Below are 72,089 nucleotides of genomic sequence, written 5' to 3'. Positions count from 1 at the left end.
CTACAATCTCTTAAAACACCTGCTTGACATCGCCAGATCACTGCTGCATGATTTACCTCATTTTCTCTCCTCTTTGTCGGTAATGTCTATGGAAATAGTTGTTGAATCCGTGATTCTTTAAGTATGATGTTTTCCAATAACTAGACGGAGGCTGTAACTTAACAATCAACAGGTGTTTACTGGAGGAGGGTAGTCTAAAGACTAACAGTACAGAGGCATGCTCAAGGCTTATATACAGGTGTGGTCACTGCCGGTACTACAGTATACAGGAGCTGTAAAAGTAGTTCTCTCTTAAAGGTACATACACTACAATTCCTCCCCTTTTTAGATTAACAGTACCCATAACATTCAAATAACAGTTAACACTTTAACATGCACATTAAACCGAAATAGTCCATTTATAGATTCAGTCTTTGGGGCAGCTTCCTGATCCTTTCTGGATAGCGCCTTTCCTGAGGTTCTTGTTCTTGGTGCGGAGGCGATTCTGGCCCCCTTTCGTCGGTTAGTTCATCAGTTTCTGCTGCTACTGTTTCTGAGGTAGATGCTACCGGTATGTCGGGTTCATCCCCAGGTACGTGAGCCATGGGGTTGACTTGTTCTTGTGACGCTAGGATCTGGTCGACGTGGCGTCTCACAATGTTCTCCCCGACATCCACTGTGTACATTAATGGCCCCTGCCGTGTGCGTTTCGTTCCGGGTTGCCCTTTCTCTGTTCGGTAGTCGCGGGCCAAGACTGGTTGTCCTACATTGAAGCTCCTTGTCGGCTTCTCATTGATGTGCTGGAATTGCTTATCCTCAACATTTCTTCGCACATTTGGTCTGAGCAAATCCAGACGAGATCTCAACCTTCGGTTAAAGAACATCATGGCCGGGGTCTGGTTGGTAACTGCATGTGTCGCATTTCTGTAGGCTAACAGGAAATTGTCCACCTTATGCTGTAGTGGAATTTCATCATTGCACATGGCCCTTATCGCCTTTTTAAAGGTTTGTACGAACCTCTCAGCCAATCCATTTGTGGCTGGATGATACGGGGCGGGTGTGTAATGCCTTACCCCATTCCTTCTCATAAATTTCTGAAACTCTTCGGACACAAACTGTGGTCCGTTATCAGAGCAAATCTGCTCTGGCAAGCCGTTCCTGGCAAATATGGTCCGTAGGATTGCAATCGTTTTCTCTGTAGCGGTTGAGGACATTTTGATCACCTCAGGCCATTTTGAGTGCGCATCCACTGCTATTAAGAACATTGAGTCCATGAATGGACCAGCAAAATCAATATGCACCCGTTGCCATGGACAGGAGGGCCACTCCCATGGGTGTAGAGGGGCATGTGGTGGTGCATTTAGGACCTTCTGGCATCCTGAGCAGCTCTTTGTTAGGTCCTCGATTTGTTGATCGATCCCCGGCCACCACACATAAGCCCTAGCAAGGCTTTTCATTTTCACCCCTCCCAGATGACCTTCGTGAAGCTCATTGAGCACTCTCTCCCTTAACTTGGGTGGAATTACCACTCGGGATCCACACATCACTGTCCCCTGGCATACTGACAGCTGTTTTCTTCTGGATGAGAATGCTGGCAACAGTGAGTCGCCATGTGTTGGCCATCCCTTCACCGTCAAATCATATACCCGAGACAGTGTTGGATCATTGCGGGTCTCCTTCTCTATATCCGCGTTAGTTACTGGCAATCGTTCATTTATCGACGAATAAAATATTTCGATAGGGTCCACTGCTGGTGCTTCCTCCACCGTAGGCAGTGGCAGGCGTGATAGCCCATCAGCGTTTCCATGCTGTTTCATGCCCTTATACTCGATTTCATATTGGTTCGCCCCTAGAAAAAGTGACCATCTTTGTAGCCGTTGTGCAGTCATCACCGGAATGCCCTTCTTTGGATTAAAGATGGAGACAAGTGGTTGGTGGTCAGTCAGCAAGGTGAACTTCTGCCCATGCAGATAGTGGTTGAATTTTTTTACTCCCCATACTAGGCTGAGGGCCTCCCTGTCGATCTGGGCGTAGTTGCGCTCGGCTGAGGTTAGTGACCGAGACGCAAAGGCTACTGGCCTCTCCAACCATCTGGGAATTTGTGCGACAGCACCGCTCCAATACCATAGGGTGATGCATCACATGCCAACCGAATTGGTAGTGCTGGGTTGAAATGGGCCAACACCTCTTTTGATGTGATCAATTCTTTGCACTTCTGGAAAGCTCGTTTACATTCGTCATTCCACTTCCATGGTACCCCCGTTTGCAGTAGGGTGTTCAGTGGGTGTAATACTGTAGACAAATTTGGTAAGAACTTATGGTAGTAGTTCACCAGCCCGAGGAACGACCTCAGTTGTGACACATTTTCCGGTGCTGGAGCCTTGACTACTGCCTCAATCTTTTCAGGGGACTTATGTAACCCCTCTTCATCAATAACGTGGCCACAAGACGAGATCTGCTTCTGGAAAAACTCGCACTTGTGGCGATTAGCTCGTAGCCCATACTCCTTTAATCTAGTGAGCACCTTCTCCAGGTTGGCGAGGTGATCACTGTCATTTTCGCCCGTGACCAGGATGTTGTCCAAATAACACTGGGTCCCTGGAATCCCTTGCAGGACTTGATCCATTGCCCTTTGCCAAATAGCCAGAGCCGATGCTATCCCGAACACCAGCCGGTTGTATTGGTAGAGACCTTTATGAGTGTTGATCGTGAGGTATTGTTTCGAGGCTTCTTCTACCTCCATTTGCAGGTACGCCTGGGCCAGATCAATTTTGGTGAAGCGTTTACCTCCAGATAGCGAGGCGAAAATATCCTCAATCCGTGGAAGCGGATGTTATACCGTGTGAAGGACTGGGTTCACTGTCACCTTAAAATCCCCACAAATGCGGACCTTCTTTGGTTCCCCAGGCATATTACTCAACGACCTCTTCATTACAGGAATGATGGGTGTAGCCCACTCGCTCCAGTCTACTTTGGACAGTACTCCTGAATGTTCCAACCCTTCCAGCTCTGCTTCGACGGCTGGTCGGATCGCATAAGGCCTTAAAAAACTTTGGGCTTGCATTTTCCTCTATTTTAATCGTCGCTGTTATGCCTTTTAGTGTTCCGAGTCCCTCCTGGAACACTTCTTGTGCGTCAGTTAGCATTTTTGACAGTTGTCCAGGTGTGACGTCGTCATCCTTTTTGGCCTCAACCTTCAGTGCCTGTATGGAATGCCAATCTAATTGTATCTTCCGTATACATTCACGTCCTAGTAGTGGTGGTCCTCCATCTGGCAATACATATAGGTCCATTTTAGGTATTTCCTGGCCTTTGTATATCACGTTCACCCTTATTTTTCCTTTGGGGTAGACTTTTTGCCCCGTGTATGTCTTCAAGACAATCTCTGTAGCTTTCAAGGGTATATGTGGAAATAGCCGCTTGTAGTCCCTTTGGTTTATGACTGTTAGGGCTGATCCTGTGTCCAATTCCATTTTCACTTGGACTCCGTCTATCTTGAGCATGACCCAGATAGTCTGGTGATCCTCCATTTTGATTACCTTATGTAGTTTCAGACACCCCAGCTCCTTGCTTCTGGAGTCTGTATCACTTTTCTGTTCGTCTGAACTACTGTCCATCACCTTGTGTACCTTTTTGTACTTCTCCTGTGGAAATTTCTTGCTGCTGGTTTTCTTCCCTGACCTGCAGACTCTTGCTATGTGTCCTGCTTTTCCACACTGTCTGCACACTTGGTCCTTGAACCAACAATCCTTCTGGTCATGTGTTGTTCTGCCGCAGCAATAACACTTCCCTGCTCCATATGACATTTCATTGGTGCCATATTCTTGTGGTCTCCGTTGTATCTCTGCAGCGCCCCGTGCGGCTGCTTCGTGTGATACTGCCATGCTGAAAGCCTTGTCCAGCGTAAGATCCTTTTCTGATAGAAGCCGTTTCTGGGTTCCTTCACTTTGAAGCCCACACACAAACTTGTCCCTTAACGTATCTGCTAGTCCCAATCCAAACTGGCAGCGTTTCGATAGCTTGCACAGTTCCATTAAGTACTCAGCATTACTTTCGGCTTTATGCTGGTTCCTTTTGTGGAACTTAAATCTTTCTGCTATCAGCAGCGGTGTGGGGTTTAAGTGGTCCTATAGGATTTCCACTATGCTTTCGAAATTCTTATCCACTGGCTTCTCTGGGGTTATTAGGTTTCGCAGTAAGCCATAAGTTTTTGCACCCATGGAATTTAACAAAACCAGTGCTTTCCTAGCATCTGGCACTTCATTCGCCCTGCAGTACACCTCAATGCGTTCCACATATGTCACCCAATCTTCGACTTCATTGTCGAACGCAGTGATACTGCCACTCTTCGGCATCCCTGGGTGTGATTAAACTGTCTAAAATGGCGTCTCCCGCGCTCTCCCTTCTTCTCCGCTGGCACAAAATGGCGTCTCCCGCGCTTTCCTTTCTTCCCACGCTCGCCCTTCTTCTCCGCTGCGGCTTCTAAAATGGCGTCTCCCGCGCTCTCCCTTCTTCTCCGTGGCTCAATGGCGTCTCCGCGCTTCCTTTCTTTCCCCCGCGGACGCTGTTCAGCCCTTGAGCCCTGGCTGTGCTCTGCGCGTTCTCCTGTGTGCCTCTCCTGTTACCGCCGCTCGGTCCTGACCCCGGCTGCTGCTTTACCCTCTCTCTCTCTTTTTTGTTTTTCCTCGACGCTGCTCGGTTTTCAACCCCCGGCTGCGCCCTGTGCGCTTCACCCTCTCTCTTACCCCGTCGACGCTGCTGGGCCTTTTCTGTGCCGTCGGTCGGCTCCAGCCGCCGCTGTCCGGGAAGGGTCTGCGCTGTACCTGTTGCCAGTCTGTTGCTGGATCGTCGTGGCTGGGGAACCAAGCCCGGCTCTCAACAGCCTCCCCTGCGATGTTCACTCTCTGCCGGATGACTGGGCGGTTGCTCGTGGTCGACGCCCGTGCTTCTGGCCTTGACTTTCTTCCACCGCCCTCCTTGAAAGGAAATGCAGAGTTGCAGGTAGATTCGAATCGACCTCGTCGCCACTGTTGAATCCGTGATTCTTTAAGGATGATGTTTTCCAATAACTAGACGGAGGCTGTAACTTAAAAATCAACAGGTGTTTACTGGAGGAGGGTAGTCTAAAGACTAACAGTACAGAGGCATGCTCAAGGCTTATATACAGGTGTGGTCACTGCCGGTACTACAGTATACAGGAGCTGTAAAAGTAGTTCTCTCTTAAAGGTACATACACTACAATTGTGTAGTGAACAAATGGTGAAGAATTCTATATACATAATATATTAAGTGAAATATGATCTTTTAAAACAGAGAAAGACTGCAACTGTCATATGTAAGTGAGAATACATCAAGGCTATATCAAGGTGGAGGCAACATGACATGGAAGAAAGGGTAAGAAAAATCACAGCCGCTCATGATCTGAAGGTATAAAGCATCTTGCAGCAGAATTAGAAGGCTGTTTCGGCACCAAATTACAGAGAAACAAATTACACACTGTGCTGTTCTTATGCGCAGATGGGTTTTAGTGTTCCTAATATTATAGCATTAAGCGAGAAAGGAATAATAACTATCTATTACAGCTTTAACAACTTAAAATTCAACAGCTCACTGTTAGCTTGTAGGCTGACTCACTTCTTCATTCTGGATCTAACTGGTTGCTTAAGTGGAACATTGATACAATACATACTGGTGTCAAGGCAACATCTATAAATGATCAAACTGATAGTTTAATGCACACCAGTTCAACCCACACCATAAATCATCAATGTGTGCTTTAATTCAAGCAAAATGCTGATTTTCAATATTCCCATTATAGAATTCAATGTGCATGTTTTCATAATATTCTTATATGAAATAAAATCTTCAATTAAAACAATCGTAGACATTTATGTAGATGCCAATATTCACACTTCAGCATCTATAGTGCAACATTACTGTGCTCCAATCTCAGTGGTCTGGTAGTTCTGTAGAAGTTTCCACTGGACCGAAAGCAATGATGTGATTAATAATGCCGTTGTACTTGTCTCTCTGTCAATCTCCACCCTTGAGACTGGAAAATTGTAACAGTTGTGATTACAGGACACTTGAATTTTATCAGCTACTTGGAAAACAATGTTTTTCTTATTGAGAAACCAAGGTAATGGGCCATGAAAGAAAGATAGTGCCTTTCACAAGCCCAGGACGTTCCAAGGAGCTTGACAACCAATTTTTTGAAGTGTAGTCACTGTTGTAATGTGGGAAATGCAGCAGCCAATTTGCGCACAGCAAGCTCCCACAAACAGCAATGTGATAATGACCAGATAATCTTTTTTTTAGTGATGTTAGTTGAGGGATAAATATTGGCCAGGACACCAGGGAGTGTTCCCTGCTCTTCAAAATAATGGGATCTTTTATGTCCACCCGAGAGGGCCTCAGTTTTAACATCTTATCCGAAAGACGGCACCTCCGACAGTGCAGCGAGCTTCAGCCTAGATTGTGTGTTCAAGTCTGTGGTGTAGGATTTTGAACCCACAACCTTCTGACACACAGGCCACAGCTGTCACATAGTGCAAGCAGCATCAAGGCTGAGAAGAGCAAGAAAGATGACGAGTAAATTAGGAGATCGTGCAAAAGTGACACCAAGCTTGATTTTAAAAGCCTGTAGCAGGAAGAAAAGGTTGAGGGAGGCAAGGAGTTCCAAAATTTGACGGTCCTGGAAATGAATAAATTAGAGCAGCACATGTACGATGAATCTTGATTTCAACAGTGAGGATGTGGGCAGTGGAAGAGTACGTAGGGCTGTAATATTGGAACTTAGAAAGAACAAGAGGGGACAGTTCCAAGGAACATTGACCATAGTTGCCTTATTAAAATATTGAGAGGCAACAAAGGCTACACTAAAGAGAGAGGTTGATGGCTAAAGAGGAAAGTAGGATTGCTTATCTGATGACAGGCTTCTGCATGCTTCCTGTCCAGAAATGTAAGTGAGGTGCTGAAAGTGTATCTTCTCTGATTTGGGAGCAATATTCTAATCTTGGACAGATTTGTGCTTTATTGGAGAATCAAATGTTGTTGAAGGGAAAAGTGTTTGGCAAGAAATAAAATGAACAGTTTATTGCCTCCATTAAAGTAGTGGACACAATAACGTTCCTTCATCGCCACTAGGTCCAAATCTTGGAACTCCCTCTCTACCAGCACTGTGAGAGGACCTTCTTCTTCTCCTTCTTAGGCAGCCCCTCGGAACTGAGGATGACTTGCTTCCTACACTAAAAATGAGTTCTCAGGTGACTGATGAGTCCAATGCGGGACCTACAGTCTCTGTCACAGGTGGGGCAGATGGTGGTTGAAGGGGCGGGTGGGTGGGGTGCTTGGGTTGACATGAAAAAAAAAGGTTAAGCATTTGTATAGTAATATTACACAACTTAGGGAAATGAATAAGTTAGAACAGCACATGTACGATGAATCTTGATTTCAACAGTGAGGATGTGGGCAGTGGAAGAGTATGTAGGACTGCGCTATTGGAGCTTAGAAAGAACAAGAGAGGAAAGTTCCTAGGAACATTGTTTGGCAAAAAATAAAATGAACAGTTTATTGCCTCCATTAAAGTAGTGGAGGCAGCTTTAGTACTGGAGGAAAAATAATAACCCAGAAATTATTATGCTGCATTTGGGGCAAAAATAAATTTTGAAAAATAAAATTCAGTGGGTTCATGTTTATGATTTGCCAGAAAGCAGACTCCGGGGTAGATTTTGCCAAACCTGTCGGGAAGAAGGCGGGACTTCCCCTTTCGGGTTTTTGACCCGCCTACTTCGACGTCCGGCCAATCCGCGCGATTTTCCCTTGATTGACCTTGTTGAGCCCGCCCAGCGGGCTCAGCAGGCCAATTAAGGGCCACCCGGCAACAGGTGACGTCACAGACTGAAATTTCATCTGTCAAGAGTCCTTGACAGATGAAATATCAGCGTTTGACAGCTGTTTGAAGCTGTGAAACACTGACAGTCTGAGTTCTGACATGAGTCATTCTGCACAGACTCAGTTAGAACTCACACCGGCACTCAAAGCTGAAGGCTGTCACTTGACAGATCGCAGCCGTTCAGCTTTAAGTTCCGGCTGAGTGATGCGCTCCCGACGGCTACAGGAAGAAAGGCTGTTAAGGTAAGTACAGGTAAGTAAAAGTTCTTTACACACTTTAGACACACCAAACACACTTACCTTTGCACTCATGCGCCCATCACTCACCTGAGCGCTGGCATCGCGACCCCTCCAACTCCTTCAACCCGATGGCCCACCTGCTCTACCTGGCGTGCTTTGGAGCCGTCGGGAAACCCACACGAAACCCCTCAAAATAGGGATTAGGCTAAAAACTGCCTGTTAACTACCTGTTAACAGGCAGTTAATTGGCACTAATCCCTTCCTGCCTGGTTTCGGCGGGTCCCAGTGCGGGGCGGGTACCCACCGCCCCTGAAACTTACATGGGGCGGGGTTTTGGGCGGGATGGTGTCGGGACCCCCAAATTCGGGATTTCCCCCCCACACGCCTGAAACCCCGCCTGACGGCTCCCCGAAAATCTAGCCCTAGCTGGGTCTGAGGAGATCAGGCATTTCCCCATTTATGGTCAGTCACCCCAGGCTGGTTTCCCTAGTGTCTCTTATCAACCAGGAACACTGAGACAGGTGAGAGCAAGGGTTGGTGTATGGGACAGAAGGAAGGAAAAAAATCCAAATGGAGATGGAACATAAATTATTTTTAAAAAGTCATAAAAATTGTTCATTTTCAATGGCTATATTTATGCTATTTTTCTTTAGTTATGGTAGCCAGATGGCTAGGAGCCAGGGAGAAGTATGCTTTAAATCTATTCTTTCTAGATCTTACAAAATTCATTTAGCCAGCGGCTGTATGATATATATAATTTAATAGATAAATACTGCGTTTTATGTGCAAACTTGAAAGTGCTTCTAGTAGAGAATCACAGTTATAATCCGGCAGCAACTCCATCTTCAAAGGCACTTCACAGGGCGCTACTTTGATCCGTTCCGTACATATGTAACTTAAGAACATTATTCAGCCTACATATGCCAATGCATACCAAGTGATGCTCCAAGTTTCGAAAAAAAACAACAGTATGTTGTTTGTTACTATTGGCTGTTATTACTGGGCCTGCAAAAGTAAAACTCAGCTATTGGAACATTGTGTGACAAGTCAGGGTCACCCGAGTCCAGAGGCACGAAGGCCCACGGTAAGGTCCTAACCGCTGCCCCAGCTCAGATCAGCTAATTCGCCACAGAGTGGGATCAAACCTGGGACCTTCTGGTCTTCACTTATCCACCAGGGAAGCTGGAAAGATCTGCAGGCCAACGAGCATAAACTCTGCTGTTGATGTTCCTTGTGTCGACATGATGCACTGTTGATTCTGATGTTGTGTATTAGCTCTTGGGTGTCGGACTGCAGTCACACCCACCAGGCTAACCCACCAGAAAGTCAACCCCTATGCTCCTACTGGCAGAGTATTGACTAGTCTACACTCAATTCCTATTGCTGACTACACATAGAAAGAAAAAAAATAAGTGACACATATAATCCATGAATGGTGTTAAAATAACTATGGATGAAAGAAAGAAAAGAAAGTCTTGCATTTCTATAGCGCCTTTCACGACCACCGGATGTCTCAAAGCGCTTTACAGCCAATGAAGTACTTTTGAAGTGGAGTCACTGTTGTAATGTGGGAAATGTGACAGCCAATTTGCACACAGCAAGCTCCCACAAACAGCAATGTGATAATGACCAGATAATCTGTTTTTGTTATGTTGGTTGAGGGATAAATATTAGCCCCAGGACACTGGGGAGAACTCCCCTGCTCCTCTTCGAAATAGCGCCGTAGGATCTGAAGCCAAAGATACCCAGGAGTCTTTAGTAGATCTAATGCCCAACCAATGCAGAGCAGTAAACAGCAAAGCCAATAGAACGACATAGTCAAAACAATAGAAGTCAGGAAATGTTAACCAAACTATTTCTGAATCCAGATTCTGGTTGCTGAGAAACAAGGGAAACGTTCAAGGGCAGTGTAGAGAAGAGGCATGAGGCTGATCCCTAGTGTCAGAGGTCTCAGTTACGAGGAATGATTTGATAGACTTGGGGCTTTGTAATCTGAGAAGGAGGCATCTGAGAGGTGATCTTAAAGAGATGTACAAGATAGTCAAGGGAATAGAAAAGGTAAATCCGGAATATGACTGACATGAATCAACTGAGCGACCTGTGGGTGGCGCTGTCCAGGGAGAGTATAAATACTCTGGCATGAGCCCAGCTTGCGCAGGACATTCTTAACAGGAACTAGTGAAGGACACAACTAGACCTCCATGTTGTAAATCAGTTGATTAAAGCTTTGTTTAACACTTAGGCCAAGTGCCTAGTAGTTTTCTTACGTCAATGACTCCAAATTAAATTGTGGGAGTGGAAAAAATGCAGCTCGCCTGACGGGAAAGAGAATTTTGGGCCGTATGCCTCGATAGAAGTGGCCCTCAGGTACGTCCGGGAGTGGGACGGTCGGAGGGGGCTACAGTGGGGGGGGGGCGATTGAAATGCCTGTGGAATTGGGGGAGCACTCCTGTTTTCTTACCTTTCTTTGGTGGCTGCAGGGGCCACAGGAGAATTCTGAGCAGGTCAGCCTCAACGCCTGTCCCTCTCAACCTAGATTAATTTCAGCAAGGGGTCCTTCAACAACTGCTAGGTCCCTAATTAACATATGCAAGGGACCCAACGCCTGTTTTAGACAGCACCAGAATACTCTCCACTTGCCTGGATGAGTGCAGCTCCAACAACACTCTAGAAGCTCGACACCATCCAGGACAAAGCAGCCCGCTTGATTGGCACCCCATCCACCACCTTAAACATTCACTCCCTCCACCATCAGCGCACCGTGGCTGCAGTGTGTACCATCTACAAGATGCACTGCAGCAACTCGCCAAGGCTTCTTCGGTAGCACCTCCCAAACCCGCGACCTCTACCACCTCGAAGGACAAGGGCAGCAGGCGCATGGGAACACCACCACCTCCAACTTCCCCTCCAAGTCACACACCATCCTGACTTAGAAGTATACCGCCGTTCCTTCATCGTCGCTGGGTCAAAATCCTGGAACTCTCTACCTAACAGCACTGTGGGAGTACCTTCACCACACGGACTGCAGCGGTTCAAGAAAGCGGCTCACCACCACCTTCTCAAGGGCAATTAGGGATGGGCAATAAATGCTGGCCTTGCCAGCGACGCCCACATCCCATTAAAAAATGAATTAAAAAGAAACTCGGGATGTCTAAAAGTGAGCCCCATGAATTTAGAAGTGGGCCCAACTCCTGCGCAGATTGAGCACATGCCGTACCGCTGCTAAATTGGTATGCTTTGCACCCGTTTTACACCCAGAACATGGGCGCAATGCCTACCAATTTCTACACCAATAAGTCTACTGACAAGTTAGTCAGGAGCAATGCCACAAAGATTTCAGGGTTCTGGGTGGTTAGTTAAACTACCAATTGAAATTCTAGCTGACATGCACTCCTCAAATAATGTGCAGTGTTAATTTTTCAGCACTGACACCTTAATTTTCAGCACTGACACCTTAATTAAAATTAAAACTATTATCGCATGAGCCTGGGGAAACTTTTTAATAAAAATCAATGCTCGGTACAAATGGCATTAGTCTGAGCGCCAGTAGCAGTGCCACAGATTTAAATTGGACCCACTATTTTACGTGAGGGCAGGCTGGCTGCAGGTTTAAATCTTTGAGGACTGCAGCAGTAGTTTTGAGTCAAATCCAAAAGATAACATAAGATTAGAATTTTCCTTCTGCTTTCAAGTGAACTATGAATACTATGCAACACACTTTAGCATTTGCATGCACTTTTTTGTGTAATATATGTTGCCTTGTTATATTGTTTAAAATAATTGAGCTAGGAATGACAGGTCCTTTAGTGGGTATGATATGATCGTTAACTTAACCTGCTGACATTTAGTGTCTTTGGTAAGATGTCAGGATAAACATGGTTTATCCTTACACTGCATGCGCTTGGAGGAGCTGCTGGAAAATGTAATCTGAGATCATCTCAATCTCTCATGTGGGCAGCAAGCCAGAGCAAGGAGTGGTAGCAAAGCCAGCAGAGCCTTTACCAAGATGGATGACTGACATCAAAGTGACCTGCAGTTGCAGTTCTTATTGGGTCTTTTGGCAGGTCTTCTATCAACTTACTTACAGAAAGCTCTCGCGAGCCTTCAGTCATAATTAGGAAGCTGAAAACCATTAGATAACTGCTGCTTCTCCTCAGTAGCACTGCTGAGACCAGACAGAGTATGAACCGTCGATGGAGCCGATCATAAAGCCGATCATTTGCTGTCCATTTTATCAGTCCAAACCACCTTGTTACTAAGCAGGTTCGGTTAGCAGTAGAAAGGGGGTAGTGGAGAAATTGAATTCACTGTAATTTTACAATCGGTGTGGACAATCAGAGAACCTTTATCTCAGCAGCCCATTAGAAAGATTCCATCAGTTTGTCGTCATTCCTCTCCGACCAGCGCAGACGCTTGCTGGGCTGCAGCTCTGTGGGCATTGCCAGCTCAAGTGGCCATCTGACTCCTTGGAGGGTATTTTAACCTTAAAAAAACGGGTGGGGGGGTGCTGTGGATGCTGAGTCTTTGAATATATTCAAGGCTGAGATATAGATTTTTGGAATCTAGAGGAATCGGGGGATGCGGAGATCGGGTGGGAAAGTGAAGTTGAGGTCGATGATCAGCCATGATCTTATTGAATGGCGGAGCAGGCTCGAGGGGCCGTATGGCCGACTCCTGCTCCTATTTCTTATGAATCCCAACCCCAACCTACCTACTTCCGATTTTAACGGAGGCGGGACGATTGGGGGGCGGGGTGCGGGCATCCAACCTGCTCCCAGGAGACGGGTTGACACTTTAAATATTATAATGAGGCTGTGTGCTTCATGGTGGTCCACCATTTTAACTTTAACTGTGGGCGGGCGGGTTTCCCTGGCCTCGGGAAACCTGCCAGCTAAAGGGAAGCGAGGACTGCTGGCCCCAGGAGGTAAGTACCTTTCCACTTACCTGCTGGATCCAGCGTTTCTGCCTCGCCCACCCCCCGCGATTGGACACCCCCCACCCTTCCGACCTCCCCCGATCTCCGCCCCCCCCCCCCGCCACACACCCCACCCCACCCGAGGCCTCCGAAACCTCCCCCCCCTCCCAAGCCTTCCAACCCCTGGCCCCCGACCCACCTTCGGGCCTCCGATCTCTCCTCCGGCCTTCTGACTCCCGGACCCCAATCCCTCCCACCTCCTCTCTGCGGCCTAGTGCCGCAGGACTACCCGCCCGGCAGCCTCTTCATCTGGCTGACTGCGGGTGGGAAACAGATTCACAATGTTAATCAGGTCATGCCGTTAAATTTGGCAGGGCCTGAGAGAAACCCATTCTCCCGGGTTTCCCGACTGCATTGCAGTCCGTCCCCTGCCCTGATCCCTACCCACCTTCAAATTAAAATTCCAGCCCTTATGTTTGAACGCAGTCATGGAGAAATTAATGGGACTGAAAGCCAATAAATCCCCTGGACCTGATGGCCTACATCCTAGGGTTTTGAAAGAGGTGGCTAGAGAGATAGTGGATGCATTGGTTGTCATTTTCCAAAATTCCATAGATTCTGGAACGGTTCCTGCGGATTGGAAGGTAGCAAATGTAACCCCACTATTTAAGAAAGGAGGGAGGGAGAAAACAGGGAACTACAGACCAGTTAGCCTGACATCAGTAGTAGGGAAAATGCTAGAATCTATTATTAAGGACATGGTAACAGGGCACTTAGAAAATAATAATGGAATTGGGCAGAGTCAACATGGATTTATGAACGGGAAATGGTGTTTGGCAAATCTGTTGGAGTTTTTTGAGGTTGTAACTAGCAGAATAGATAAGGGGGAACCAGTGGATGTGGTGTATTTGGATTTTCAGAAGGCATTCGATAAGGTGCCACACAAGAGGTTATTGAACAAAATTAGGGCTCATGGGATTGGTGGTAATATACCAGCATGGATTGAGGATTGGTTAATGGACAGAAAACAGAGAGTAGGAATAAACGGGTAATTTTTGGGTTGGCAGGCTGTAACTAGTGGGGTACCGCAAGGATCAGTGCTTGGGCCTCAGCTGTTCACAATCTACATCAATGATTTGGATGAGGGGACCAAATGTAATATATCCAAGTGTGCTGATGATAAAAGCTGGCTGGGAATGTAAGTTGTGAAGAGGATGTAAGGAGGCTTCAAGGGGATATAGACAGGCTAAGTGAGTGGGCAAGAACATGGCAAATGGAATATAATGTGGAGAAATGTGAAGTTATCCACTTTGGTAGGAAAAATAGAAAAGCAGAGTATTTTTTAAATGGTGAGAGATTGGGAAATGTTGGTGTTCCGAGGGACCTGGGTGTCCTTGTACACGAATCACTGAAAGTTAACATGCAGGTACAGCAAGCAATTAGGAAAGCAAATGGTATGTTGGCCTTTATTACAAGAGGATTTGAGTATAAGAATAAAGACGTCTTACTGCAATTATATAGGGCCCTGATGAGACCACATCTGGAGTATTGTGCACAGTTTTGGTCTCCTTGCCTAAGGAAGGATATACTTGCTATAGAGGGAGTGCAACGAAGGTTCACCAGACTGGTTCCTGGGATGGGGGGATTGTCCTATGAGGAGAGATTGAGTGGACTAGGCCTATATTCTCTCGAGTTTAGAAGATTGAGAGGTGATCTTATACAAAAAGCAGGACAAATCCAATCCGGCCAATTACCGCCCCATCAGTCTACTCTCAATCAGCAAAGTGATGGAAGGTGTCATCGACAGTGCTATCAAGCGGCACTTATTCACTAATAACCTGCTCACTGATGCCCAGTCTGGGTTCCGCCAGGACCACTCGGCTCCCGACATCATTACAGCTTTGGTCCAAACATGGACAAAGGAGCTGAATTCCAGAGGTGAGGTGAGAGTGACTGTCCTTGATATCAAGGCAGCATTTGACCGGGTGTGGCATCAAGGAGCCCTAGTAAAACTGAAGTCAATGGGAATCGGAGGGGAAAACTTTCCACTGGCTGGGGTCATAGCTAGCACAAAGGAAGATGGTTGTGGTGGTTGAAGGTCAATCATCACAGCCCCAGGACATTGCTGCAGGAGTTCCTCAGGGCAGTGTCCTAGGCCCAACCATTTCAGCTGCTTCATCAATGACCTTCCCTCCAACATAAGGTCAGAAATGGGGATGTTCGCTGATAACTGCACAGTGTTCAGCGCCATTCACAACTCCTCAGATAATGAAGCAGTCCATGCCCGCATGCAACAAGACCTGGACGATGTTCAGGCTTGGGCTGATAAGTGGAAGGTAACATTTGCACCACAGAAGTGCCAGGCCATGACTATCACCAACAAGCGAGAGTCTAACCACTTCCCCATGACATTCAATGGCATTACCATCACCGAATCCCCCACCATCAACATCCTGGGGGGTCACCATTGACCAGAAACTTAACTGGACCAGCCACATAAATACTGTGGCAACAAGAGCAGGTCAGAGGCTGGGTATTCTGTGGCGAGTGTCTCACCTACTTACTCCCCAAAGCCTTTCCACCATCTACAAGGCACAAGTCAGGAGTGTGATGGAATACTCTCCACTTGCCTGGATGAGAGCAGTTCCAACAACACTCAAGAAGCTCGACACCATCCAGGACAAAGCAGCCCGTTTTATTGGCACCCCATCCACCACCTTAAACATTCCCTCCCTCCACCACCGGCATACCGTGGCTGCAATGTGTACCATCTACAAGATGCACTGCAGCAACTCGCCAAGGCTTCTTCAGCAGCACCTCCCAAACCCGCGACCTCTACCACCTAGAAGGACAAGGGCAGCAGGCGCGTGGGAACACCACCCCCTGCAAGTTCCCCTCCAAGTCACACACCATCCTGACTTGGAAGTATATCGCTGATCCTTCATCATCGCTGGGTCAAAATCCTGGAACTCCCTCACTAACTGCACTGTGGGAGTACCTTCACCACACGGACTGCAGCGGTTCAAGAAGGCGGCTCACCACCACCTTCTCGAGGGCAATTAGGGATGGGCAATAAATGCTGGCCTTGCCAGTGACACCCACATCCCATAAACAAATTTTAAAAACCTCAGAGGGTTGTGAATCTTTGGAATTCTCTACCCCAGAGGGCTGTGGAGGCTCAGTCGTTGAGTATATTCAAGGCAGAGGTCGATAGATTTTTGAATATTAGGGGAATCAAGAGATATGTGGATAATGCAGGCAAGTGGAGATGAGGTAGAGATCAGCCATGATCTTATTGAATGGCGGGGCAGGCTCGAAGGGCCGAATGACCGACTCCTGCTCCTATTTATGTTCTTTTGAATGTTTTCGGGGTATGTAATACAGGAGGTCGTCACAATGAAGCCCGATCCGATCTATACATGGCCACTTTCCAACAGGGGTAGGAACCAGGATCAGTTTCGATCTATTTCATTTCCTTTCCAGTTTTGAAAAAGGGTTTCGACCCGAAACGTCGACTCTATTTTCTCTCCATGGATGTTGCCTGGCCTGCTGAGTTTTTCCAGCATTTAGGGATGGGCAATAAATGCTGGCCTTGCCTGTTGTTATTCAGGATTGCATCCCTTGTCCAGAGGAGCTAGTCCCTATTGTAGTATCCCAGCTGCTACCCCAACTGAGACCAGTCGACTCAAGGGCAGACCAGGGTTCAAGCCAGCGATCTTCTGGTCAATCTGCTTTAGTGCATTCATCCACTAATCCATTAGGAGCACTAGAAAGACCTTTACTACAAATTACTGCACATATTAAATAATCAACGAGCAACTGATGTGCAGCTCTGTTCCTCAATGGGAAACCTTGTTTCACATATAATGCTCTATAATAAGCATGTATCTGGGTCGGAGTTTCAAACAAGACAATCCCGAACATTTACGTAGAAGCTTCAATGGGTTACTTACCGTGTAACATTCCCGGGCTCTGACCGGTGTGCTTTGTGTCTCAGGGAATGTCAGTATTTGACAATTCAATTACAATGTCTAAATCGTGTGTGTGTGTGTGTGTGTGTGTGAGAGCACCCGAGTTTGTTTTGCTTGTGCGCTATGAAGTTGTTTTGCTCTCAAGTTTGTTTAAGAGCCTTCATAGATACATAGATACATAGAAGATAGGAGCAGGAGTAGGCCATTCGGCCCTTCGTGCCTGCTCCGCCATTCGATGAGATCATGGCTGATCCTTTAATTCAGTATCCCGTCCCCGCCTTCTCTCCGTAACCCTTAACCCCTTTTGCCCGTAGAAATATATCTAATTCCCTCTTAAATATATTTAATGAGCTGGCGTACACTGCCCTCTGTGGCAATGAGTTCCACAGGTTCACCACTCTCTGAGTGAAGAAATTCCCCCTCATCTCTGTCTTAAATGGTTTAGCCCTTATCCTTAAATTATGTCCTCTAGTTCTGTTCTCACCCGCCAAGGGAAACATTCCTTCTGCATCCAGTCTGTCTAGACCTGTCAGAATTTTATACACTTCTATGAGGTCCCCTCTCAATCTTCTAAACTCCAGTGTGTACATCCCTAAACTACATAGTCTCTCCTCATAGGTCATTCCCGCCATTCCTGGTATCAGCCTGGTGAATCGCCGCTGCACCCCCTCCATGGCAAGAACATCCTTCCTCAGATGAGGCGACCAAAACTGTACACAGTACTCGAGGTGTGGTCTCACCAGTGCCCTGTACAGCTGCAGCAAGGTATCCCTGTTCCTGTATTCTAACCCTTTTGCTATGAAGGCCAGCATACCGTTTGCCTTCTTGACCGCCTGTTGCACCTGCATGCTCGCCTTCAGTGACTGGTGTACAAGAACACCCAGGTCTCTCTGTACTTCCCCCTCTCCCAATCTATTGCCATTTAAATAATAATTTGCCCTCCCGTTCCTGCACCCAAGGTGGATAACTTCGCACTTGTCCACATTATAGTGCATCTGCCATTTATCCGCCCAATCGCCCAGTCTGTCCAAATCGCTCTGGAGCTTCCTGGTCTCTTCCTCTGAGCCCACCCCCCCTCCTAGTTTAGTGTCGTCTGCAAATTTGGAAATGCTGCATCCGACTCCCTGATCCAGGTCATTAATGTAAATTGTGAACAGCTGGGGGCCCAGGACAGATCCCTGTGGTACCCCACTTGTTACTGCCTGCCATTCAGAAAATGAGCCGTTTATTCCAACTCTCTGTTTTCTATCTGACAGCCAGTTCCCTATCCACGCCAAAACTTTCCCCTTTATCCCATGAGCCTCAATTTTCCATGCTAATCTTTTATGTGGGACCTTATCGAAGGCCTTTTGGAAGTCCAGGTACACCACATCTACTGGCTCTCCCCCATCTATTCTACCAGTTACTCCCTCAAAAAATTCCAATAGATTAGTCAAGCACGATTTACCCTTTGTAAATCCATGTTGACTCTGTCCTATCCTGTCCCCATTTGCTAAGTGCTCCGCTATTTCATCCTTAATGATGGACTCCAGCATTTTGCCCACAACTGATGTAAGGCTTACAGGTCTGTAATTACCTGCTTTTTCCCTACCCCCCTTTTTGAATAGTGGGGTAACGTTAGCTACCCTCCAATCCATCGGCACTGTTCCCGAGTCTAATGAATTCTGAAAAATCATCCTTAGTGCATCCGCTATCTCTAGGGCCACCTCCTTCAGTACCCTAGGATGCATGTTATCAGGCCCTGGGGATTTGTCCACCTTCAATCCCTTTAGCTTCCTTAACACCATATCCTTAGAGATATTGATTTGCGTCAGTTCCTCCTTTGCCAATGTCCCTATTTTTCCCGATATCCCAGGGAGGTTTTTTGTGTCTTCCTTCGTAAAGACTGACCCAAAGTATGCATTTAGTTGATCTGCCATTTCCTTATTTCCCATTATATATTCCCCCGTATCTGACTGCAATGGACCAACTTTGGTTTTCACCAGTCTTTTCCTTTTGATATATTTATAAAAGCTTTTGGAGTTAGTTTTTATATTTTCCGCCAGCTTGTTTTCGTAAGCTATTTTGCCCCTCTTGATCATGCCCTTTGCCCTCCTTTGCTCTATCTTAAACTGTTCCCAATCTTCCGCTCTGGCGCTTTTTTTGGCTATTTTATACGCCCTATCTTTGGATTTTATGCTGTCTCTAATTTCCCCTGTTATCCACGGTTGAGTCACCTTTTTAGATTTCCTTTTATGCCAGATTGGTATAAACAATTTTTGCAATTTTGTCATTCTATCTTTAAATGTTTGCCATTGTTTATCTACCTCCAGTCCTCCCAGGAACGTTGTCCAATCAGACCTACTCAGTTCCCGTCTCATGGCATCATAATTCCCCTTGTTTAAATTCAGGACCTTAGTCTCTGAGTCAATTTCTTCGCTCTCCATTTCGAGTGAGAAATCGATCATGTTATGATCGCTCTGACCCAAGGGTCCCCGTACAACAAGATTACTGATTAGTCCCTTCTCATTGCACAGTACCCAGTCCAATATAGCCTGTTCCCGAGTTGGTTCCTCGACATATTGATCCAGATAACCATCCCTTAAACACTCAAGGAATTCCTCCTCCTCATTATTTTTACTGATTAGGCTAGTCCAATCTATATGTAAGTTAAAGTCACCTATGATGACAGCTGTGCTCTTATTGCACGCTTCTCTAATTTCCCTCGTGATGCCCTCCCTAACCTCTATTTTACTATTTGGAGGCCTATATACCACTCCTATTAATGTTTTTCGCCCCTCGCTATTTCTTAGCTCCACCCATATAGATTCTGTATTAACTGAGTTAATATCCTTCTTTTCAATTGCATTTATCCCCTCTTTTACTAGCAATGCTACCCCTCCTCCCTTTCTTTTTTGTCGATCCTTCCTAAATACTGAATACCCCTGTATGTTAAGCTCCCAGCCCTGCTCACCCTGCAACCATGTTTCCGTAATCCCAATTAGATCATAATTATTAACCTCTATTTCCACAGCTAATTCATCTACCTTGTTCCTGATGCTTCTCGCATTAAGGTATAAAACCCTCAGGCTTTTTTTATGCTCACATTTTTTATGAATTAGTTTGGCCCTTTGTTTTTTGTTCCTCACCCTTTTACCATTTATTTCTGTCTGCCTTTCACTTTCCTCTATTTCACTACATAGGTTTCTATGTAGTGAAATAATGCAAATGCGGGCCAAAAACTGAAAGCGAGCATGGAGATTGTCTGCATTATGTGGAGGGAAGAATTAGCGGAACTTTTCTTTTAAAATAAACAATTAAAGCAGATGGAAGGACAACATAGATAATGAGAGAGCTGAATTGGCGTCTGCACCAGCAGAGTGAATAAATAATTCAGTTCAATGGGATGGACTAGTCATAGTAAGAAGATAGATGCTAGTATCAGTGATAATATGGGAGAATAAAATAAAAAAGGGCAAAACTGCAAATGCTTGAAATTCAAAACACAAAAAAAAAACGACTGGAGTTACAGAGCAGGTCACTCAGCTTCGGGTATATCGTTTCATCGGAACCCCTTGAAGGATAAACACCCAGAAATGCCCTAACCTGTATTTTCTTTTTCTAAAATTGTGGGCGATCTATTTTCGATAAGAGTGAAGACCAGTGGCAGAAACCTAATGAAGAAGCAAGAGATGAAGACTTTCAAATGCAAAGAGACATCAGAAGCAGGAGCAGATGGACACCAATGTGGAGAGTTTGTGAGCAATTAACACAAGCTGGAAACAGACAGCAGCTGTTGGAAGAATTGACAGTGAATTTGTGCGGGTATGCCTGAGACAGATATGATGACATGGGCTGAATAAGAGCTGAATTTAAATGTTAAGTGTTTTTTTTTGACAAGGCATGTCTTTCCCGGAACTTTCAAGGGAATACCCCTCTAGTACGTAGTATGTTCTAGAAGTTTGTAACTTGCAGCATGACAGTTTAGATAAACACGTAATTGGTTTAATCAGGACAGTGCACTGGGTACTGAACATCAGGAAGCTGATAAGAGGCTCGAACACAAGCGGCGATCAAGAGGGTATGGCAAGCACATTACTGCTCCCCATGAAGATAGAAATCTCAAACATCACATCTTAGTGATGCTTTTAATTAAATGACGGTAAAATAATAGTGCATTAAGCCTACCATAAAGAACAATTAAAAGTAAAGCTGCTTGCCTAAGAAAAATGAGTGCCTAAGTTTCCAATTGCAATAACATTTATATTTTAGGACTGGTAAAACATTGACTTTATTATGACGTGTTCAGCTTGTTTGGGCACTGGGAGCTAGACTGGAATCCTTTGTAAAATTCACAAAAGATTAATTGTATGCATCTTCTCGTTCTTCTTCCCTATATTTTACATTTCTTCCCCACCTCCGATTTTCCCCTCCCTGCTCCCGAAGGTTCTTGCCGCGTGTAAACGGCGATTGTGCCGCACTTCCGGCGAAGTTACGACGGCAGAGCGGGAGCAGGCCCGAGGAAACTCTCGGCCGCACTGTATGGCTCCGTGAGTCCTGACCACACCCTGATACCTCGCTCAAGTGGCCATTCTTCATGCACGAGCCCCAAGGCAGTGAATGTCAGTGGGCTGTTCCACCGTGGGGGTCCAAAGCAGCTGTATCCGATCCCGGTCTCGCCCAATGTCTGCACTTGCACACTTTCCAGAAGGAGTCACTGGACAGCAATCTGGAGAGGGAACCCTGGCAGATTTGTCCTCTTCCTTACGAGGCTAATGAAATGTTGGCCTTTATCTCAAGGTGGTGGGGGCTGGATTACCAAGGGGAGGAAGTGATGCTTCAGTTTTATAGAGCCTTGGTCAGACCCCATCTGGAGTATTGCGTTCAGTATTGGGCACCGCACCTCAGGAAGGTTATACTGGTCTAGGAGGGGGTACAGTGAATGATACCAGGGTTTAGAGAGTTAAATTATGAGGACATGTTGCATAAACTTGGCTTGTATTCCTTTGCGTAAAGGTTGAGGAGTGATCTAAATCGAGTTATAGGGTAGATGCGGATAAACTATTTCCTCTGATGGAGAAACTCAAGAATGAGGATACATAATCTTAAAATTAGAGTGAGGCCATTTAGGAGGGAAATCAGGAAGCATTTTTTCCCCCAAATAAAGGGTAGTGGAAATCTGGAATTCTCTCTCTGGATGCTTGGGGACATTTGGCACTTTCAAGGCTGAGATTGATAGATTTTTGTTAGGTAACGGTATCAAGGAATGTGGAGCAAAAGCAGGTACATGGAGTTGAGGAACAGAGCAGCCATGATCTAATTGAATGACAGAGCAGGTTCGAGGGGCCGAATGGCCTTCTCCTGTTCCTATGCAGAGGCTAATTATAGTGGCCCAAATGGCTGAGACAAAATAATGGAGAAAATTGGGAAGACAAAAATCACCCTACTCAATTAAAAGCTTAAATAATCTTAAAAGGTACAAGAGTCACAATGTGTAAGTAACTGAATTTTTAAAATGTTCGATTGCTAACAGCGCCCTCACATGGTGGAATTAAATATGATGTTGGAAGTTTAAAAAAATCTCAATGGCCCGTATTTTCCGATCGGAGGCTTCCTGCGTGCGGGGGCCTCCGATCTGGGAAAAATCTACGCCCTTACTTGAGGGCTTCGGAGTTCCAGACATTTCCGCTCCTGGGCCTTTGTTCTGCGAAATGCGCAGGGCCCGGGTACCCCAGGGGCGCAGGCAGCTCGCAGGCGTCCCTGCGATCAGGTGGGCCATGGGGAGCCAATGGGAAAGGGAATCTCTCTTCATACTTTTGACAGGTCTCTCAGCTTAGACCCGTCAAAATTATGAATGGAGATCAATGAAAAAACACATCAAAACATTAAATACATTTTTTTTAAAAATCACATTTCTAAAATTAGCTAAAATTACATTAAATTAAATATTTTAAACAAAACTTTAATTTTTTGAAAAGAAAATTATAGATTTTTACGGGGCTAAAAATAAACATTTTTTAAAAGTATTTTTAAGTTATAAATTAGTGAAAAAAAATTATTAAAAAAAAACTTTTTAAAACTCTTATGCTGGTAAATGCAGGCCTTATGTCTGCTTTTACCAGGCGTAAGATTTTTAAGTGATTTCAGCGGGCGGAGGGTCTGCAGAAAGCGGAACTCTCCCCCCCGCAGAGGCCCTTCTCCAGGGCAGGCGCAGGATCTGTCAGGAGGATTCTTGACAGATCGGAAATGCCAGTTTTCAACGCATGCGCTTCGCACGCCTGAAACCGGCACTTGCGAGTTCCCTACAGGTGTGTACATACCTCGTACACACCCGTAGGGATCAGAAAATACGGGTCATTAATTTCATCTGTCCATATTTTTAGCACACAGGTTAACACATTTATGTTAAACTCCTGCCTGTGCTACTTTAATGCAGTTGTTAAAAAAAAAACACTAGCTAACACAGCCCAGACAGGAATTTAATATGAACACGTTATTCAGTGCACTAGAGGGGGTAACTTTGGCTTTGTGCGACAGTGCAAAACGGGTGATAGCGAATTGGCAGCCCGTTTTACATCTGTCCCGATCGGAAATATAATTCGGGAGCGATTTAAAAACAGGCTGCCGACTCACTATCAGCCGTTTTACACCGCCACACAAAGTCAAAATGAGCCCCCAGAGGACATGAAACCCCAAAGAGTTCTCAATGAGTCTCGGTTCATCACTGAGCTGCTAAAATGATTCAATAGCAAAATACTGCGGATGCTGGAAATCTGAAATAACAACAGAAAATGCTGGAAACACTCAGCAGGCCAGGCAGCGTCTGTTTCTCTCTCCACGGATGCTGCCTGACCTGCTGAGTGTTTCCAGCATTTTCTGTTGTTATTGCTAAGATGATTCGATTGTTCCAATAACATTGTACTGTTCAGCCCATGAGATAGAAAGTCTTAGGTGGAAAAATGCGGCCCTAAAATGGCGCTAACGGCGTGCAAAGCAACTAGCGCCCGGGCGCGGCGATGTTTGCGCTATTCGCAAAATTGACCAGACATTTTGCGGCGGTGCTAAACATTACCGCCACGATCTCCTGCGCCAGCAGATCATGACATCAGTCGAGCGTGCAACGCCCCGGTAGCGCCCCGGACCCAATATTGAGTGGCGCCTCCTGCCTTACTGCCTGCTGCTAGCAACGACAGGTTATGGGGAACATTTTGCAGTCGGGAAGGGACTGGGGGAGTGCTGTTTAAAGGTGACCGTTTCCTGCTTTTTTTTGTCGGCAACATTTTTGCACCACGCATTCTGAGAGAGAGAGAGACTTCTGGAGAGATTCAACGCTGTGTGAAGGAGTTTTGGTTACTAAGCAGCACTTTGCAGGTTCATTTTGATTTGACCTTCCTTGTATCGATTTAGAAGAGACTGTGGGGGCTGCACTTTGAGCTCTTTCCTTGGGCCTCTTGATTGTTCTTTCCAGCAGATTTGATGTACAGGTCTCTAGGCCGAGATTCAAGGCTGCAATGAGCAGGGTGTGGATGGAGAGCAAAATCAACCCTCCCCTTTAAGAACAGTCCATTGCTGACTGACATCACACGAGCTTCGCCAGTGCTCTGCGTTAGCACCTTAAGAGAGGTGTGTAGCGCCTGATTTAGCGCTCCAATCACCTCCAGGGGCGATAGAAGCCAAGTTTGCAGTCAGAGGCAATAATAAACACCAGGTGCTAAACTTTGCGCCCAGCCGATAATTGCGCCCCAAACGGGGCGATACCGAATTTCTCCCTCTTATATTCTGGTTGCGAGGATGGTGATGGGGACTGGGAAATCTGGCTTCGTTCCAACCAGATCGGAGCCACTTTCGCACCAAAATTAGGTCTGCAGCAGGCCCAAAGGGCTCTTGCTCAAAACAAGCTGTGGCTTTCCTCGAAATATTATAAATTTATTTTAATGAAGCCTGGTCCCATTTTCTGTCTCCTTCGGCCAGGATTGAGCTGGGAGCTCACGTCTCCCACTGGGCCTAAGAGAAGCTCCACGAGCTATACTCTACTCTTAAAAGGATCTGAGACTTTTAAAACTTTTCTTGTTTTGAGGTTTTGCTGCAGTGCTGTATGGAATCTACTGAGGTTTGGTAGTGTAGTGGTTATGTTACTGGGCTGATAATCAAGAGAGCATGAGTTCCAATCCCTCTCATGGCAGCTGAGAATTTGCATTCAGTTTAACATTTGCAGGGTTATGGGGAGAAAGGGGGCGGAGTGGAACTAATTGGATAGCTCTTTCAAAGAGTACGTTGGGTTGAATGGTTTCCTAGTGTGCTGTAAGATTCTACAATTCCAAAAACAAACCTGGAAATAAAAAGCTGGTATCAGTAAAAGTGACCAGATTGTCATTAAAAACACAACTGGTTCACTAATGTGCTTTAGGGAAGGAAGCCTGCCGTCCTCACCTGGTCTGGGCCTGCCTGTGACTCCAGACCCACACCAAAGTGGTTGACTCTTAACTGCCCCCTAAAGTAGCCTGGAAGGAAATCACTCAGGGTAACTTGGGCAATGAATGCTGGCATTGCCAGTGATGCCCACATCCCAAGACCAAGTTAAGTTTTGCCAATAGGGTACAAGCTTCTGTTGATAATATTTTAATCAATTTTGCCAAGAGAGTTTTTTTTCCTATCTTTGGAAATATGTTTATGTAGAACTGAAATTGGCTGAATATTGTCTGCTAAATCACAGCAAAACTGACTAATATTGAAACACTAATCACGCTTTAACAGAACAGGAAAATAAAGAGAACATGAAAAGGAACTCTTAATACAAACTTACACAGGACTGTGAAGACTCCCCGAGGGTCAGCAAGTTCAGTTGGCATTGGTTTTGAAGTGTCCCAATCGCAGTATTTCATCATTGAAGTGGTACAAGATGGAAGTAGACTCGATAGGACGGTAAGCTGGTATCAGATCCAGACTGCCCCTCTACCCCCTCATTACTTCACCAACTGTATCTGCAGAACCCAATACGTCTACCTGGGAATGACCGCAAGGAACTGGATCTAACCTTCTTCTTAGGCAGTCCCTCGGAACCGAGGATGACTTGCTTCCACATTAAAAATGAGTTCTCAGGTGACTGATGAGTCCAATGCGGGACCTACAGTCTCTGTCACAGGTGGGGCAGACGGTAGTTGAAGGGGCGGGTGGGTGGGGTGCTCGGGTTGACGTGCGCTCCTTCCGCTGTTTGCGCTTGCTCCCGGCGAAGAGACTCGAGGTGTTCGGCGCCTTCCCAGATGCTTCTCCGGGATGGATCTAACAGGCTCTGGGTCAGTACAGAACCAGGAACAGATCTGCGCCATGTGCTGCAGGGACAGCTGCAGCCAACCTGGGCTAGAGGGACAGTGACAGTCACAGTCACCTCCTCCCGCGGCGTTCTGCTGCCACCTCCTGGCGAGTGCGCTGCACTGCTATCTGAGGGGGGGAGTGCCCCGGAGTGGCAAACAAGGCAACCCTCCTTACAATACAATACAATACAATACAAATCGCTTTATTGGCATGATAAGGTACATCTTATGTTGCCAAAGCATCAAAATACATTTATGGTTGAACACATAAACGCGGTTCCATTCATACAGTGTATAAACAGGTATATCCCTGAGTTTATAAATATATTTTCGCCTTGTTTATATATACTCTTGTCTTAGTTTACTGGTTGTCCCTCTGTTCATGGCAAGCTGTAACATAGTGTGCCGCCAGTGTTACACAGCTTCTCTCCTCCCCCAGTAGGAATGGGAGTTTTTGGTTGTCAGTCAGTCAGTCAGTCAGTTTACGCTCCCCTTCACCTGGCCAGCCATTAGATGGGCGCGGAGGAGCTTGGGTACTGCACTGCTCCATCACAGGCTCACAGACTCTGTCTCCTGCCTTCAGGTTTATTGAGTCAATCACTGGGGAAAAAATGACTGGCAAAACCCAAATAGCTTTTGGAAAGAGTGAAACAGCCTTTTAAAATATTTACAACCTGTTTGAAGGCTCATAAAAAACATTTGTCCTATCTGCAGCCACATCATTTAAGTTTCCAAGCAGCTCACGTTCCCTCTCTGCCAAGCTCCTGGCACAGATTCTTCCCAGCTGGATTCACCCTGCACCAGTTACTGGGATTGCAGCAGTCTTGCCTTACTGCCATCTGCTGGGCTGAATTTCATTGGGCAGATTAACTTTCTTTTGTTGTCGTGTGTCCTTTTTCAAGTTACAAGCACCCATTTGTGATCATGGGATGAAAGTAATTGCCTCGATTCAGGTTTTCCGTTTAGTTTGACCTCCGCTGACACCCTCCTCCTGCCCCCTCAGTCCATCAGACTTGAATCCAAGACCACTGAAAAGCTTGTGTTTCAAATCAATGGTACAATGGAAAATGGGCACAGCTCCCAGCTTTTCATCAGTTCACACTCATATTTCATGACGAACAGAGAAAAGGGCCACTTTGCCAGCAATTCAACGCTAAACTGGTTAAAGACAGGTTGTGACCCGAACTGTTGGAAGCAGCCAGGTTTTAAAGAGTTTCACTTTTGCGCCAGCTCTGTGATCATCCTGATGCAACTGAACCCAGTTAAAGGTTGAAAAATGTTGGCCTGGCACAAAGACAATATCAGCATTGTCTAAAAGACCCTTTCAAAATAAAATTCTGAATTTTTAATTGTTCCCACTTTTCTGCAGAAGATGCTAGCAATACTAAGGTATCCTCAGTACCTTGCTCAACTGGCTGCTCTTCATGTGTGAATCTAGACTGCCACCTGGCTGCTCAACCATGGAGGCACCACAGCCAAACCAGATCAAGTTTTCCTCCAACGTGATGATAGCAAAATACTGCGGATGCTGTAAATCCGAAATAACAACAGAAAACGCTGGAAAAACTCAGCAGGCCAGGCAACATCCGTGGAGAGAGAAACAGAGTTAACGTTTCAGGTCAAAACCCTTCTTCCTCCAATGTCCACTGAAACACGGTTAGTGAATGAGAGACCCAGTGGGAGGTAAATCTACCTTCATTGGGAAGGTGTAAGAAAAAAAGACTTGCATTTAATTAGCACCCATCACGACCTCAGGATGACTCAAAGCGCTTCACAGCCAATTAAGTGCTTTTGAAGTGTCATCACTGTTGTAATGTAGGAAACATGACAGCCAATTTGTGCACAGCAAGCTCCCACAAACAGCAATGAGATAATGACCAGATAATCTGTTTTAATGATGTTGGTTGAGGGATAAATATTGGTCAGGACCCCGGGAGAACTCCCCTGCTCTTCTTCAAAACAGTGCCATGGGACCTTTTACGTCCATCTGAGAGGGAAGAAGAAGCCTTGGTTTAACTTCTCACCCAAAAGACAGCACCTCCGACAGTGCAGCACTCTCTCATTACTGCACTGAAGTGTCAGCTTAGATATTGTGCTCAATTCTCTGGAGTGGGACTATGAACCCACAACCTTCTGACTCAGAGGAAAGAGCGCCACCAGTGAGCCAGGGTGAACATCAGTAACACAAGACCTAAGGCCCAGTAACATCCTTGCAATGGGACAATGGATGATTATTTTCTGCTGTTTAATTCATAAGACTATAACTTACACAAAACACTGCACCATTATTGTATTAAGCAGTGCACCCTTTACAGTACTACATACAAGAAAAAGAATCAAAGATATACATTTTTCACTGAACAGAGCCAAAAAGCATATGAACATAGGAACATTGGCCATTCAGCCACTCGAGTCTGTTCCACCATTGAATTAGATCATGGCTGATCTGTACCCCAACTCTATCTACCCGCCTTGGTTCAATAACCCATAATACTCTTGCCTTACAAAAATCTATCAATCTTAGTTTTGAAATTTTCAATTGACCCCCAGCCTCAACAACTATTTGGGAGAGAGTGCGAGTTCCAGATTTCCACTGCCCTTTGTGTGAAGAAGTGCTTCCTGACATCACCCTTGAACGGCCTGGCTCTGATTTTAAGGTTCTGCTCCCTTGTTCTGGACTCCCCCCACCAGAGGAAATAATTTCTCTCTATCGACCCGATCAACCCCTTTAATCATCTTAAACACCTCGATTAGATCACCCCTTAATCTTCTATACTGAAGGGAATACAAGCCTAGTCTATTAAACCTGGCCTCATTATCTAACCCTTTTAGCCCTGGCATCATTCTGGTGAATCTGCACTGCGCCCCCTCCAAGGTTAATATATCCTTCCTGAGGTACGGTGCCCTGAACTGAACACAGTACTCTAAATGGGGTCTAACCAGAGCTTTATACAACTTTATAGCATAACTTCCACCCCTTGGTGTTCCAGTCCCCTTGAGAAGAAGGCTAACGTTCCATTAGCTTTTTAAATTATTTTTTATATCAGTCCAGTGATTTCTGTATTTGGACCGCTAAATCTCTCTCCTCCCCCACAGTTCCTAGCTTCTTGCTATTTAGAAAAATACTCTGATCTATCTTTCTTAGGTCCAAAGCGGATGATCTCACACTTCCCTACATTGAAATCCATCTGCCACAGTTTGCCCACTCACGCAATCAAGTGCCAAGTGCCGCCGAACTTGGTATCATCAGCAAGCTTGGATATATGGCTCTCTACTACTTCATCAAAGTCATTTCTAAATACAGTGAAAAGCTGAAGCACCAGTACAGATCCCTGGGGGAACATCACTAGTCACATCCTGCCAATTGGAATACATCCCTTGATCCTTACTCTTTGTCTCCTACCTCCTAACCAATTCCCTACCCATGTCAATAGGTTGCCTCCAATTCCACATGCTCTTGTTTTTGTTAGCCTTATCTTTTATGTGGAACCTTATCAAATGCCTTTTGGAAGTCCATATAAATAATAGCCATGGACACTCCCTTATTGACCATGTCAGTTACCTCCTCAAAATATTCAACTAGGTTTGTTAAACATGACTTACCCATTACAAATCCATGCTGGCTCTCTCTGATCAGTAATACAAAAGCGAAGGGTCATCGACCTGAAACGTTAACTCTGTTTCTCTCTCCACAGATGCTGCCTGACCTGCTGAGTATTTCCAGCATTTTCTCTTTTTATCTCTGATCAGTTCATGTTTGTCCAAGTGCTTAGTCTGTCCCCAGATTCTAGTAACTTCCCACAACAGACATTAGATTAATTTACTGTATCTATAATTTCCTAGTTTATCTCTCTTATCCTTCTTAAATAGAAGCCTTAATTGCCATTAAATTAGCTAATCACCACAAGTGTGCAGGATACATTTAACCCTCTGTTCATTAACTGTGTCTTTTTTTATAAATCTGGTGAACAAAGCTGAACACAAGTATGGTCTCATCAATGTTTCATAGGGTATAATTACACTGCATGAAGTTCCGGTTCCACCAGGCTGTTTGGTTCCTTCCTGGCTGGAGGAGAGCTCTGTGCACTTGTGAATAAAGCGTAGGCAGAGCTCACATAGAATGATACAGCACAAAAGGAGGCCATTCAGCCCATCATGCCTGTGCCAGCTCTCTTCCAACAGTCAAAAATGTAAATGTTTTGGAACATGGGCATGAGGGGAGTCCTGCTCTCCAAAATGCTTAAATTAAGGTCGGGCAGGTTTAAGGACCTCCTCCCCCCCCCCCTGAGCACTCAGGGTGATTTACATTGCATGCAATGTCAGACTCAAGCATTGTGAGACTCTGTCCTCCAGGGAATCCCACGAGGCTCTGCTGCGGGCAGGTTCGACACCGATTCTGGATTTATGCTGCAAATTTAGCATCGGTGCAAAGGGGAAATTATTTCATAAGCATAAGCCTGCCCTGCTCATCAGGAACAAATTTTGTACAGAGGTCCTTGAACAATTCTGATGAAGGGTCCCAGACCTGAAACGTTAACTCTGTTTCTCTCTCCACGGATGCTGCCTGGCCTGCTGAGTATTTCCAGCATTTTCTGTTGTTATTCCTTCAACAGCTGTTAGGCCCCGCATTAACATATTTAAGGGGTTTCATCATGACGCTGCTCCTTTAAGAATCTGGAGTAAACCTCAATCGTGACGCTGCTCCTTTAAGAATCTGGAGTAAACCTCAATCGTGACGCCGCTCCTTTAAGAATCTGGAGTAAACCTCAATCGTGACACTGCTCCTTTAAGAATCTGGAGTAAACCGCAATCATGACGCCGCTCCTTTAAGAATCTGGAGTAAACCGCAATCGTGATGCCACTCCTTTAATAATCTGGAGTAAACCTCAATCGTGACGCTTCTCCTTTAATAATCTGGATTGAGCCTCAATTGTGACGCCGCTCCTTTAAGGATCTGGAGTAAACCTCAATCGTGATGCCACTCCTTTAATAATCTGGAGTAAACCTCAATCGTGACGCTGCTCCTTTAATAATCTGGATTGAGCCTCAATTGTGACGCCGCTCCTTTAAGGATCTGGAGTAAACCTCAATCGTGATGCCACTCCTTTAATAATCTGGAGTAAGCCTCAATCGTGACGCTGCTCCTTTAAGAATCTGGATTGAGTCTCAATCGTGACGCTGTTCCTTTAATAATCTGGATTGAGTCTCAATCGTGACGCCGCTCCTTTAAGGATCTGGATTGAGTCTCAGTCGTGACGCCGCTCCTTTTAAGAAGCTGGAGTGAGCATGAATTGTAGCACTGCTCTCACTGTTTTAGCTGAAAATATTTTGAGACATTCTATTTACAGAACTGCTGGTGAGGTCTCCAAAAGATGTTATGACAAAGTAGGGATCCCAGTGTCAATACCTATGGGATTCGGCTGGGCACAGCTGCCTAATTAGGCTATAACCATTGGTAACCACCCCATTTCCCATTATCTAGTTAACTAATATTCCTGTTTATGTCACCATGCACACCATCTGCATATTGAAGTTTATGCTCAGTGTTTGGCAGAATGCTCCATATAAGAACATAAGAAATAGGAGTAGGAGCAGAAGTCGGCCATTTGGCCCCTCAAGCCTGCTCCGCCATTCAATAAGATCATGGCTGATCTTCTACCTCAACTCCACTTTACTGCCCGATCCCCATATTCCCTGATTCCCTTAATATTCAAAAATCTATCGATCTCTGTCTTGAATATACTCAACGACTGAGCCTCCACAGCCCTCTGGGGTAGAGAATTCCAAAGATTCACCACCCTCTGAGTGAAGAAATTTCTCCTCATCTCAGTCCTAAATGGCCTACCCTTTATTCTGAGACTGTGACCCCTGGTTCTAGACTCCCCAGCCAGGGGAAACATCCTCCCTGCATCTACCCCATCAAACCCTGTAAGAATTTTGTATGTTTCAATGAGATCACCTCTCATTCTTCTAAACTCTAGAGAATGCCTAGTCTACTCAATCTCTCCTCATAGGGCAATCCCCCCATCCCAGGAACCAGTCTGGTGAACCTTCGTTGCACTCCCTCTATGGCAAGTATATCCTGCCTTAGGTAAGGAGACCAAAACTGTACACAATACTCCAGGTGTGGTCTCACCAGGGCCCTATATAATTGCAGTTATATATGGCAAAGTTCTGTCATTGGCATATATTGACACTCCTCAACACCTTTCTTACCCATTCATAAAAATTATGACTGCTCTGGGTTAAGAAAAACAACAAACCATTTGTATAAAAAATAGAATTTTTTTATTATTCTAAAGTGCAACAAATATTTACTTCTTTTTCAACCTTACAGAAACAGCTTCTATAAAAAAAGGACTACAATTCAGAACAGTAAGTGTTTGTGATAATATAAATTATAGTATAAAACTGTACACTTATATTTACAGTATTTACACTAATCACATGATTATGACATGGCAGTCTTAAAATAATCCTTTCTTGCAAGTTGAGATTTTGGAATTTACATGAGACAGAATCGATCATAGGGTGTGTGAGATAGGTCATAATTCAAAAGGATCAAAACTGAAACAGATTAAATTAAAAGTTCTTAGCAATGACTCCAACTGGCTGACTAACGCACCGCTCTACACAGTAAAACCCATCTATGACAATTACCTCTGGGACTAATGGAATTGGTCTTTGATTTAATGAATGTGTGCTACTGGGGGAGGGGGCGAGAGGTAAGCCTCATTCGCTGCCTCCACATACTGGGCAATCATGGGTAATACCCCTCACGATTTTCTGTTATGTAATGCAGCATCTCACCATCGATAGCACAGCTTTGTAAAACTGGTCCTCTGGTCTCACAATGCTGGTTGAAGTCAGACCTGTTCATTCATTATTAGGACTTGTGTCACATGAGCCTAGACAGATTTTGGCATACAAATGCTCAACGGATGAGTATGAAATTATTTTGTCCAATAGCTCTTAGTAGTTTAGATCAGGCAATTTACATCGACAAAATGGATGCCTTCTCTTTACTCTTTTCAGTTCAAATTCAGATGCTGTTGGATAATTGCTCAAGTACAACTTCAGCATTACATTTATATTCCTATATTCCAAAAAAGTAACACTGCACAATGCAGGCTATAGAAGGGAGGAATTCAGAAACTTTCAAGATTGGGAACAATATTCACAATTTGGATCAATTCAATTCAGGTGAAACTTCAAACCTCAAGTCTGCTTTTTTTGGTTCAAAAACATGCCTTTAGCAAGACCACGTTTTCAAACACTTTTGATATTCATACAAGGATAATGATCAGAACAATGTATTTATGGATATAAGAGCTTGGATATATTCATCTTTCCTTGTAAACCGAGAAAAAGTATTCTAATCACTGCAAATATCATTTGAATCTAGAAGACGTTAATACAGGGCTCTTGCAGCCAGTCAATAATTACAGGCCACTGCTTTTACGCAGCATAATCGCCAATCATTCTCCTGTAATACGTCGACAGAAAGATGTCATTGTCAGAGGGGCAATCGTAGTGACAGGAACAGGTCTTGATAAACATCATCTTCTTCTTGATGAGATCTCCCTCTGGACATTTGAACTCGACGTGTAGGGTGGTGGTGGAGTGGGGAGTGCAGCACCTCCCGTCAGTGCAGACTCCGCAGAACTTGGGCCGATAGGACCTCATGCTGGTACAGCCAGAAAACTCAAACTTCATTGACTTGGACGGCCTTGGAGTGCGGACACACTTTTTGCCTTTCTGCAGAGCGAGGAGAGAAAAAAAAATTAGAAATAGCCGAGAAACGCTTTATAGGGATGTTACCAAGGGCATCCGCTCAAACAACAATTTGGACCAATTCAATTCAGGCGAAACTTCAAAGCTCAAAACTGCTTTTTTGGTTCATTTGAAGTTAATGAATGCTACACCCATTTAATTAAAAAAAAAAATCTTTCCCCTTTCCTGAAAGCATGGACTCCTGCGGGGGTATGAATTCACCCAGCGGTCCACTCCTACCTCATCCAAATGGTTGTTCTTCATGTGTGATCCAAAACCCTGGCTGATTTTTTTCACCTCCACAACCTGGGAGCACGGAGGTCAAATGTCGTGCCCCAACTGCAGCACTGGCTGAGAACGGCTATCTCAGCACGACCTGGGAATCGAGCCTGGCATCTTGGCTCGGCTCGGCACCACATCAGGTGGTGCATCTTAGCAAGTTACAAGGGAGTTAGAACTCTGCAGTCATCATATTTTGTGGAGGACGTAGTGTTTGGTTTTAAAGCAATCATGTAAAAACTAAAACACTTAATTTAAGATGAGCGCTGGGGATAAATCACATACAACTACAGTAACTGGCATTTCCCTCCCTAGCCTCGAGTGCAATTGTAGCACTGTCACTGCCACTGCCACTCCAAATGAGATCAGGTAACCCAGCACAGGACAGGAACGGACCTGGGACCTTCCAGGTCTGTACGGCCGAGTGCCACATCAGGCGGTAATTTTGAGAATGAGAGGGGAGTCAAAACACCAGCTCTAGATCTCAGAGAAATTGCATTAGTATTTAGCTACATCATTGGTTTCTATGAAATTTACACAATAATTAAAATGTCAACACTGGCAAAAGCAGAGGATATTCCTCTGTCAGGGTGAGATAGGCTGTTAGACTGGAATGATTTGCTTTGAGGAGTTTAATACCTTGATACTTTTCTGGAGACGGGCGTTGCAGGGCCGAACCATGCAGAGCCGACTCTGTTTCTCCAGACGACATTTCCTGTTGTCATTAGTCACCCTGGTGGAAAGTCCCATTCCGCATGTCTTGGAGCAGGCACTCCAGTCCGTGGTTTGGACAATGCAGTTGTCACGGACCTGACTTGAATCAGGCCCAAAAACAGCTTCTTGTCTGTAAACTGAAAATTAAAAAAAAATGCATAAAACTCACTGTACTGACATCATAGTGTCGGCACTAAGAATATGTTAACAGATTGTCTTAAGAAAACATTTTTGCACCTGGAAAAGTCTCAATCTGAGATCTATACATTAATATTCTTACATTAATTAACTAGTTGTCTGATTACTGATATTGCATTAGTAAAGATAAGGAACATTGTGGTGGATGGTTTCCTATCCTACTCCAGTATTTGTCCCCTATTCCACTGAGCGTGCTCAATATATACCTGTGGTCTCATCAATACCACTTAGGAACTACATTTCCGTGACACAGGTAGCCAAATGAAGATGCTCAGTTGATTCAGACAGTCCTCGTTTTTCCGGAGTCCGGCAAAGGATTAACCCTTACCTGCCATGGCAGCATTGAAGGCAGAGTGATCTCGACGCTTGTCGCAAACCCACTCCTCACAGCATTTTCCAGGGATCTTAACCCGTCTGGGGGCTGGACAATCCGGGCTTGGCAGACGCACGTCATCAGTACAGAAAGGCACACAGCCAATTGCTCCATCCATACAGGTGCACTGGTATTTACAGCTGGGCTGGAACATCTCCCCACTCCTGTATATCACTCCTCCCAGGTCACAGGTCGCTCCCTCCCTGGCTAAAAGACATCAGAGCCAAGAATTAAAAAAAGAGATGAACTCTAAACTACAACATTTCTGATGAAAGGTCATTGACCTGAAACATTAACTCTTTCGCTCCACAAAATTTGCCTAAACCTGCATTTTCTGTTTTTATTCTTGTTTTTACCCGAGTTAATGGATTGTGACACTGCGAACAGCCACGGCTCACTCTCACCTCTCGGAGTCAGATGGTTGTGAATTCACGCTCCACACCACAGACTTGAGCACTGAGGGAGTGCTGCACTGTCAGAGGTGCCGTCTTTTGGATGAGACGTTAAACCGAGGCCCCGTCTGCTCTCTCAGGTGGGCGTAAAAGATCCCGTGGCACTATTTCGAAGAGCAGGGGAGTTTCCCCACTATCCTGGCCAATATTTATCCCTCAACCAACATCACTGAAACAGATTAGCTGGTCATGATCACATTGCAATTTGTGGGAGCTTGCTGTGCGCAAATTGGCTGCCACGTTTCCTACATCACAAGAGTGACTCCACTTCAAAAAGTACTTCATCAGCTGATAAAGGGATTCGGGACTAAATGATAGTAGGGTCTATCTCCCTCTTTGGACATGCGGCGAGGTTCAGGAGAGGCTTACCCAAGCAGATGCCGCTTTGCTTGTTGGTGTGCGTGGGCAGGTCGCAGTAGAGCCCCTTGTGTTGGTCGCAGGGCCGTTTGGAGTCGCACACATCGCCCATCTGCCGAGCGCAGACCTTGCAGCAGCCGCAGCCGTCAGTCAGGAGGCTTACCCCGGCCGGGCAGCGGACGGGACCCGCGGGACAACGGCAGGGGAACAAGCACTCCTCGGCCCCAGCTCCAGTCTGAATAGGGGGGGGGGGGAGAAATCACACACACAATTAAAACTGGGATCCTGCAAACAGGGCAATGAAGTAACAACACGGAGAGCCAAGCTTTCACCCTCTCGCTGCTTCTATACATTAAAATCGACAGCAATTTGAAATGCATTCAGTAGAAACAGAAATCGATTTGGAAATAGTGTTCTGCACAGAATGCTAGGAGAGGAACTATTAAACACACTTACATTCAGATAAAGCATTCTTGCCCTTTGTACATTTAATGATCCAGTGCATTTCCTGGCTGTTTTAAAAAATATTTGCAAGAAATTTGCAAACTCGTCTATTTGATGAGATCTGTTTTTACAATTTAGTATTGTAAAGATGCCCCCGCCGTTTCTTTAACCCCCGATGGAGCCTGCACAGTTCACCTAGGATGCGAGTCAGGCGTGTTTATTTTGACAGAAAGTAAAAACGATGCTATGCATCCCTCCAATCTATTTTTAAACACACGAGGTGATATAAAAGGTGTGCGGACGGGAGGATAACCCCTCCTCCCTACACACACACGGTCCAAATGAATAAGAAGCTTCCCCCCATGGCCGATCAGCCAGTTACCAAACGTGCCCCCGGGGGCTGCGCTCACAGCCGCGGTCTCAGTGACAATCCTACACAGTGTAAAACGTCAACATACCCAAGAGAGGGCGAGAACCAGCGCCAAACACCGGGCCAGCGTCGCTTCAACTGCACCAGACATTTTCACCGATGCCTTTTTACTTTAAACTCCCAGTAACCGAAACGCTTCAGATTTCTTCAACACTGACCGAGCTATTTTCGGCTGAGCTTTTCCAACTCTGCTGAAAGTCGAGGGGGACAGCGTCTCTTTAAATAGCCGCAGAGAGGGCGGGTCAGCCGCCCGAGTGACATTCCTGAGCGGCCAGATGTGTACAAATTCCTCTCGCATGCTTCCAATTCCTGATTTCCAAAGTGGTTTCAGATCGAGCCGCTGACAGATCCGACCTGAGAATAATTACCTGAAATGTTTTTATTTTAATTGAAAAAAAACCCACTTCAATAGAGATGTAAAAAAAAATCAAACATTAGCTTTCAAAGCTAATGACATTTTGGTTCAGGAACACTGTGATGTGGTGGAAGCAGAATCCGTAATAGCTTTTAAAAGGGAAATGGAAAAATATTTGTAAAAGACCAATTTAAAAAGGTATGGGAAAAGGGCAGGGGACTGGGACTAAGAGGATAACTCAGAGTCAGCACAGGTGGGGTGGCTCGAATGGCCTCCTTTTTTGCTGCACGATTTTATCAATCTTTCATTCTATAATGTTTTGCTGCCCAAATATCTTTGAATGCACCCATAACAGAATACTTTGTTAACCATCCTGAGATTCTCCTACACTTAGATTCTTACTGCTTATACTAATTGTCACATATAATGTGTTAAAACATTAATATAATAATTTAGGGTTGTTTATTCAAATGCATGTCATTGGACAAACATTGTTTTACACTTAAGCAGCTCTAAAGATCACTGATGATGTGCTCTGCTAATACGTTTTTTTAAAATTAATAAATATAAATCAATATTTAAGAGCAGTCTGGGTTGGTTCACCAGCTGAAGATTTTCTTTATCTTCCTCCTGGCGGGGTGGGTGGAGGGGGTGCGTTAGAACCATGCAACCCATGAAATTGCACGGGGCCCCGAGCCAATCAGGAGCCCCCAAGCCAAGCAGGGGCCCTGAGCCAATCAGGAGCCCCCCTCTCCAAGCCAATCAAGGGCCCCGAGCCAATCAAGAGCCCCCCAAGCCAATTAGGGACCCTGAGCGGATCCAGTGATATCTTTAATGGTCTCAATTTTATTGAGGTAGGGGCCCCAAGTCAAATATTGGCACGCCCCCCTGCCCAACAAGGCTTCCTATGGTTGACCACCACTGGGGTTCGATTGTACGTGCACCATATCTGTTATCCTCACTTAAATCTGATATTAGCTGTAAAGGGTCTTTTAAAATAAGTTTGCACAAACCTTTTTTTTAAATATAGTTTCTTCAGTCTTATGGTTAAATGACAAGATGTGGGAGGAGGCTCGTGTGGAGCACAAGCACCGACATAGACCAGTTGGGCCGAATGGCCTGTTTCTGTGCTGTACATTCTATGCCTGTTTTAATCAGCTGAAACCTGTTCCTGTAATTGTTCCTTAGTTTTATAATCTGCAGTGAGTTTGATTGGTTTAAGGCACATTACTTTTTTGATTTGTCCCTTTTTACACCAATGTTCCCCTCCCCCTTCCTCCTCTCCTGAACAGTTGCCATTTTGGCCACTTTGGTTGGTCACCCTCCAATGCCTCACCAAAATGGCAGTTATTCATATGGGAGCCCAGACTGTAAATACCGGTTGCCTATTTGACTGCATGTGGCATCACAGCTGGACTTAGTTCTGTCCTCACCAGATGTGCACCAGTGGGTTTTTTTCCAGCACAGGTTGGGACTGGGAGCTCTGACTGATTTTGCTTTTGCCAGAGGTCAATTATAACACCCCTTCCCTCAAGTCAGTTGACATTAGCTAACTCAGCACAGAGCAGGCAATTCCACCCGGTACCTTGCTGGTCTGTCTAGTTCACCCATTCATTACATACATTGGCCGGCACAGACATGATGGGCCGAATGGCCTCCTTCTGTGCAGTAAATTTCTATGATTTTATGATTACCTTAACCAGCTCAGCTGCCAAGGGATCCTAGATATATTTATTTAATTTGTTCATCTGCCTTACAGTTTTTTCTTCTTGAAAAGCAGGAGAGGTGATAATTACAGGAAGGGTGGGTTGGGTTGTGTTTGTTCATTAACAGACACCAGACCACATTTAAGAGGTTGTTGCATTTTATGAAAGTAAAGGAAATTATTATATTTGTTCTACTACACACCAGTGGGTGCAAAAACAACAGAATAACTGACAGAACACAAGAGCTATTGTAAACCAGCGCCAGTTAGTCTTCAGGCCTCTTCTTGTTTTGGGAAAACACAGATGAAAGAGATAGACAATATTCTGAAGGAATTTACCACCGAGTTGTTTAGTGTTTAGTGCGGCTCTATTGTGTTTAATGATTAGCATTATGTCCTGCTAGATGAAACTATATTTGGAGCACCAGTTTGTCGTTACAGATTTGTTTTGCTTTGTTTAAATATTACTATCTTAGGAACAAGCCAGAGGCAGTGCTGATGGAAGAGTGCTGCGGTTTAACTTTCTCACCACATTCTGAACATTCCACATTAGCTCTGTGGGTTTGAGTATTTTCCAGTAGTTGCTTCCTCACAGACAGAAGCCAGATCACGGTTCCCTGGGCTCAGTGCTGTACGCACAACACGGGAAATCTCAATATTTACAAAGCAGCCATTTTTGCAAAGGCTCAATAATATTTACTTGGAGTATATCCTTTATAATTTAAAAAATATTAGCTCATATTTTTCCTTCTCACGTGTTGGGTTAAGAAGTACCACTAGAGGGCGTATGGCTATGAATTTGCATCAGGCCAATGCTGCACTGGAGAGCAACGGTTTGTCTAAATAGGACGGTTCAATTATTTTCCTGCCTTTTAATAAACTGCTTAGGACTTAATAAAAACTCTATATGCATCTATGTTAAGATTGACTTCCAATCGCAGGCAATTGGCCTCGGTGTCGGGAGCTGAAATCCAGTCAGGGTTCCTGCACCTGATCCCTGTCCATGGACTCTTCCTGGAAATTGCACATGTGAGGATGTTGGATGGGGAAAGGATTGGGCTCAGCTATGATACACCCACGGTTAAATACCTTGCTGCTACTATTTAACGTGAGCGTATCCAAAACTCTGCTGCCTATATAATAACTCGCACCAAGTCCCGTTCACCCACCCTGTGCTCGCTCACCTACATTGGCTCCTGGTCCCGCAACGCCTTGATTTAAAAATTCTCATCTTTGTGTTCAAGTCCGTCCCTGGCCTCACCACCACTCCCCCCTCCCTATCTCTGTAACCTCCTCCAGCCCTACAACCCTCTGTGATCACTGCGCTCCTCCAATTCTGGCCTCATGCACATCCCCGATTTTAATTGCTCCTCCATTGGTGGCCATGTCTTCAGCTGCCGAGGCCCTAAGCTCTGGAATTACCACCCCCCCAACACCACTCCCCCCAAACCTCTCTGCCTCTCTACTGTTCTCTCTTCCTTTAATAAGAAAGAACATAAGAAATAGGAGCAGGAGTAGGTCATTCGGTCCTTCGAGCCTGCTCTGCCATTCAATGAGATCCGGGCTGATCTTCTGCCTCAACGTTAAGACGCTCCTTAAAATCTACCTTTTTGACCAAGCTATTGGTCACCTGTCCCTGTATCTCCCTATGTGGCTTGGTGTTAAATTTTGTTTGATAATCGGTCCTGTGAAGCGCCTTGGGATGTTTTACTATGTTAAAGGCGCTATATAAATGCAAGTTGTTGTTGATGTTGTAACTGTGAAAAATGCTTATTGGGGGAACTACCAGAAGTTGCTGCCCGCAAAAGGTATCATAGAACAAATCAATGCCTTCGGAGGGGAGTGGAAAAGGGACCAAAATTGATTGATATCTTTATCATTTGGATAAAAAAAGATTAATAGAGGATTTATTCCCCTAGATGTTCTTTGGATAATACATGTGATAAAGCAAATTCCAAATTCTAAAATTCTCTAGTCCAAAGGTTGTGGGTTCAAGCCCCACTCCAGGGACTTGAGCCTATAGTCTAGGCCGACACTCTAGTGCAGTACTGAGGGAGAGCTGCACTGTCGAAGGTGCCGTCATTCAGATGAGACGTTAAACCAAGGCCCCATCTTCCCTCTCAGCTGGATGTAAAAGATCCCATGGCACTGTTCCAAAGAAGAGCAGGAGAGTTTCTCCCCGGTATCCTGGCCAATATTCATCACTCAACCAACATCAGTAAAACAGACTATTTGTTTATTATCTCATTGCTGTTTGTGGGACCTTGATGTGCGTGAATTAGCTACTGCATTTCTTACATTCTTCTTCTTCTTAGGCAGTCCCTCGGAACCGAGAATGACTTGCTTCCACATTAAAAATGAGTTCTCAGGTGACCGATGAGTCCAATGTGGGACCTACAGTCTTTGTCACAGGTGGGGCAGACAGTGGTTGAAGGGGCGGGTGGGTGGGGTGCTTGGGTTGACGTGCGCTCCTTGTACTGCCTGCACTTGGCTTCCGCTTGCTCCCGGCGAAGAGACTCGAGGTGTTCGGCGCCTTCCCGGATGCTTCTCCTCCACTTTGTGCGGTCTTGGGCCAGGGATTCCCAGGTGTCAGTGGGGATGTTACACTTTTTCAAGGAGACTTTGAGCGTGTCCTTGAAGCGTTTCCTCTGCCCACCTGGAGCTCTCTTGCCGTGCCGGAGCTCCGAGTAGAGCGCTTGTTTTGGGAGTCTCGTATCGGGCATACGGACAATGTGACCCGTCCATCGGAGCTGATCGAGCGTGGTCAAAGCTTTGATGCTGGGGATGTTGGCCTGAGCGAGAACACTGACGTTGGTGCACCTATCCTGCCAATGGATTTGCAGGATCTTGCAGAGGCAGCGTTGGTGGTACCTCTCCAGTGCTTTGAGGTGCCTGCTGTACATGGTCCATGTCTCTGAGGCACACAGGGTGGGTATCACTGCTGCTCTGTAGACCATGAGTTAATGCCAGGTTTGAGGTCCTGGTCTTCAAACACTCTCTTCCTCACGCGACCGAAGACTGCACTGGCACACTGAAGGTGGTGTTGGACTTCGTCGTCGACATCTGCCCTTGTTGACAGTAGGCTCCAGAGGTATGGAAAGTGGTCCACGTTGTCCAAGGCCTTGTCGTGGATTTTGATAATCGGGGGGCAGTACTGTGTGGCGGGGGCAGGTTGGTCGAGGACCTTTGTCTTACGGATGTTTAGTGTAAGGCCCATGCTCTCGTATGCTTCGGTGAAGGTGTTGACGATGGTTTGGAGTTCGACCTCCGAGTGAGCGCAGACACAAGCGTCGTCTGCATACTGTAATTCGACGACAGAGGATGGGACGACCTTGGATCTGGACTGGAGGCGATGGAGGTTGAACAGTTTCCCATTTGTTCTGTATGTTGTGTCTCCTTGTGTTCTTATATACTATGGCCTAGAAATTGGGTTTTGGCTTAGCCAGGGCTTTAGCGCCGGAAATTAGTGCCGGCGCTAAGTCCCCTGCGCGCGCCAAAAATTCAGTGGCGCCGCGCCCAAACGGCTGCCGGCGCTACTGAAGGGTCTTAGCGCCTGGAAAAGGGCGCTAACTGCCGTTTCGCGCCGCAATTCTGGCGCTGCGGCACCCGATGCGGTGCGGCAGGCTGGGGAAGTGCAGGCCTCCTCCTTCCGTTAAGGAGGAGCTGCCTGCACCCGGCCGCGGCCCGCGCAAATCTCCTCAAAAATGAGCCCGGCACCTCGGACAAGTGCCGGGCTTGCATCTGTTCCGTGGGGGGGGGCGGGGGGAGAAGTCCGGGGAGGGAGCTGCGGGCAGGCGGCTGGCGGGAAAGCGGCCGGCCGCCGCGCCTCCTTAAAGCGCCGGCGCAGACTCCGGCAGCACTCGTTTGCCGGAGTCTTAGTTGCGGCTGCCACTGGCGAGGCGGCCGCAACTGAATTTCGGCTTGGGGCCGGGTTACCACGGCAACCGGGACGCTGCGCACACCGATGACGTCATCGGTGCCGGCGCAGCGCTACCGGTCTACCGCCGCGGAAGGGCCCCAGGCAATTTAGGAACCGGCGCCAATTGCAGCGCTAGGCCCTCTAGCGCCGCAAAATCGGTGCTAAGGGCACTGAATTTCTAGGCCTATATATATTACAGACACTTTTAGTTCATTTTAGTTAGTGCTTTTACTTAGCTGTATTCTTGCTTTTGTTACAGTGCTGCCGCATGGTGCGGAGTGATACAAGATGTCCGACGCTGCACTGTGCACTGCCCATGCACAGTGTGCCACATAGCAGTATAACTACACCATACCAAAGTAGTTCCATACCAAAGTAGTTCCATTTAACGATGTGATACTATAACAATGTAACATCCCTCTTTCTCAAAAAAACTAAAACATGAAATTTAACAATTTAAATTAACAAATATTATATCTAAACTATTATTATCAACTACAAAGAATCGTGAGTTTTTTTTTATTCACGATATCGCTCAGGTGGTTGGATGTTGTCCCTCCATCTTGTGGATTTGGTGGTGACCATTTCTCTCTGCGGTGTTTTGGTGTGTTCCGCTCTTGTTGCTGTCGCCTTTGGAGTTGGAGTGTGCATGCTCGTGGTTGTTTGATTTGTAGCGCTTGTTTCTGGTGTTGTGCTGCTTGTGGTAGCTGGTGTTGTCAATGTTGCTGATGTTGTCTGCTGCTTATCCATTTCAGGTGAAGGTCTGATGTGGAGTCTGTTCCGTCTGTATTGGTTACCAGGTTCAGTCTCTACGAAGTAGGATTTTGGAGTATCAGCTTTTCCAATGACCTTGGCTGGATTCCAGGTTTTCAACACTGGGTCTTGCACATGCACTGATTGTCCATTCAGCAATTCTGGTAGCGTCTTTGCATGTTTATTGTAATGTTTGCTTCCTACGATTTGTGCTTCTGCCAGCTTTTGTCTGAAGTCCTCCTGGTCCTGGGGAGGATGTATTTTTGCTGGTAGTGTAGTCTTAAACTTCCTCCCATTCAGCAATTCCACAGGTGATTTCATGTCTGCTTTCAGTGGTGTTGATCTGAGTGATAGGAGGGCAAGGCCTTGGTCTTCCCCCATCTCACTACTTTTGATGAGGGTTCTCTTGACAGTCTGGATCTGTCTTTCGATGAACCCGTGTCCCCTTGGGAAATGTGGGGATGAGGTTACTATTTTGAACCCATACTTTTCTGCCAGAGCTCGGAATTCACTCGATGTGAACTGGGTTCCATTGTCACAGATTACCTTTTCCGGGATTCCTTGTTCAGCAAACAAGCTCTTTGCAATCCTGGTGGTAGTTGTGGCTCTCAAGTCTTTCATCCTTCTCACAAAAGGAAACTTGGAATAGTAATCTGCCACTATGAGATACCATTCTTGATTGCACATGAAGAGATCTGCCCCAACAGTGTGCCATGGTCTTGATGGTATTTCACTAGGTAGCATCTCCTCTTTCTGTTGTGCATTTCTGTATTTCTGGCATATACCACATGCAGAGACCATCTGTTCGATATTTTTGTACATGCCTATCCAGTATACAGCTGATCTGGCTCTCAGCTTGCATTTCTCCATTCCCATGTGGCCTTCATGTATGAGATGGAGAAGTTGTGTCTGCATCGTCTTTGGCACGATGATCCTCGATCCAGCAAGGAGAATACCGTCTTCTACTGCAATATCGTCTTTAATCGTCCAGTATTGACGAATTGTCGCCTGTACCTGCTGGATTCTCTCCGGCCACCCGTGTATTACTTGTTGTGTGAGTAGTTGCAATTCCTCATCTTTGCTAGTCTCATCTCTGATTTGACTGAGCTTTGTAGGGGTAACACTCACTAGGTGGTGGATTTTTACTGTTAGGCCCTCCACCTCGTGTTTCTCATATGGTGACAATCGAGACAACGCATCTACTAGCACCATTTCCTTTCCTGGCTTATATTTAAGCATGAAGTCATAGCTTTGGATCCTTAGAAGTAGTCTTTGCAGTCTTGCAAGCGCTTTGCACAGATTCTTCTTATAGATCTGTTCTAGTGGACGATGGTCACTCTCTATTGTAAATCGCCTGCCATATAGGTATGTATGGAATTTCTCGCATCCGTACACTACTGCTAATAGTTCTCTTTCTATGTTGGCGTATCTCATCTCGGCTGACATCAAGGCCTTTGATGCGAAAGCTATCGGCTTTCCTTCCTGCACCAGAGCTGCCCCTAGTCCTCTGGTAGAAGCGTCTACTTGCAGAGTGACTGGTTTTCTTCTGTCATAATATGACAGACTTGTTTCCTTGCACAACAGTTCTTGAAGTTGTTTGAAATTCCTTTCGTGTGATTCAGACCATTGGTATTCGGCGTCTTCTTTCAATAGCTCTCTGAGATTTGTTGTATGTTCCGACATGTGTGGGATGAAAGAACTCATGTATTGGACCAAGCTGAGGTAACTCCTCAGCTCTTTCTTATCTTTGGGTGGTTTCATTTCAGCAATCGCCGCAATCTTCTCTGGACTTGGCTTGACTCCCTCTGGTGTATAAATCATACTGAAGAATTGGCATTCCTTGATTTTAACTATGCACTTATCTGCATTTAACTTGATGCCAGCCTTCCTGGTACGCTCCATGGCCTCATGTAGGTGCATGTCATGGTCTCTTTCATTTGCTCTATAGTTCTGAATATCATCAGCTATTCCTATAGCTCCTTCACAGCCTCTGTATGTCTCGTCTACTTTCTGTTAAAAGATATCTTGACTGACCTTTAACCCGAATGGTAGCCTCAGGAATTTGTAACACCCAAATGGTGTGTTGAATGTTGTCAGTGTTGTTGATTCCTCATCCAACTTCACGTTCCAATATCCATTTCTGGCATCTAGTTTTGAGAAAACCTTGGCTCCTGCCAGTGATGGCGTAATCTCCTCTAGCGTTGGGGTGGGATAGTGGTCCCTCTTTATCGCCTGGTTTAGATCTTTACGATCACTCCCTTTTCTTCCATCTCCTTTAGCTCTCTTTCAAGCTTTGTCTTCAGCTCGATGGGTACTTTTCGTGGAGCATGGATAACGGGCTTTACCTCTGGATTGATGGTGATGTGGTATTGGAAATCTCCGAAACATCCCACTGTATCATCGAAACATTCCGGATACATGTCTTTCAAGTCTTTTTTACTCTTGATTTGTGGGCGGTTCTCCAGTGGGGTGTTGCTGTCTATCTTCAGTGACGTTTCCGTCAGCTCGTGATGCACTGAGATCAATCTCAACTTCTCGCAGCTGTTTAATCCCAGGATCGCTGGCCCCTCAGTGTCGGTGACATAGAACATGCAGTTGATGTTCTTTCTTTTATGTGTCCCTTTGATAAAGGTTATTCTGAGTTGTTTAATCTCACTCCCCCCGTATGCTGTCAGCGTGACATTACTTGCCTTTAAACAACCGCTTTTCGGGTAGCCATCTTCTCTCAGGTTTTCGGGAAAGATCTGCTGGTACAGTCTCAATGGGAGAATGTTGCTCTGAGCCCCTGTGTCCAGCTTCAACTTTAAATTGATGGTTGTGGGCCGACCTTTGACCTTTTTTTTGATTTGGATGATGGTGTGCAATTCTCTCCTCGGAGTATTTTTCGCTCTGGACATCTCGTGAAGCTGTATCTTTATGGTTTCGATGTTTAGTGCATTGTCGTGATCATCATCATCATCCTGCTCATCCATGGCATGGATATTGTGTTTCTTTCTCTGGTTCTGCTGTCTGCCTTTGTTTTTGATGTATGTTCCTCCTTTCTTCGTTCGACACCTCTTTTCCCATTGGTTTAGTTTGCCACATGCATTGCAGCTTGTTCCATATGCTGGACATTTCCTCTTGTCTGTGTAATCGTGTGGTCTTCCACAATTTCTGCATGTGTTTCCCCCGTTGTCATGTGCATGTCTTTGTGTGTTGTACTTTTCTCTCACTGCATCCACTCTGTTGTCCGTCTCAGAAGCTGTCCGCATGTCAGCCGTTTGAGAAATTAGCATTTTCATTTGCTGCTTCATGGCTTCATGAGCTCTCGCAGTATCTATAGCCTCTGTTATTCCGAGCTTTTCTTTTCCTATCAGGGCTTTTTGTACCTCTACATGTGCTGACCCCCATATTAGCTGGTCCACAAGCCTGTCCTCCATTTCCTTAAATTTACACTTGCTGGCTTCATTTCTCAGCCTTGTCAGGAAATTGTCAGCTGTTTCACCGGGTTCCTGTCTTAGACTCTGGAATTTGTATCTGTGTATACGGTGATTGGATTTAGGCTCCAGATGGTTGCTGAATTTATCAAAAATTGTCGCTGGGTTTTCCTTTTCCTCTTCAGTCAAACTCCAGCTATTATACAAATCTAGGCCTTTTTCTCCTGTCCACAACAGAATGTAACTAACCTTTTCCTCGTTGGTAGTACCCTTCAGGAAGCTTTTGAATGTAAGCTCACATTTCTGTTTGAACTTGCGGAATGCTTCTACTATATCGTCGGCTTCCCCGTTCATGAGGGGTTGCATTTGCACAGTCAGTGCAGCGGCCGCCGTCATTTTAGTTTCCTGTACGATTCACTTTCAATCACCGCAGACACCGGCACTCACAATCAGCTCATAAAATCACTTTTCGTCTTATTCGTAGTTCATATAGCAGAATTTGTACTCACTTATACCGCTGCCACCATGTTGTGTCTCCTTGTGTTCTTATTACTATATATATTACAGACACTTTTAGTTCATTTTAGTTAGTGCTTTTACTTAGCTGTATTCTTGCTTTTGTTACAGTGCTGCCGCATGGTGCGGAGTAATACAAGATGTCCGACGCTGCACTGTGCACTGCCCGTGCACAGTGTGCCACATAGCAATATAACTACACCATACCAAAGTAGTTCCATACCAAAGTAGTTCCATTTAACGATGTGATACTATAACAATGTAACATGTAAATTAGCTCCACTCCAGCGGGGAGCTTACTGAGGATGAGATGGAGCCTTGCAGCAAGGAAGATCGAGAAGAGCGTTGGTGCGATGACACAGCCTTGCTTGACCCCGGTTCGTACGTGAATTGGGTCTATGGTGGAACCGTTGGTCAGGATCATGGCTTGCATGTCGTTGTGATGACAAACTTTTGAGGGCAGCCGAATTTGAGGAGTACACTCCATAAGCCCTCACGGTTGACAGTGTCAAAGGCCTTTGTGAGATCAAAGAAGGCCACATACAGCGGTTGGTGCTGTTCCCTGCATTTCTCTTGTAATTGCAATTACAACAGTGACTACACTTCAAAAAGTACTTCATTAGTTGTAAAGCACTTTGGGACGTCCTGAGGTCGTGAAAGGTGCTATAGAAATGATACTCTTTCTTTAAAATTCTCTAGTCACTGTTGAAGATAACTTCAGTGACATAGAATCATAGAATCTTACGGCATCGAAGGAGGCCATTCCGCCCAATGCGCCTGTACGAGTGATCCAATCAGTCCCACTCCCCTGCCCTTTCCCCAAAGCCCTGCACGTTTTTCCTTTTCAAGTATTTATCCAATTCCCTTTTGAAAGTTAATAATGAATCTGCTTCTACCACCTTTTCAGGCAGTGCATTCCAGATCACAACAACTCGCTGCGAAAATTCTTCTCATCTCCCCACTGGTTCTTTTGCCATTTATCCTAAATCTGTGACCTCCCACCAGTGGAAACAGTTTCTCCTTATTTACTCTATCAAAGCCGCTTCATAATTTTGAACGCATTCTATTAGCTCTCCCCTTAACCTTCTCTGCTCTAAGGAGAACAATCCCAGCTTGTCTAGTCTCTCCACATAGCAACCAATGTCATGACTCACCCTCAATTCTCCCACAATGCCTGACCCCAAGTTAGGACAAGGGGAGGCGGGCCCAGCTAGGTTTAGAGTTTGCCAACAGAACTATTCAAAAAATAAAATAGCTTCAGACGACATAAGGGTACATTCAGATAACATTTAATAAATACCAATGAGTCTTACATGGCTTCACTCACACTTAGTCAGAGTAACCAGAGGTCACAGATTTAAAGTGATTGTCAAAAGAACCAGAGGCGACATGAGGAAACATTTTTTTTACGCAGCGAGTTGTTGTGATCGGGAACGCGCTGCCTGAAAGGGTGGTGGAAGCAGATTCAATAGTAACTTTCAAAGAGAATTGGATAAATATTTGAAGGATAAAATTTACAGGGCTATGGGGAAAGAGCAGGGTAATGGGATTAATTGGATAGTTCTACCAAAGAGCTGGCACAGGCACGATGGACTGAATGGCCTCCTTCTGTGCTGTATCATTCCATGATTATATGATATGTAGGTAGGTAGAATGAAATCCAGAGGTCAAACGGAGAACCCCTGTCACTATACTCTGGCTAACTGGAATATATTGCGTGCCACAATGGGATCTCCTGACCTTTAGTAGACAGAAGAATACACATTCTATCAGGCTATGGTTCAAATTATAAACTACTAAACATTAAACAGATAAATGAACATTACTCAGTGGTAACGATATATTTCCACCTTTGTTGCTGTATTCTAGCTCATTGGAATATATCATCTCTCACTAATCACCTCAGACAACAAAGATGCTGCTCCCTACGCTAACCCTTCACATAAGACTGATCCTTGAAACATGGACCCTTTATTTCACAATCACAGAATCACAGAAACCCCACAGTGCAGATAGAGGCCATTTCGGCCCATCGAGCCTGCACCGACACATATCCCACCCGATCCCCGTAACCCCTACACCAACACATATCCCACCCTATCCTTGTAACCCCACGTATTTAATCCCCCTAACACTAAGGGTCAATTTATCATAGCCAATCAACCTAACCCGCACATCTTTGGACTGTGGGAGGAAACCGGAGCACCCGGAGAAAACCCACGCAAACACGGGGAGAATGTGCAAACTCCACACAGACAGTCGCCCGAGGCCGGATTTGAACCCGGGTCTCTGGCGCTGTGAGGCAACAGTGCTAACCACTATGGCCCTGTTTACTATACAGCCTTCTGGACTCAACATAGAGTTCAACAATTTCAGATCATAACCTCGACCCTTATCGCATTTATATATTTTCTTCTTTTTTTTATCCACACTTTTTGTTTTTTCTTCCCTCCCTTCAGCTGTCCCTCATTCTGCCAGCTCAATTCACACCCCATCTAGAGCCATCCTTTGTTCCTTAACCTGCCCCATTTCCACTTCCCCTTGCCTTGAATATCTCTTAATGTCTCTCAATGTCTCTTTATTGCTCCTGCTTTCTATCCTATCACTGACCTTCCCTTTTGTTCTTTCATCCCCTCCCCCTTTTCCAAGCCCCCAAACCTGCTTTCCATTTCCTGCTTTTTTTCCAGTTCTGACGAAGGGTCATCGACCTGAAACGTTAACGCCCTTTCTCTCTCCACCGATGCTGCTTGGCCTGCTGAGTTTTTCCAGCGTTTCCTGTTGTTATTTCGGATTTCCAGCATCCGCAGTATTTTGCTATCACCCCTGTTTACTATGCCTGTTTGTTTGGCAGCTGTACTTGTGCCAACAAACATCATGTGCAAGATGCACTGCAGCAACTCGCCAAGGCTTCTTCGACAGCACCTCCCAAACCCGCGACTTCTACCACCGAGAAGGACAAGGGCAGCAGGCGCATGGGAACACCACCACCTCCGAAGTCCCCTCCAAGTCACACACCACCCTGACTTAGAAGTATATCGCCGTTCCTTCATCGTCGCTGGATCAAAACCCTGGAACTCCCTCCCTGACAGCACTGTGGGAGTACCTTCACCACACGGACTGCAGCGGTTCAAGAAGGCGGCTCACCACCACCTTCTCATATGGGCAATAAATGCTGGCCTTTCCAGCGATGTCTACATCTTGTGAATGAATAAATTTTAAAAAATTGAATGGAATGGCTTGACCCATCAATCACCTCCAAACACTGTGAATGATTTGTGAGATGAGTCCCTATTCAAGGACAATGGCAATAATTGATTGACACCCAGCAAGCCCATCGGCGTATCTGACCACAACGTACATTCTCTGCAGCTTGCAGAGACGGGTAGCAGTAACTCATTTCAACCCTGCGCTGTGACCCGCTAGAAGGAATCCAACACATAATCCCACATTGACAAAAAAAGTCATCACATCCACTCTAAACGCCATCTCTCCTTAATGCACAAGGTCGCAGCGAGCAGTCAGACACACAATGGCACATCACTTCAGAAAGTGAAGCCACTTTCTCAGTAACACAATATCCTTTCCATTGACTTGTTGACATAGTAACCACAAATACCTTTCACAAAATGTCAGAGTTTGGCATCATGCACTGTTCGGTAGCTAGATGGAACAAATCCTTTACTGAATGGACTGATGTTTATTTAAATGAAACATAAGTTTTCTGAACAAGACAAAAAGCTACAGTGAAACTCCAAACCAGACTTGAAGAACAGCCATAGCTATAGTTATGTGAAACTTTACATCCCCACAATGAAAACCGCAGTGCGTGTTCTAGATCTGATGTCAGAAGAGCGGCTTTAAATTAAACTGGATTCAATAAAAGACAAAGTCTAATTTTAATTATCGTTGAGATGTTACAAATATCTGGGTGAGTCATAAACTATGTAAGGTTACATGTTGCCCACATATATTTTCATATCCGGATGAGTCATGGTATATCTCTATAAGCAGAGTTGGCTGTTGTTTCTGGATGGGTGTACAAAAAAAATCTTACATTTATACAGCACCTTTCACAACCCCAGGATGGCCCAAAGCGCTTTACAGCCAATGAAATACTTTTTGAAGTGTAGTCACTGTTGTAATGTAGGGAAACGTGGCAGCCAATTTGCGCACAGCAAGGTCCCACAAACATCAATGAAATAAATGACCAGATAATCTATCTTTTTTAGTCATGCTGGCTGAGGGATAAATGTTGTCCAGGATACCGGGGAGAACTCGCCTGCTCTTCTTCGAAATAGTGCCACGGGATCTTTTACATCCACCTGAGAAGGAAGGCAGGGCCTCGGTTTAACGTCTCATCCGACAGTGCCGCACCCCCTCTGTACTGAGAGACTATTTTGTGATTCACAATGCTCCACTGTACCGTCTAGTGGAACCTACCCCTCCCCTCCTTCCGCATGGCCATTTCTGACCGAATATTCTAAGCTACAGGAGTAGATGGTGCTTGAATGTGAACTTAAAAAAATCCTCAATACAATATGTTCGCCTCTCTGGACCTCTTGCTATAGGTCGAGGGCTGGCCCATAAGACTTGTGTTGAAATGCAGAGCAAACAATTGTCACTACCGGCGTTAAGTAACTGGTGAGGGTGGATAATGTCAACCTTCCCACCCTTACCCTTTTACACCAACGATTCCAGTAGCGACTTAAAAAAAAGCACGCTGCCAGATTTTTTAACATGTTGATTGTTCCCTTTCTCAGCACAGGGAACAAAGCTACTGATTTATCTTTGTTTTCAGCATTATGCCAACCTCACAAAAGCCTCCCTGATCCATCTGAGAGACGTCAAACGAGGCAATTTCTGCCATGGAATGTCTGCAACTAAACGAAGGCGAATCGGTATGAAAGAGATTTGTACCCACTTTCACACTCATGAAGCTTTTAACCGCCTGCAACTATTGTGTTACTCAAATTCCTCTTTACAGATGGTACTTTGTTCATTGTGGATGCTCCAATACTGATGGGAATCATGAAATGCTTTACAAGAATAACCTTAGCCTACTGAAAATAACACTGTTCGCCTTCTTTTCACTGAAAAGAAATTAGATTCGTTTGGGACCTTTTGTTCCAAATCTTTGTTGTGACTCCGTTTGTTAGTTTTGACCCAGTTCCTGAATGGTGATATTGTTCCATTTGCAACACATTAGAATCATATGAAGAGACTGATCAACATAGATCTACTGATAGTCAGGGGTGTAACCTGACTTGTAGAAAAGGGAGGAAGATGGTGGTTAGCCTATTTTATGAGGACGTTCTAATGAACATTTTTGTTAAGGATGCAATGATCTACTTGTTCGTTGTAGGTCAATGATATTTATTCAACCTGTGACTTTCAGGAAAACCACGTCCATGTACAAAAAATAAAGCTGTGAAATGATCAATAACACAAAATGGCCATGAGCTCTGTCAGTGATTTCAGTGAAGAGGTACCAAAGGGGCTAATCCTATGTGGGGACATTTTTTTCCCCAGCCGGTACTCATGTACCTGCTTTGAACCACGCCACAGAGGTGTGCCATGCGTTTATTACCAGCAATGTACCGGGAGCGTTTGCACATTTCTGCTTGTTTCACATACGTACCCTCATTCAACAACAGCAACTTGTTTTTATATAGCGCCTATACGTAGTAAAAATGACCCAAATCTCTTCACGGGATTGTTATCAGACATAATTTAACACCGCACAAGCCACACAAGGAGATATCAGGACAGGTGACCAAAAGCTTGGTCAAAGAGGTAGGTTTTAAGGAGCGTCTTAAAGGAGGAGAGAGAGGTGGAGAGATTTAGGGAGGTAATTCCAGAGCTTGGGGCCTAGGCAGCTGAAGGCACGGCACGGGGATGCGCCAGAAGCCAGAATTGGAGGAGCGCAGATATCTCGGAAGGTTGTAGGGCTGGAGGAGGTTACAGAGCTAAGATGGGGCAAGGCCTCAAACAAAACAAGAGAGCTTAGAAGTCATCTGTAACTCATTTTTTTCACAAATGTAAGAATACTGCTGCTGTCAAAAGAACATTTTCAATCTTTACTCAAATGGTGAAAATCGACCTGCAAAGTGAACATTCATCTCTATCCTGCCCTCCACCCCCACCGGGTTTTCTGTGCACTCTATAAAATGATATCTGGATAACCCCTTAAAGAAACCAAACGCAGTCTGTGATAAAGACCTCAGTTCTACTTTGAAAACTGAATAAAACTACAATACTTTTTAAATCAGGCTGAGCAAAGAATAAGGCAACGTTGTCCTCAGGGATTTATCAGCAAGCCTGTTAATAATGCAGTTTTAAGTCTGAATCTCCTCCTTCACACTAGTGCAGTGGGGCAGAGGTGTTCAAGAGAGGGCCCACGGGTAAATATGGTTTGCGAGGCCCTTTGATCTGGGTCACAAAGCTTTTGCCAGTTCCTGTCTTCTTTGTACATGTGTGCAAAACCGACTTTAGCAGCTTTGGACTTCGGCTCTTTAAAGCTGCTGGGTCTTGACTTTCCTGTTTTCTCATGGGTCCCACCATCAATTTTGGAGATGGGGAGCAACTTGAAAAAAAAAAGGACTTCCATTGGTTGTAAACCAGCTTCAAAGTTGTTCTTCTCAGCCAGTTGAAAGCCTAAAGTTTGAAGACTGACAGTCAGACCATATTACAGCACTTGACAAACTTGCTGTGATTAGTCTCAATGATTAACCCTTCAGTGTGGATTACTGTGCATTAACTGCATGGATCACATCAGCCATTAAGCTGGTACTGTTGGAATGTCTAGTTCCTATCCAAAAGACTGAGGTCCACTCAGGCGATCAAATAAACGAGGTTTAATGAAAACTAACAGAGTTTAACAGATAACTACAGGAGAACATCGAATATAGGTCTAGTCAGTTCGGAGGCTGCACAAGGACTGCTTGGGCGGTCCCGTGGCTGATGTCATGACGTCATCACGTTTTTCCCGCCGGTGGGGGATCACGTGATGAACGGCGTGACGTCATCGCGTTTGCCTGCGCTATTAAAGTGATCGCGCTCTGTACATGTAAATAGTGAAAACAAAGATACAGACTCAGGCTGTAGCCAACATATTATTAAAGGGAATTATATACAATTGACTGGAGTCCCTTAGTGGCTCCGCCACTGTACCAAAAAAAAACTGATCATCAATGAATAAACCTGACTCCATGAACTTTACAGTCTAAAGTAGGTTGAGGGAAGTAACTATATCAAGGCTGTAATCTAGTCTCTGGGTTTTATATGCTGGTTATATAGAATTTTGCTCTTTTGGTGAAAGATGCCATCGAAACCCTTGATTAGATTAATGCTCTGTAATCATGACCAGGTTTCTGTGTTAAGTGTCATTTTATTTGTTTAGCACCTTGTTAAAGAGGAGCATCTGGCATCTGTAATCATGTCTTCATATTAATTCAGTCTACACCATTGATTAATGGAGAGTTAAGATGTTGTGTTTAAAGTGTTAAAAGGGTTTGATAGAGTAGATATGGAGAAACTATTTCATCTGGTGGGGGAATCAAGAACAAGGGGGCATATTCTTAAAATTAGAGCCAGGCCGTTCAGGTGTGAAATCAGGAAGCTCTCTATCACACAAAGGGTAGTAGCAATCTGGAATCCAGGAGGATGCTGGGGGTCAATTGGAGCTTTCAAGACTGAGATTGATAGGTTTTTGTTGGGTAAGGGTATCAAGGGATATGGAGCAAAGGGGGAAAATTGATTTGAGGTGCAGATCGGCCATGATCTAATTGAATGGCGGAACAGCCACGAGGGGCTGAATGGCCTACTCCTGCTCCTAATGTTCCTAAGAATTTAGTTTTAAACAAGCACAGAAAATGGGCGTGCAGGCAAGACTCCCTTATTTGAAGTGATTTATGTTGAATGCATAATCCCAGTTGCAGTACAGTAAGTAGTCTAACCTATAAACTCAATATGGGTCCTTGTGTTTATAGTTTGGGGATTTGTAAATGGAGCAGGACACAGAAAATCTTTAGGTGAAATATTCCTTTTATTCCTCATGCATGAACAGAATATTCCACCCAGAGTTAGAAAGGGTCACCAAAGGACACATACAACTGGACTGACTCGCAAAGCCACAGTAACAAGTAGATTCCATTCATTTAAACCTCTAAAGGGCTGTGACTCAGTTTTGGTCGATGAAGCAAATGTTAAAATTTCCATAGTCCTGAGAGGGTTTTTCTGTGGTGCTCATTATGTGATGTGCATTATAAGTGTAAACATCACCCTCCATGACATTTTTCCTCTGTAGAGGAAAGAGGCACTATTCACAAAAACGGTGCACTTTATGACCAGCGATACCGTCAGGGATTAGCCTTATCAGCTGGAAAATATTACAGCCGTCAAGCCTTTTATTACAAGAGGCGCGATTCATAGACATGAATGAAGTCACATTCATATCTGAGACATGAATGGCCTCCAGTGTTCCGCCAGGCACTCTTCGTAGAATGGTCTCAGGGAGGGGGTAAACTGAACGTAGAACAGGAGAGAAAAAGGAGAAACAGAAAATTTTGGGTGTGGGGCCGAAAGCACAATTGAAGAGAAGGGTTTTTGGGAGGGCTTTCAAAGCAGCGAGGTGGGTAGCAAGGTTGGAGGGATTTAAGGAAGGAATTCTGGAGGACAGAGGCACTGTGACTGAAGGAGCGCCCACTGATGGTGGAGTGGAGTGGAGGAAGAAATGATTGAAGGGTATACCATGGCTAGAGAAGCAGAGGGTGTGTGCAGGTCATACGTCCAAAGCGGTGTTGCCTAATACATTAGCCACTAGCCACATGTGGCTAATCATAAATAAACAATGAGTAACAGACACCGTTGTTGGACATGTGATCTCAATACTCATGGCATGTCCATGTGAACTTTAATCTTTTTGTGTGTTTCTTGGTAAAATGGTAAGAGTACGCGAGTGTTTTCTAATCATTGTCAGTTCTTTGCTTCCTTGGTTATTGAATGGCGGTAGATGTTAGTTGAGTAAATATACATGTGTGAAGTACATTTAGTTATATTGTGTGAGTGTATGTGAGGCGTTTTCTACTAAAATGAGTGCATGTGACTAAAACATTGTTGCAGTAGATACACCTGTGGTCAGTCAGCAATATCTATTGGACAACACAGGAGCTCAGAGGTCACTGAGGTGGGGTGGGGAGGGTGGGTGAGGCCACAGAGAGATTTGTAACCAAAAGATGAGAGTGTGGAGAGCTAGTGTAATTTGGCAAGGACCAGGGTGATACTAAGTGCAGGGCTTTGTGCAGGGGAGGACATGGACCTTGGTTTAGTGTCTCACTTGAAGGATGCCACCTCTGACAATGCTGGACTGCACTGGAGTGCCAGCCTAGATCAACCCCTACTAATAGGGCACAAACTTGCAGATTTCAGCCAGACTTTGGGCATTCTCCAGTGTAATTTCAGCGATGCAATGGGCAATGCCACAGAAGAATACACCACCTACACCAGGGGGCATGGGATAAGTCAGCAGATCAGTCAAAAGTGAATTAACCTCTGTAAAATATTTGATACATTTCACATTTGCTGCTCAATGTGTAACAGGGCGCATTGTGTTCGACGCACGATAACTTTTCGTACTGTGCCGACGGCATCTGGAAACAAATGGCTAGAAACTGGGATTCACTCACTAAAGAACTTCAACATTTATTGTAACACTGCACCAATCCTGGAACTATAGGATGATACACACACTGGAGCCGGTCTGCTGGGGTGGCGCAAGGCCTAGTCACGCGGCAGGCATTCCTCTCAATTTGTAATGTGTCGAAAGGCTGGAATTCAGGTCGGTGCAGGAGAACTTTCTGCAAACCAGCTGATCTTGTCAGCTTGGTTGTTCTGTGGGACCTGCTGCTTTTCTCAGCAGAACTGTTTAATGTGGAGTCCACCCAATTTTTTCTTTTTATTATTCATTCTGTGGATGTGTGCATCGCTGGCATTTCTTCTTTTCTCTTCTTAGGCAGTCCCTCGAAGCCGAGGATGACTTACATCCACACTAAAAATTAGTTCTCAGGTGACTGATGAGTCCAATGCGGGACCTACAGTCTCTGTCACAGGTGGGGCAGACGGTGGTTGAAGGGGCGGGGGGGTGGGGTGCTTGGGTTGACGTGCGCTCCTTCCGCTGTTTGCGCTTGGCTTCTGCTTGCTCCTGGCGAAGATACTCGAGGTGTTCGGCGCCTTCCCGGATGCTTCTCCTCCACTTTGTGCAGTCTTGGGCCAGGGATTTCCAGGTGTCGGTGGGGATGTTGCACTTTTTCAAGGAGGCTTTGAGGGTGTCCTTGAAGCATTTCCTCTGCCCACCTGGGGCTCTCTTGCCATGTCGGAGCTCCAAGTAGAGCACTTGTTTTGGGAGTCTCGTATTGGGCATGCGGACGATGTGGCCTGTCCACTGGAGCTGATCGAGTGTGGTCAAAGCTTCGATGCTGGGGATGTTGGCCTGAGTGAGAACACTGACGTTGGTGCGCCTATCCTGCCAATGGCCAACATTTATTGCCCATGCCTGAGAGGGTGGTGGTGGGCCTTCTTCTTGAACTACTCTCCGTCTCTCTTATCTCTCTCTCCTCCTTTAAGACGCTGCTTAAAACCTACCTCTTTGACCAAGTATTTGGTCATCTGTCTCAACATCTCCTATTGTGGCTCGGTGTCAAATTCTGTTTGATAACGCTCCTGTGAAATGCCTTGGGACATTTTACTATGTTAAAGACACTACATAAATGAAGTAGTTGTTGGTTTACTGTAGCGGTTTTGGTACAACATTGGTGTGGGACTGGAATCAAATATAGGTCAAGCAAGATAAAGACGGCAGGTTTCCTTCCCTAAAGGACATTAGTCTACCAGTTGTTTTTTTTTGACAATCCGACAGCTTCACGGATATATTATTAATGATTAAATCAGGCCTCTGGATCACTAGTGCAGTAACATAACCACTGCACTATCGTTTTTCTAATTAAAACAGGGCCGTTGAGAGGAATTAGTTAAGGTTGCTGCCTAGACTATTTACTGCCGGTCAGCAGTAATCATATATTTAAGCATTAAATTATACTGGTGGCAGAAATCAAGAGGTTCGCACCTAAATTCATTGCTTCCCATTAAAGGTAAGAGTATGACCTCCAGTCCTGAGTGGTATGTTTTTGGCTGGGTGCATATATTTTTTAAAATGTCCTTTAGAGGAGGATGAAGCATATGGCTGGAGTCCCGTCCTGCTGAGCAAGAAAGATTCCAGCATTTTGCAGGTGATTTTTTTCCAGGATGAACTGTGTGTTAAAAGCTGTTCTGAAGTGATCATGACCCCCCCACACCGGAATGTATGTTGAGGGATCAGAAGCAGTTGACAATTACTACTGCCAACCTCACTATCTGATTTACATGAAGGAGCCCAATTTATCTGGGTGCTGAGTTAAAACTGCAGAAAGACTTGCATTTATACAGCTCCTTTCATGACCTCAAGATGTCCCAAAGTGCTTTAAAACCAATGAAGTACTTTTGAAGTGTAATCACTGTTGTAATGAAGGAAGTGCGGCAGCCAATTTGCGCACAGCAAGCTCCCACAAGCAGCAATGAAATAAATGACCAGATCATCTGTTTTGGGTTCTGATGAAAGGTCGTCGACCTGAAATGTTAACTCTGTTTCTCTCTCCACAGATGCTGCCTGACCTGCTGAGTATTGCCAGCATTTTCTCTTTTTATTTCATCTGTTTTAGGTGTTGGGTGAGGGATTATCATTGGCCAGGACTCCCCTGCTCTTCTTCGAAATAGTGCCACGGGGGCTCTTTTACGTCCACCTGAAAGGGCAGAGGGGCCTCGGTTTTCTAATCCATGAGTCACTTACTGCTTACTACTAACCAGGGTGGTCTCTCACTGCCTCGGTCCATGTGAAGTTATAGTCCTGATAAAAAGGATCTCCATTAGTTTGAGAATTCAGACTTCCGGTGCGTTTCCAACTGGGCGAAATGACCCAAGAAATTCAGGAACGGCAGCGTAAAAAGAAAATTGACGATTAGCCCTCCAACCTCTGATTTAAGTTTTCTATGTTTAATTTTGTGTTTATAACATGATATATTTCTCTCACGGAATTGAAACCTACCTTTGGGACACAGGAAAGGGAGGGATCAGTTCAATTAGAAAACTTATTTATGTCAGATGCAAAAAATATATTTTGCCTTTTTTTTGTTTCATTTGTAAATTAGATTTGAGGTTTCCTTCAGAGAGTAATATAATTTGAATTAAAAACAGAAGGTGGCACAGGTTGAGCACACAGATACACCATGTATGCTGTTGTTTCATAGGAACGTAGGAATTGCTGGATGAAAAAAATGACGAAGGTCCATCTAGTTCGCCTTCTACCATCCTGGCAGTTGCACGATACAATGATAATGGGGTTGTTGACTAATTGTAGCAATCAATCTTTATCAATTAGTCTACAACAGACCCAGACATGAGGTGAGGAAAACCCCCAGTGGCGGAGAGCTTTGGGAACCATAGGTCCAAAGTCACCTGTTCCTCCCAGGCAATGCTACACTCACCACAGGTCATGTCTCAAATTATTATGCTTCAAAGACTGTTCATTGCTATCTTTCTCAGCAGAGCACAAACACTGCTTCGAATCTGATAAAAGTGAAAATCATTTTCACTGCAACCGTACCCATTTACCATGATATACAAAACAGAAGCATTGTTGTCTTCACAAACAATTCAGGTGCCATACTCTCCCCCAGCCTATGATCTCCATGACAGCCTCTTCATAGTGGCTGAGGAGTTTTAGTTGCTGCGCACTGCCTATTGAAGGATGTCTTCTGTGAAGAACAGTGGGCATTATTTAAGATGCCAGTTAGGAGAATAGCTAAGGCCACATAACACTGTGTGCTTTGGCGGGTCTGACTGAATGAATTGTATAATACCTGGCCGGATGGAAAAACAGTGAGTACTTTTATGTAGCCAGTTCTATCTATGCATTAGGATTATTAGTGAACAATCTTTCCTAGCTGTCAGTAATCTTACACAGGGGTTGAATGGGGGCCTTGAGCAGGGGGGGTGGGGTGGGGGGTGGTGGCCCATGGGCAACAACCCACAGAAGTGGGTGGCTGTCGGATTTTCCAACTGAATGGGGCAGGCTGGTGCCCGAGATGCACCCATAGTGGTGCAAGTGACCTCCAGCTCCAAGTATATTAGGTGCCCATCCACTGACTCCAAAAACTTCCGTGCAGTCAGCACTGGAGGGCACGAGCGGGCACGAGTGGGCACAATCGTTCAACTATGCTGGGATCGGGGCCTACGGATTTTCAGGGCCTACATCTCTTCCACCCTTTAAGCTAGTTTGTTTTTATCTCCTTATTTGGCCATTATGGTTTAGTCCTGGCTATCCTTCTGTTAGGGAATTGAAGCGCCGGTTGGCTCGCTTTGTTGCAAGCAGACTAGCATATAAATCCTTGGATGTGAAAACCTTGTATTCCAGACTCGGAGCACCCGCCCAATTGGGTGACGGCCGGGGCCCAGACAGTTTAGCTTCTTGAGACTTGATGCTGGAAACACGTAAACAGAACCCTGGCCAAAGAAATGGCACCAGCGTCAAAATGACTTGGCTGGAACCCAATATTGCAAAGTACAGAACAGGTAATGGCTGCATTGATGTTTCAAAAATGAGTCATTTAACAAGTTCTCCAAAATACTTCTCGTATGACTCAGTAGGGGAATTGGCTGGACTTTCCTGTTATAAAATGGAGTGTTGTGTACTATTTTAACTTTAGATCTCTGCTGAAGCAGAGCTGGTTTACTTAGCTTTGGTTGCCATACTTTTCGATCTATTTCTTTTAAATATGATTAGAACTAAATTCAGTTGCAGGTTCCGACTTTCCTTCCAATTTAGGCAGATAATATTTCTTTGTTTTACTGTGAATCGAGTTAATCGGACTCTGCCGTCCTGTTTAGGATAGATTTTCTTTTATTTACAAGGTTAGAAATACAATATTCTTTAAGAGGACCAGACTTAATAGTTTATAATGAGTATGCTTAGAAATATACAATCGAATATGACTGCATCACAAGAGAGTAAAACTGACATCAGCGCTAGGGAGAAGGAGCACCGTTGCTTTATCAGCATATAATTGAGAATGACTACCTATTGCGATCAGACAGGAAAGTTTCTGTTTATTTCCTTACAGGAGAGCACTGCGAAGCAGATGCTAACACTGGTGGTGGTCCGGCTGCTTGAGCATCAGACACCTGCTATCACACTCCCTCCAAAAGGCGCACACATGAGAATGACGCTGTTTTCCTTTATCACTGACCCCCGATGAAATGACACTTCCATTTGGGAACGCTGGTCCAGCGATCCTTCGTGACCTTACCTATCACAGGCCTGACCCGTTGCTAAAAATAACCGCTCCTGGTTGCGAAGCGTTGACCCGCGTCAGTAACGTGTCAGTGATCAGGTACAAGCGTGAAATGAGATGTACAAAGGGAGGGGAAGTGGTGAATTCGCTTCCAATTGAACAGGAGAGATTTCTGGGGTCGTTCCACATGTGTGTTTCTAAATTTAACTTTTTCATTTGTTTTTTTTCCTCTTTTTGAAACACTCCTTATTTCCCGTCTTAAGATCTTTTCTCCAGTCTCTATTTAGCCTGTGAAAGAGACACGAAGAGGCCATTGCCAGATGAGAGATACTCTTAGATGAGATGCCTTTGAGAGTAGCTTAATCGGAATAGACAAAACACTCTAAGATCACAGTGGACAGGTCGGGATGTAGAGCTGCTGCATAATTCAGGCATCAGAAAATCAATGGGGAGGGAGGGGTGACAACACCATCATTACAACAACTTGCATTTATATCGGGCCTGTATCACAGTAAAACATCCCAAGGCGCTTCACAGGAGCGTTATCAGGCAGAAGTTGACAGCGACTGCTTCCCTGGACAGGCCTGGGGTTAAAATTGCAGTCGGGCCCCAATGACGCCATCTGAGGTCAGCCTGTATATTTAAAGCAGGACCCTCTGTCTTCTGACGGGTGCCGTGCCCCGGGCACCTGCGAGAAACATAGAAACATAGAAGATAGGAGCAGGAGTAGGCCATTCGGCCCTTCGAGCCTGCTCCACCATTCAATGAGATCATGGCTGATCATCCAAATTCAGTACCCTGTCCCTGCCTTCTCCCCATATCCCTTGATCCCTTTAGCCTTAAGAAATATATCCAACTCTTTCTTGAATATACTTAATGAACTGGCCTCCACCGCCCTCTGTGGCAGAGAATTCCACAGGTTCACCACTCTCTGGGTGAAGAAATTCCTCCTCATTTCAGTCCTAAATGGCTTACCCCTTATCCTTAGACTATGACCCCTGGTTCTGGACTCCCCGGCCATCAGAAACATCCTTCCTGCATCTAGTCTGTCCAGGCCTGACAGAATTTTATAGGTTTCGATGAGATCCCCTCTCAATCTTCTAAACTCCAGTGAGTATAAGCCCAATCGACACAATCTCTCCTCATACATCATTCCTGCCATCCCAGGTATCAGCCTGGTGAATCTTCGCTGCACTCCTTCCATGGCAAGAACGTCCTTCCTCAGGTAAGGCGACCAAAACTGCACACAATACTCAAGGTGTGGTCTCACCAAGGCCCTGTACAACTGCAGCAAGACATTCTTGTTCTTGTATTCGAACCCTCTTGCTACGAAGGCCAACATACCATTTGCCTTCTTAACCGCCTGCTGCACCTGCATGCTTACCTTCAGCGACTGGTGCACAAGAACACCCAGGTCTCTTTGCACTTCCCCTTCTCCCAATCTATTGCCATTCAAATAATAATCTGCCTTCCTGTTTTTGCCACCAAAGTGGATAACCTCACATTTATCCACATTATAGTGCATTTGCCATGTTTCTGCCCAATCACCCAACCTGTCCAAATCGTACTGGAGTTTCACGACATCCTCCTCACAGCTTACCCTCCCACCCAGCTTTGTGTCGTCTGCAAATTTGGAGCTATTACATCCAATTCCCTCGTCCAGATCATTAATATATATTGTGAACAGCTGGGGTCCTAGGACCGATCCTTGCGGTACCCCACTAGTCACTGCCTGCCAGCGACTTAGAAAGAGGGCAGTGGGGTTGGAGCAGGTAAGTCGCTGCCCCAAGTTTAAGTGCCCGCCTGCCCGGTTTCTGCCGGGCTGGCAGGGTTAAAATCGGGCCTTTAGTAGCTGAAAGAGTGGCCTACAATGCTAAAGTGGTGGGAGACAAGGAACAAAGCAGCATTGAGGAATGAAGGGTGTGTGATATTAAACGGAATATAATGACATGTCTGCTACACACGCCCACACCCATGGACCACACCCATGGCCCACTATTTAGTTGCTGCCGCCTGCACCTTGTATTTTTCAGTGTTGCCCAGAATGTCAGCTTTGGAGAACAGATTGTTGTGTTTAGTTTCCATTTATATGAAGCCAAGAACTGTGATCTGCATCTTTTATTGGAAATAAACAAGAGTAAACAAGTAGAAGTGACAGAGGAAGGGAAAGTGACGAGTCTGAGAAAGAAGTGAAATAATTGGAGAGGTACAGAAAGCGGGTCACACAGAGAAAAGGCTGAGAAAAAGAGACTGAAATAAAGGAGTCGCAAGCAACCCCAGACAGGGCAAATAAACAGAATTCAGGAGAATTGGGCAATGTTGTGGCTTGGGTTTATGTGAGCACCAATTTGAAACTCATAATTTGGCCAAATCCTAGTGGCGATAGAAACCACAGGATGGCCAGCTCCAGCACATGTCAAATGCCCATTTATTAGTATTATTATTACTGTAAGCAGGTTAATGCCTCTGTCAAACTGGTGGATGAAGGAATTTCGGACCAATCCCGAAGCTTTCGTACGATACTATTTGCACAACTTAATTTCCAGGTCTACACCTTTAAGCAAAATCTAACTCTGAAAGTCGTCGAGCTGAAACGTTTAACCCTGTTTCTCTCTGCACAGATGCTGCCTGACCAGCTGAGTACGTGCAGCATTTTCGGTTTTTATGTTGGATCCGCGGTATTTTCACTTTGGGTCGAATTCAAACTCTGTTTGATCTGTGAGGCTACCTGGCTGGTTATTTCCGGCTGAGCTGCACATTTCATTAGGAATTACCACATCGCAAGAAGTAGACAAAAGCAACTTTGTGATACAAAAAAAAGTTCCACAGTCTATAATCATCTGAAAAATACAGCCCGGAGTTTTATTTGAAACTCATTGTTTAGTGGCTAGTCTCACAGTTGGTGCTGCAATTTCCACCGCATTTCTGGTTAGCAGTCTGGCGATCCGAACATTTTATCACCCAACCGCTTGGCTCTTCTTGCTCACAGACTATTCCATTAATTCCCCTTAATCCTATTTACTGCGACTTCTCTTTCGGAATACCAATCTGTTTCCAGTGAAGGAACACCTTGGTACGATCAAAAAGTACCCTTACGAAACATTCCCGACAAACGCGCTAATCAATTAACGTTTTATTTATTATTTTTGGAGCAATGGGCTTCTATTGGCGCTTGAAGGGACCGCAAGATGTACTTTGATTCTGATGCCAGACAGGAAAAGTTGTGGTGTGGGGGTGCACGTTTGTTTTAGATCCTTAAAAACCCAAAGAGCTTTGAAAGATCAACAAACCAACACATTTGTATTTTTCATTAAAAAAAAAAATTCTCCCTCTGTGGTATTTCCTATCCTTGTACAATGTACAACATCTGTGCACCAGATACTGGGAAGAGTCCAACTAAACACAGGCCCAACGCAGAACGAACAGCCAACCCACTCAGAATGCTGGTTACTGTGGAGCTGTTTTCCAATCCTTTGAGTGAGAATCAACAATTTACTAACAAAAATAACCCCACTTATACAATGCCGCATGTATATATATATATATTTAAATTGTCATTGTGTTCCTGTTGCATTTCCTTTATGGCTGTCAAAGAACCATTTACAATTAAGTAAGACCCACCCTAATATCGCCTTATGTGGCTCGGTGTCAAACTTCGTTTGATAATCGCTCCTGTGAAGCGCCTTGGGACGTTTTACTACGTTAAAGGTGCTATATAAAGGCAAGTTGTTGTTGTGTGACCGCGGGTGAAAATATCACCTACCCATTTGGCCTTTATCTGTTATTTTGTTTAGCTGACTGATGCTGTTGATCCTGAAAGGTTCAAGGTGACCACCCACGTCTTTGAAGGTTGGGCTATATCCCCATGTTATCTTCAGTAAAAGACCACGAAGCCTTTGAAGAACAAGATGTGTGCTGTTTTAAGCACCGTCTACATTGCACCTAGTCAGACTCTCACAGGATCATGCCACTTAATATTCCAAATTACTTTATATCTTAAATTACAGTAGTACTATTATCACATAGAATTACATAGAATTTATAGCACAGAAACAGGTCATTTGGCCCAATTGGTCTGTGCCAGTGTGTATTCTCCACACGAGCCTCCTTCCACCCTACTTCATCTCACCCTACCAACATATCCTTCTATAACCTTTCTCCCTCATGTGTTTATCCAGCTTTCCCTTAAAGGCATCTATGCTATTCACCTCAACTACTCCGTGGCGAACTAAGGAAGTAAAGGATGGTATCAAATTGAAAACGAAGCCATACAATGTTGCCAGGATTGGTGAGAGACCAGAGGATTGGGAAATTTTTAAAAACCAGCAAAGGATGACTAAAAAAATAATAAAGAGAGAGAAGATGAATTATGAGAGTAAACTGGCAAGAAACATTAAAACAGATAGTAGGAGCTTCTACAGGTATATAAAAAGGAAAAGGGTAGCTAAAGTAAATGTTGGTCCCTTAGAGGATGAGACTGGGGAATTAATAATGGGGAACGGAGAAATGGCAGAGACTCTGAACAAATATTTTGTTCAGATATATAAATATATATTATTCACGGTAGAAGACACTAACAACATCCCAATAATGGATAATCAAGGGGCCACAGGGAGGGGGGAGCTAAAGACATTCACTGTCACTAAGGAAACAGTACTTGGTAAAATAATGGGACTAAAAGATGACAAGTCCCCTGGACCAGATGGCCTGCATCCCAGGGTCTTAAAAGAAGTGGCTGCAGAGATAGTGGATGCATTGTTTGCAATATACCAAAATTCCCTGGACTCTGGAGAGGTCCCAGTGGATTGGAAAACCGCAAATGTAACACCCCTATTTAAGAAAGGAAGGAGACAGAAAGCAGGAAACTATAGACCAGTTAGCCTAACATCTGTCGTTGGGAAAATGCTGGAGTCCTTCATTAAGGAAGCAGTAACAGGGCATTTGGAAAATCATAATGCAGTCAAGCAGAGTCAGCATGGTTTTATGAAAGGGAAATCACATTTAACAAACTTGCTGGAGTTCTCTGAGGAGGTAACAAGCAGGGTGGACAAAGGTGAACCAGTGGATGTGGTGTATTTGGATTTCCAGAAGGCATTCGATAAGGTGCCACATAAAAGGTTACTGCATAAGATAAGAGTTCACAGAGTTGGGGTTAATATATTAGCATGGATAGAGAATTGGCTAACTAACAGAAAGCAGAGAGTCGGGATAAATGGGTCATTTTCCGGTTGGCAAACGGTAACTAGTGGGGTGCCACAGGGATCGGTGCTGGGGCCTCAGCTATTTACAATCTACATTAATGACTTGGATGAAGGGACCGAGTGTAATGTAGCCAAGTTTGCGGATGATACAAAGATGGGTGGGAAAGCAAGTTGTGCAGAGGACTCAAAGAACCTGCAAAGGGATATAGACAGGCTAAGTGAGTGGGCAAACATTTGGCAGATGGAGTATAATGTGGGAAGGTGTGAGGTTATACACTTTGGCAGGAAAAATAAAAAAGCAAATTATTATTTAAATGGAGAGAGATTACAAAATGCTACAGTTCAGAGGGACCTGGGGGTCCTTGTGCATGAAACACATAAAGTTAGCATGCAGGTACAGCAAGTAATCAAAAAGGCAAATGGAATGTTGGCCTTTATTTCAAGGGGGTTGGAGTATAAAAACAGGGAAGTCCTGCTGCAACTGTACAGGGTATTGGTGAGACGACACCTGGAGTACTGCGTACAGTTTTGGCCTCCTTATTTAAGGAAGGATATACTTGCATTGGAGGCAGTTCAGAGACGAGGTTAATTCCAGAGATGAGGGGGTTGACTTGTGAGGAAAGGTTGAGCAGGTTGGGCCTATACTCATTGGAATTTAGAAGAATGAGAGGTGATCTTATGGAAACATATAAGATGCTGAGGGGCTCGACAAGGTAGATGCAGAGAGGATGTTTCCCCTCGTGGGGAAATCTAGAACTCGGGGGCAGTTTCAGAATAAAGGGTCGCCCTTTTAGAACTGAGATGAGGAGGAATTTCCTCTCTTAGAGAGTCATAAATCTGTGGAATTCTCTGCCCCAGAGAGCCGTGGAGGCTGGGTCATTGAATACATTTAAGGTGGAGATAGACAAATTTTTGCAAGATAAGGGAGTGAAGGGTTATGGGGAGCGGAAAGGGAAGTGGCTTTGAGCCCAAGATCAGCCATGATCTTATTGAATGGCAGAGCAGGCTCGAGGGGCCAAGTGGCCTATTCCTGCTCCTATTTCTGATGTTCTTATGTTTTTATGTACTCCATGTGGTAGCGAGTCCCACATTCGAACCACTCCCTGGGTAAAGAGGTTTCTCCTGAATTCTTTATTGGATTTATTAGTGACTATTTCATATTTATGACCACTATTTTTGGACCCCCATATCTGCCATAAAGGAGGTAACACTCCTGTGGAGAATGAAAATGCCATCAAGAATCCCCAAATTTTGGTCTTGAGCATTTGGTACCACAATAACCTGGGCACAGGAATGAATCATAGGCGGGATTTTCCCTGCCCCCCCTTCCCCACTTGTCCCAGCACTAGACTGCACCAGCACACCTGAAGTGTGCAGCCCCAGGATGGCGGGATTTCCATTTATAGGCCTGGGGGCACCCCAGCGCTGGCCACCGCCACCCCCCCAGCCACCCCCACCCCCCAACCAGCAGGGCCTAGTGCCGGAGAAAAGGACAGGAAAAATAGGCACAGCTGTAGGTAGGCCTGTATGTAGATGCACATGGGACTTGTGACAATGGAACACTGGCTGCTGATGAAGGTCCTTATTCCACTGAAAGATCCTGGAGGAGGGCTGAGCGGGGGGGATGGGGGATGTGGGACCCTATTTTGCATTCTTTATCCTACCGTGGGACCTGCGTGGGTCCAGTGTTAGACCACAGCACTATGCCCTTCAGGCACCCTGTTGACGTTCACAGTGGAAAATGGGGTAAGAGGCCAGGAATGCCCCACTTGCCTCATTCGAATGCCTGAGAATGGACAAGCTCCTTGTCCCAACGAAAGTTCCAGGAATCCCTTAAAAGTGCAGAAACCTGGCGATCGGGATCTCTGCCCCTTTTTCCTGACCTTTACACCTGGGAATTGGGCATCTCCCAGTGGAAAGGTCAGGAAAACGTAGACTACAGATTCAGTCCATTGTGCAGCACAGAAGGAGGTAATTTGGCTTTTCACGGTGGCTGTTTGAAACAGCTATCCACCTATTCCCATGAAGACTACTACAGTACCAATAACATAAGAAACATATAGAATCATAGAAATGGAAGTAAAGAAGGAGACTATTATAGTCAATGTTGCCTATGCCACGGCTGGCTCCACACTAGAGCTATTTACCCTAATCCTATTTCCTAGCATTTTCCCTGAAACCCTCATCCATGCCTTTGTTACCTCTAGACTTGACTATCCCAATGCACTCCTGGCTGGCCTCCCACATTCCACCCTCTGTATACCTGAGGTCATCTAAAACTCGGCTGCCCGTGTCCTAACTCGCACCAAGACCCGTTCGCCCATCACCCCTGTGCTCGCTGACCTACATTGGCTCCCGGTTAAGCAACGCCTCAATTTTAAAATTCTCAGCCCTGTTTTCAAATCCCTCCATGGCCTTGCCCTACAACCCTCCGAAATATCGCCGCTCCTCCAATTCTGGCCTCTTGCTCATCCCCAATTTTAATTGCTCCACCATTGGTGGCCATGCCTTCAGCTGCCAAGGCCCAAAACTCTGGAATCCCCTCCCTAAACCTCTCCGCCTCTCCTTTAAGATGCTCCCTAAAACCTACCTCTTTGACCAAACTTTTAGTCATCTGTCCTAATATCTCTTTATGTGGCTCGATGTCAAATTTTGTTGATAACGCATTTGTGAAGCACCTTGAGATGTTTTACTACATTAAAGGTGCTATATAAATGCAGGTTGTTGTTGTTGTTATACCCCATAATACTTTTCTTCAAGCATTTAACTCTGTCTCTGAGGTTGTTTTGAAACTGGCTTTAGCAGTCACTTGTGGTAATGTATTCTGCATTCTAACAAGCTTTTGCAAGTAAAAGATATATTATAACCTGCACTTTTGTGCTTGTAGCATTAATCCCTCTTGTAACCAATTCGCCAACTAGTGGAAATAATCTTTCACTGTTTACCCTGTCAAACTCTTAATTTTGAATGCTTTTATTAGATCTCCCCTTAACCTTCGCTACTCCAATAATTGCAGCCCTTCTTTTTCAAATCCCTCATCATAATTATGTCCTCTCATCCCCAGTATGATCCTTGCACCTTTTTGATACTATCAATATACTCTATATACCCAAAATGGCACACAGTACTCCAACCATGGCCTAACCAAAGTCTTGCACAGGTTCTTCACCGCCTCCTTGCTTTTGTATTCAGTGTCCCTATATATTGAACCCAGAATCCCATTTGTCCTTTTTAACCTAGGCTGACACTCCAGTGCAGTACTGAGGGAGTGCTGCACTTTCAGATGAGACGTTAATCTGCCCTCTCAGGTGGACGTAAAAGATCCCATGGCACTATTAGAAGAAGAGCAGCTGTCCTAAAAAATGATAGATACTTGTTAAAGGAGTTATATTAGGCTCAGGGACCGTGGAAGTACTGAGGCGGATGCTCCATAGATCAGTGTTGGAAACTCTACTGTCTCTGATTTATTTCAATGACTTGGATTCAGAAACTCAATGCAATTTAGTCAAATTTTCAGATAATACCAAACAGTGGAATCGAAGGAGGCAGCTCAGAAAATACAAAACGTGCTGGACAAAGTATGTAAGTGGGCAAATGAAAATGAAAAAGAATGGTGTTGGCAAAGCTAAGGATGAAGTTGAAAGAAACCTTGGGGACTTAGTAGACCTGGTGCTGAACATGTCCAACCACTACACAGAATGCTGAGTTGTTTAGCCATAAGAGTTGAATACAAGTCAGAAAAAAATCGTCATCAATTGTATAATGCTCTTGCCAGACCACATCTTTACTATTGTGCCCACTTCTGGAAGCCACAGTCAAGACGTTCAAGCATTGGAAGTAGTTCAGAAGAGACACTGAGCTGATACCAAGTGTTTGAGACCTGAGCTATGAAGAAAGATTGGAGAAACTTGGGATATTATCACTTTTGCAAGTGAGTTAAAGGAATGGAAAAGATAGATCTGGAGAATCACTTCAAAATAAAACGCAAGAGTAGGACAAAAAGACACAGGTTCAAACTAATAACATTTAGGACTGATGTGAGGAAATTATTCTTCACACAAAGAGTGACCATTTTATTGGATGGACTTCTGGGTTGAGCGGTGGAGTCAAAAGCCATCAAATCATTTAAGAAACAATTGGATGCCACAATGGAGGGACTAACATGGACTGAAAGGTCTTCCTGATCTGTATTTTTTGTGATCTTCCCATTTCCTGTGATTTTATGTCGCCCTGTTTGCTCATGCGTCATGTTGTATGGAGGTAGGATCGGCAGCACGCTGCTTTGTGTCTTTGCCCAAAAACAGTTTGCTTTTTACTGCTGCACCTTGTGGAGAAAGGATTATATTGAATACATACACCATAACCCAAAACCTTTACTGCTTACTTAATTTTGGTTAACTGAATGTATTTTTTGAACATTTTGCTTAGTCTTGTTCTACAGAATAAAACTACCAGCTCAATGTCAATTAAAGGTAAATTAGGGCTACAGATTAGGCCGGGTAGAATTGTTTAAAAACTACTCAAAACTGCAGCCTGTA

General features: G+C 45.0%; 1 protein-coding gene across 1 annotated transcript; it reads right to left on the bottom strand.

Moving 5' to 3' along the window:
* Positions 1-32,553: 32,553 nt before the first annotated feature.
* LOC147103361 (CCN family member 2-like) lies at positions 32,554-37,517 on the bottom strand. The gene is made up of 5 exons (XM_085962869.1): positions 37,337-37,517; positions 36,447-36,669; positions 35,581-35,832; positions 34,980-35,191; positions 32,554-34,046 (listed from the first exon to the last, which is right to left on the bottom strand). The coding sequence occupies exons 1-5, from the start codon at positions 37,397-37,399 to the stop codon at positions 33,747-33,749; spliced, it is 1,050 nt and encodes a 349-aa protein (XP_085818995.1). The 5' UTR covers positions 37,400-37,517; the 3' UTR covers positions 32,554-33,746.
* Positions 37,518-72,089: the final 34,572 nt, after the last annotated feature.

Source organism: Somniosus microcephalus, chromosome 20 (genome assembly GCF_052327205.1).
Source record: "Somniosus microcephalus isolate GS21.2 chromosome 20, FLI_Smic_1.0, whole genome shotgun sequence".
Classification (NCBI taxonomy): domain Eukaryota; kingdom Metazoa; phylum Chordata; class Chondrichthyes; order Squaliformes; family Somniosidae; genus Somniosus; species Somniosus microcephalus.
This window is presented reverse-complemented; position numbering and strand designations above follow the sequence as displayed.

Excerpts from the sequence above, each read along its gene's own strand:
- LOC147103361 (XM_085962869.1), bottom strand. The coding sequence starts at position 37,399 with ATGTCTGGTGCAGTTGAAGCGACGCTGGCCCGGTGTTTGGCGCTGGTT. Across the intron at positions 36,670-37,336 it reads TGGTTCTCGCCCTCTCTTGG|ACTGGAGCTGGGGCCGAGGA; the intron begins GTATGTTGACGT and ends CCCCCTATTCAG. Across the intron at positions 35,192-35,580 it reads CTTCAATGCTGCCATGGCAG|TTTACAGACAAGAAGCTGTT; the intron begins GTAAGGGTTAAT and ends TTTAATTTTCAG.